This window comes from Ranitomeya variabilis, chromosome 1 (genome assembly GCF_051348905.1).
Source record: "Ranitomeya variabilis isolate aRanVar5 chromosome 1, aRanVar5.hap1, whole genome shotgun sequence".
Taxonomy (NCBI): domain Eukaryota; kingdom Metazoa; phylum Chordata; class Amphibia; order Anura; family Dendrobatidae; genus Ranitomeya; species Ranitomeya variabilis.
The window spans coordinates 1090964551-1091036639 of record NC_135232.1 but is presented as its reverse complement, the minus strand read 5'-3'; the positions used below and the strand labels follow the sequence as shown (position 1 = coordinate 1091036639).

At 44.8% G+C, this 72089-nt stretch overlaps 1 protein-coding gene across 1 annotated transcript; it reads right to left on the bottom strand.

Annotated features, from left to right (window-relative positions):
* Positions 1–38557: 38557 nt before the first annotated feature.
* On the bottom strand, positions 38558–71673 carry QDPR (quinoid dihydropteridine reductase). Its single transcript, XM_077280009.1, has 7 exons — positions 71479–71673; positions 70425–70517; positions 67948–68044; positions 65826–65966; positions 63078–63186; positions 56835–56918; positions 38558–39885 (listed from the first exon to the last, which is right to left on the bottom strand). Exons 1-7 carry the CDS (start codon positions 71572–71574, stop codon positions 39780–39782), a joined length of 726 nt encoding a protein of 241 aa, XP_077136124.1. The 5' UTR covers positions 71575–71673; the 3' UTR covers positions 38558–39779.
* Between the last annotated feature and the right edge of the window lie 416 nt (positions 71674–72089).

Here is a 72089-nt window from a genome sequence, read left to right as displayed (position 1 = left end):
CACTTGTGTGGGTTTGAACCTATAAATACATTTTGCACACTAGAACTTAAATCAGAAAAAATATACATTTTATTGATAATAACACTTAAAATCATGAATATTATTACTAATGATGAATGGCACAAAAAAACAAGACACCAAGATTCTTTGGAGGGCTGAGGAGAGGGGATTGATTACTTTGGAAGTGAGGGATAATTTGTTGACTAAGGACCCACGTGTTTCAACATTGTACTTGTTGCCCAAGGTACATAAAAACCTAAAAAATCCCCCAGGGAGACCCATTATATCTGGGGTGGGTAGTCTTACGGAGGGCATCAGGAAGTACATTGACATGTTTCTTAAGCCACTGGTGGAGACGATCCCCTCGTGTACTCGGGACACATTTGATTTTTCACGGAAAATTGACTCCGTCCACATTGATGAAGACATGTTGTTGGTAACATGTGACGTAGAGTCATTGTACACATATATACGAAACCATGCTGGCTTGAGGTCTCTGATTGAGTCTCTAATTTTTTGAAAATGACAAATTTTTCAAATGAAGAATGTGAGTTTTTGTTGACTTCATTAGTTTTACTTACTCACAATTTTTTCATTTTTAATGGATCCTTCTACTTGCAGCTCCAGGGCACTGCAATGGGGGCGGCCTGTGTGCCCTCATATGCAAATTTGTTCCTGGGGCTGTGGGAGAGGGATCTGTTCACATCGGATCAGGGTGTGTCGATGGAGCTGGTCATATTTTGGACCCACTACATCGACGATATATTTTTGATCTGGCGTGGTACATCTGTTGAACTTGATGCATTTTTTCAGGCACTTAATGGTAATGAGCGTAACATACATCTGTCTTATAATTTCAGCCATCAACAAATTGAATTTTTGGATGTTCTGGTCAAAAGAGACCCTAGTGGTCTTTTTCTTTCCGATGCCTTCCGTAAGGATACAGCGGTTAAATCTGCCCTTCATGCCAGCTCCTCCCATCCACCACATGTAGTTAATGCAGTTCCAGTTGGCCAATTTCTCCGCATTAGAAGGATATGTTCAAGAACAGCTGATTTTAGCCTCAGGCAATGGAAATGAAGGCCTGGTTTTTGGAGAGGGGATAGAGTAGGAGGTCCATAAAAAGAGCATATAATTGTGGTAGAAATATGGATCGTCATCAACTCCTGTATTCCATCAACAAAAAAGAACCAACTAATCAGGTAAGATTAGTGACGACATACAATTCTCAGTGGAGTAAACTATTTGAAATTGTAGAAAAACACTGGCCATTTTATTGGTGGATCCAATACTAAAACAATACTTGTCTCAGAAACACTCACTTACAGCCCGGCATTCGAAGAGTTTGTGGGATATCTTGGTCAGAAGTCATTATGTGCCAAAAGAGCGGCCTCAATTATTTTCTTCTACATTGGGTCAACATCCAAAATCTCCGTGGGGGTGTAAGCCATGCGGTAAATGTGTGGCATGTCCCAACATGGATACAGCAACAGATTTTATATAATCTGATGGACGTACTTTCAAAATTCCGCTCACCATAACATGTACAACTAGTGCGGTTGTTTACTATGCTTATTGTACATGTCGAAAAGTCTATATAGGTTTAACAACAAGCGCTTTGAAAGTACGTGTTAGGGATATTTGGGCCGCCCAAGAGGAAGAAAATTTGTAATTATTAAATAGCATCCCCAGACATTTTAAACATCATTTGTGTGATCCTTCTGCCCTTCGGGTAAAGGGCATTGATTGTGTTCCGCCGAATCCACAGGGTGGAAATGTTAGCTGTATCTTGGCCCAAACAGAATCCCATTGGATCTGGGAATTACGCACTCTCAAACCGCAGGGTTTGAATGAGTTTTGCGCCTTTTCTCTAATTAGTTGTCTTTCCATTTTTAGCTATGGCTTCATTGGTTTTATTGTATTGTATATGATTTTAATTCACAATTGCTGTATTTCAGCTACTAGTTTTCTCCCTTTTGAATCGTGGATGACTCTTGGCTATAAAATGAAGATTGGTGCTCACTGACTGGGAATATCGGAGCCTTTTTGTAGTTTCACTATATATATGTTTCACTGTTACATACCGTTTCTCTTTTTTTCCTCCATAACCATGTTTATATATAGTATATACACTAGTTTATATATATGTGGCACATATTAGAGTTCATAGAACTTGTACCGACACAATTAGGACTATAGACTATTATATTTCACATGACGGTGCTTATGTTTATTATTTTCACAATTGATATAAATTATATTTTAATTATGGTATTATGCCTTTTTAGTAGTTTTAATAATGTACACTTAACGTAGTATTTTATTGGCACTTGGCACTTTTGTGATATATATGCACTTATTTATTGTACTTAATATGTATTCTTGGTTTTTGTTATATTCAATAGCATTGTAATATTGTTTTGTATTGGTGGTTCGTTTGGGAAATTTGACCACCTTACTCAATGTCACCACATAACGATTGACCAGTACCTGATATGCTGGAATTGCGGTGCTCTCCGTCAGTTGTTTCTTCCTGTGCGCTCTCGCTGTCTTGCTGGGCGTTGCTGCCGGCGTCTCTCGGATGGTGCGCTCATGGAATCGCTCAGGTGGGCAGTGCTCTCTGATGACGCCAGCAGTGATGCGGGCATCTCGGCGATCAACGACGCATGCGCTGAACATGGTGGCGGCATTATGACGCAGTGGATGTTTTGTATTCTTATTGGATAACCTTAGTATTTAATGTATACCTGGATCTGATGATGCCACTCCCCCGGAAGAAGGCACACACAGCCGAAACGCGCGTAGGGGCCGTGGCACCATCAGACCAGAGGTAAATGGTATTATATCTTATGTATTAACACTATGCCATTTTTCTTATTGACCCCATGTGGTGTTACGGCATGGGATATTGATTAGCCACTTGGTATATGGATATCATGACGGTAGGAGTCAGAATTAGTTTGACATAATTACCCTCTGGTCTATGATGTCTTGTTTCTTTTGGTACCATTCATCATTAGTAATAATATTCATGATTTTAAGTGTTATTATCAATAAAATGTATATTTTTTCTGATTTAAGTTCTCGTGTGCAAAACTTATTTATAGGTTCATATCTTATTTGTATGGGACTAGTTATATTCTGTCTCCGGATGGGCACAGGGGTTAGGATTTGTAAACCCTGTACATTGTGTGTCTAATTGGTATTCACTTGTGTGGGTTGTAGAGTCCGTCTCATGCTACCACGAGTGTGAAAGCACAACCAACATTCAAAAGTGACCAAAACATCAGCCAGAAAGCATTGGTACTGAGATGTGGTCTGTGGTCACCACCTACAGAACAGCTCCTTTATTGAGTCTTGCCAATAATTTCCATCTGTTGTCTATTCCATTTGCACAACAGCATGTGAAATTGATTGTCAAACAGTATTGCTTCCTAAGTGGACAGTTTGATTTCACAGAAGTTTGATTAAGGCTACTTTCACACTAGCGTCGTTCCGACGTACCGACGCATGCTGTAAAAAAAAGCACAGCGGATGCAGTTTTTCAACGCATCCGCTGCCCCATTGTGATGTCCGAGGAGGACGGGACGGAGTTCCGGCCGCACATGCGCGGTCGGAAATGGTGGACACGATGCACAAAAAAAGTTACATGTAACGTTTTTTTGTGCCGACGGTCCGCCAAAACACGACGCATCCGTAGCACGACGGATGCGGCTTGTGGCAATGCATCGCTAATGCAACCCTATGGAGAAAAAACGCATTCTGCGGGCAACTATGCAGGATGGGTTTTTTCTCCAAAACGAAGCATTGCGACGTGCGTCGTACGACGCAAGTGTGAAAGCACCCTTTCTTGGAGTTATATTCTGTTGTTTAAGGGTATGTACACACATAGATGGAACCTCTGCAGATTTTTCCGCTCCTGTTTTGAGAAATCTGCAGGTAAAAAGCACTGTGTTTTATCTGCAGATTTACTGTGGATTTTATGCAGTTTTTGTGCGGATCCCACCAGCGGTTTTTGTTGTGAATTCCGTTCTTGGGCTCCCTCTGGTGGTTTCTAGTGGAACTTAGCAGCTGCATTCACTAATCGGTTCCCTGGTCTTGTTATTTAACTGGGCTTTAGTCTGTAGTCAATGCCAGCTGTCAATGTTCCTCCTGTGGACTCAGTCCTTTCCTGGAAGTGCTCTGTTGGCCAGTTCATTTCAGCTTAAGATAAGTCTGCTAGTTTTTGGGGTATTTCCTGTTGTGAACTCTGTTTTCAGGCTCCCTCTTGTGGTCACAGGTGGTATTGTGTGACTTTTGTTTTTGGGCTCCCCCTGGTGGCTTTGTTTGTTATCCTGCGGGTCTGTGGCTGGATCAGCTGCCTCGTTATTCTCTAGGGAGGTTCCTATTTAGCTCTGCTTCATCTCCACTTGTTGCCGGCTGTTAATATTTGTGGGGGGCTATTCTATATCTTTGGGGTCATTTCACTGAGGCAAGTGAGGACTTTCTTTCCCTCTAGGAATAGTCAGTTTCTCAGGCCGTGAAGAGACGTCTAGGATTTTCAGGTAACGTTCCACGGCTACCTATAGTTGTGTGCGGATAGGATCAGGTTGCGGTCTATCCAGTTACCACTTCCCCAGAGCTAGTCGTCTGTTTAGTTACTTAGCTAGTCAGACTTGCGATCCTTGCCACTAGGATCATAACAGTACAGCCGGCCAGTAAAGTGTTAATTGCATGGCAGAAGCAGGAGAAGAGAAGCCTTGAAAATTTTTTTTTTTTTTTTGCTGCCGTGTGTCTAGCTGCTGTGTGTCTAGCTTCTCTCCTCCTCTTAATCTTGGTGTGGCTCTGAGTTCAGCTGCTGATATGGATATCCAGAGTTTGGCCTCCAGTGTAGATCATCTTGCTGCAAGGGTACAAAGTATTCAGGATTTTGTTGTTCACAGTCCTATGTCAGAGCCTAGAATACCTATTCCGGAGTTGTTTTCTGGAGATAGATCTAGGTTCCTGAATTTTAAGAACAATTGCAAATTGTTTCTTTCTTTGAAACCTCGTTCCTCTGGTGATTCCGTTCAGCAAGTTAAAATTATTATTTCTTTCTTGCGTGGCGACCCTCAAGATTGGGCCTTCGCATTGGCGCCAGGGGATCCTGCATTGCTTAGTGTGGATGCGTTTTTTCTGGCCCTTGGATTGCTCTATGAGGAACCTAATCTTGAGAACCAGGCTGAAAAAGCGTTGTTGGCCCTCTCTCAGGGGCAAGATGAAGCAGAGGTGTACTGCCAGAAATTTCGGAAATGGTCGGTGCTTACTCAATGGAATGAGTGTGCCCTGGCTGCAAATTTCAGAAAATGTTTTTCTGAAGCCATTAAGAATGTCATGGTGGGGTTCCCTACGCCTGCAGGTCTGAATGAGTCAATGACTCTGGCCATTCAGATTGATCGGCGTTTGCGGGAGCGCAAACCTGCGCACCACTTGGCGGTGTCTTCTGAACAGACACCTGAATCTATGCAATGTGATAGAATTCTGACCAGAAGTGAACGGCAAAATTATAGACGGCAAAATGGGTTGTGCTTTTACTGTGGTGACTCAGCTCATGTTATCTCAGCATGCTCTAAGCGCACAAAAAAGATTGATAAATCTGTCACCATCGGTACTTTACAGCCTAAGTTCATTTTGTCTGTTACCCTGATTTGTTCCCTGTCATCTTACCCGATTATGGCTTTTGTAGATTCAGGTGCTGCCCTGAGTCTAATGGATTTGTCATTTGCCAGGCGCTGTGGTTTTGTTTTGGAGCCTTTAAAATTCCCTATTCCACTAAGGGGAATTAATGCTACACCATTGGCTACGAATAAACCTCAGTACTGGACACAAGTGACCATGTGCATGACTCCTGTTCATCAGGAGGTGATTCACTTTCTTGTACTGCATAATTTGCATGATGTTGTCGTGTTGGGTCTGCCATGGTTGCAGACTCATAATCCAGTCCTGGATTGGAAAGAAATGTCTGTGTCAAGTTGGGGTTGTCAGGGAATTCATGGTGACGCTCCTGTGGTGTCAATTGCTTCATCCACTCCTTCTGAAGTCCCTGCGTTTTTGTCGGACTACCAGGATGTATTTGATGAGCCCAAACTCAGTTCTCTACCTCCTCATAGGGATAGTGATTGTGCTATAAATTTGATTCCTGGTAGTAAGTTTCCTAAGGGACGACTTTTCAATTTGTCAGTGCCGGAGCATGCTGCTATGCGGAGTTATATAAAGGAGTCTTTGGAGAAAAGACTTATTCGCCCCTCCTCCTCCCCTCTTGGTGCGGGGTTCTTTTTTGTGGCTAAGAAGGATGGTTCCCTGAGACCTTGTATTGATTATCGCCTTCTAAATAAAATCACGGTCAAATTTCAGTATCCTTTGCCATTGTTATCTGATCTGTTTGCTCGCATTAGGGGGTCTAGTTGGTTCACCAAGATAGATCTTCGTGGTGCGTATAACCTTGTGCGTATTAAGCAGGGTGATGAATGGAAAACTGCATTTAATACGCCTGAAGGCCATTTTGAGTACTTGGTGATGCCTTTTGGACTTTCTAACACTCCTTCTGTCTTTCAGTCCTTTATGCACGACATCTTCCGCGAATATCTGGATAAATTTATGATTGTGTATCTGGATGATATTCTGTTTTTTTCTGATGATTGGGAGTCCCATGTTAAGCAGGTCAGGATGGTGTTTCAGGTCCTGCGTGCCAATGCTTTATTTGTGAAGGGCTCAAAATGTCTTTTTGGAGTCCAGAAGGTTTCTTTTTTGGGTTTCATTTTTTCTCCTTCTACTATTGAGATGGACCCAGTCAAGGTTCAGGCTATTCATGACTGGACTCAGCCTACATCTGTTAAGAGTCTTCAGAAGTTCTTGGGTTTTGCTAATTTTTACCGTCGCTTCATCGCTAATTTTTCTGGTGTTGTTAAGCCTTTGACGGATTTGACCAAGAAGGGTTCTGATGTTACTAATTGGTCTCCTGCGGCTGTGGAGGCCTTTCGGGAGCTGAAGCGCCGGTTTTCTTCGGCTCCGGTCTTATGTCAGCCAGATGTCTCTCTTCCTTTCCAGGTCGAGGTTGATGCTTCTGAGATTGGAGCGGGGGCTGTTTTGTCACAGAGAAGCTCTGATGGCTCTGTGATGAAGCCATGTGCTTTCTTTTCAAGAAAGTTTTCGCCTGCCGAGCGGAATTATGATGTCGGTAATCGGGAGTTGTTGGCTATGAAGTGGGCATTTGATGAGTGGCGACATTGGCTCGAGGGAGCTAAGCATCGTGTGGTGGTCTTGACTGATCACAAGAATCTTATTTATCTCGAGTCAGCCAAGCGGCTGAATCCTAGACAGGCTCGTTGGTCGTTGTTTTTCTCTCGTTTTGATTTCGTGGTCTCGTACCTGCCTGGTTCGAAGAATGTGAAGGCTGATGCTCTTTCTAGGAGTTTTGTGCCTGACTCTCCTGGAGATTCAGAGCTGGCTGGTATCCTCAGAGAAGGGGTGATTTTGTCTGCCATCTCCCCAGATTTGCGACGAGTGCTGCAGAAGTTTCAGGCGGATAGACCTGACCGTTGTCCACCGGAGAGACTGTTTGTCCCAGATAGATGGACCAGCAGAGTTATTTCCGAGGTTCATTCTTCGGTGTTGGCGGGCCATCCTGGAATATTTGGTACCAGAGATTTGGTGGACAGGTCCTTTTGGTGGCCTTCCTTGTCGCGGGATGTGCGTTCCTTTGTGCAGTCTTGTGGAATTTGTGCTCGGGCTAAGCCTTGCTGTTCTCGTGCCAGTGGATTGCTGTTACCTTTGCCTGTCCCGAAGAGGCCTTGGACGCACATTTCCATGGATTTTATTTCAGATCTCCCTGTCTCTCAGAGAATGTCTGTCATCTGGGTGGTGTGTGATCGTTTTTCTAAGATGGTCCATTTGGTGCCCTTGCCTAAGTTGCCTTCCTCCTCCCAGTTGGTTCCGCTGTTTTTTCAAAATGTGGTTCGTTTTCACGGGATCCCTGAAAATATTGTTTCCCACAGAGGATCCCAGTTTGTGTCTAGATTTTGGCGGACCTTTTGTGCTAAGATGGGCATTGATTTGTCTTTTTCGTCGGCCTTCCATCCTCAGACGAATGGCCAAACCGAGCGAACTAATCAGACCTTGGAAACCTATTTAAGATGTTTTGTTTCTGCTGATCAGGACGACTGGGTGACTTTTTTGCCATTGGCCGAGTTTGCCCTTAATAATCGGGCTAGTTCTGCTACTTTGGTTTCTCCTTTTTTTTGTAATTCGGGGTTTCATCCTCGTTTTTCCTCGGGTCAGGTGGAGCCTTCTGACTGTCCTGGAGTGGATGTTGTGGTGAATAGGTTGCATCAGATTTGGAATCATGTGGTGGACAATTTGAAGCTGTCACAAGAGAAGGCTCAGCGCTTTGCCAACCGCCGTCGCTGTGTGGGTCCCCGACTTCGCGTTGGGGACTTGGTGTGGTTGTCTTCTCGCTTTGTTCCTATGAAGGTCTCCTCTCCTAAGTTCAAGCCTCGGTTTATCGGTCCTTATAAGATTTTGGAAGTCCTTAACCCGGTGTCATTTCGTTTGGACCTCCCAGCATCGTTTGCTATTCATAATGTGTTCCATCGGTCGTTGTTGCGGAGGTATGTGGTGCCTGTAGTTCCTTCGGTTGAGCCTCCTGCCCCTGTGCTGGTTGAGGGAGAATTGGAATACGTGGTGGAGAAGATCTTGGATTCTCGTATTTCTAGACGGAGGCTTCAGTATTTGGTTAAGTGGAAGGGCTATGGTCAGGAGGATAATTCCTGGGTTGTCGCCTCTGATGTTCATGCGGCCGATTTGGTTCGTGCCTTCCATGTGGCTCACTCTGATCGCCCTGGGGGTTTTGATGAGGGTTCGGTGACCCCTCCTCAAGGGGGGGGTACTGTTGTGAACTCTGTTTTCAGGCTCCCTCTTGTGGTCACAGGTGGTATTGTGTGACTTTTGTTTTTGGGCTCCCCCTGGTGGCTTTGTTTGTTATCCTGCGGGTCTGTGGCTGGATCAGCTGCCTCGTTATTCTCTAGGGAGGTTCCTATTTAGCTCTGATTCATCTCCACTTGTTGCCGGATGTCTATGTATTCAGTGCTATTCTGATTACTCCTGATTATCTTCGTTTTCAGTCTCTTCAGGAGAAGCTAAGTTCTGTTTGATTATTTTTTGCTCATCAGTCTGCAATATGATTTCTGTGTATGATGAGTTTAGTCCAGCTTGCTAATATGTGATTTCTTGCTGCTGGTAAGTTCCGGGGTACGGAGTTGCTTCCCCAGCACCGTTAGTTGGTGCGGGGGCTCGAGCAATCTCTGCGTCAATATTTTGAATTGACCGCACAGTTCCCTTCCTATTTTCTGCTATCTAGTGTTAGTGGGCCTCATTTGCTAAATCTATTTCATCTCTGCGTTTGTGCTTTCCCCTTAACTCACCGTTAATATTTGTGGGGGGCTATTCTATATCTTTGGGGTCATTTCACTGAGGCAAGTGAGGACTTTCTTTCCCTCTAGGAATAGTCAGTTTCTCAGGCCGTGAAGAGACGTCTAGGATTTTCAGGTAACGTTCCACGGCTACCTATAGTTGTGTGCGGATAGGATCAGGTTGCGGTCTATCCAGTTACCACTTCCCCAGAGCTAGTCGTCTGTTTAGTTACTTAGCTAGTCAGACTTGCGATCCTTGCCACTAGGATCATAACAATTTCCCTGCTTATGACCTTCAGTTCAAGTTAATGTTATGTCTTTTTGTCCAGCTTGCCAGTATGAATTATTTCGGCTAGTTGGAAGCTCTGGGATAGCAGATTTGCCCACACCGTGAGTCGGTGTGGAGGTTATTTTTTGTAAACTCTGCGTGGATATTTAGTTTTTAATACTGACCGCATAGTAGCCTTTTCTATCTCTGTCTATTTAGATAGTTTTGGTCTCCTTTGCTAAAATCTAGTTTCATTCCTGAGTTTATCATTTCCCTCTCCACTCACCGTCAATATTTGTGGGGGGCTATCTTTCCTTTGGGGGTTTCTCTGAGGCGAGATAGTTTTCCGTTTCCATCTTCAGGGGTAGTTAGCTCTTAGGCTGTGAAGAGGCGTCTAGGCAGAGATAGGAACGCTCCACGGCTATTTCTAGTGTTGGTGTTAGGTGTAGGGCTTGCGGTCAGTAAAGTTACCACCTCCTCAGAGCTTGTACATGATTGGTTTTACCCACCAGGTCATCTCAGTACTGCTTCGTAACCATCAGGTCATAACAGTACAGCTGGCCCACAATGTGTTAAATGCTTCTCAAAAGAGGGGAAAAAAAAAAGGTTCTGAGTCAGTGTTTTTTTTTTTGTGTTGCTTGTTTTGTCCTTTTTTTTTCCCCTTGATCTTTGGATGGTTTAGAACTTGGGTGCTGAGATAGAGGTTCAGGGTCTGTCTGCGCGTGTTGATCATCTCGCTGCTAGGGTACAGAGTATCCAAGATTATGTTGTCCAGACTCCGGTTTCTGAGCCTAGAATTCCTATTCTTGATTTGTTTTCTGGGGATAGATCTAAATTTTTGAATTCAAAAATAATTTTAGATTGTTTTTTGCACTGAGACCCCATTCCTCTGGTGACTCCGTTCAGCAGGTGAAGATTGTTATTTCTCTGCTCCGGGGAGACCCGCAAGACTGGGCATTCTCCCTTGAGCCAGGGAATCCTGCATTGCTCAATGTAGATGCATTTTTTCAAGCACTCGGACTGCTTTATGATGAACCTAATTCTGTGGATCAGGCAGAAAAAATCTTGCTGGCCCTGTGTCAGGGGCAGGAAGCAGTAGAGATATATTGTCAGAAATTTAGAAAGTGGTCTGTGCTTACAAAATGGAATGAGGATGCTCTGGCGGCTATTTTCAGAAAGGGTCTTTCTGAAGCCCTTAAAGATGTTATGGTGGGGTTCCCCATGCCTGCTGGTTTGAACGAATCAATGTCTCTGGCCATTCAGATTGATCAGCGCCTACGTGAACGTAAGGTGGTGCACCATATGGCGGTGTCCGCTGAGCAGAGTCCTGAGCCTATGCAATGTGATGTGATAGGACTTTGACGAGAGCAGAACGGCAGCAGTTCAGACGTCAGAATGGGCTGTGTTTTTACTGTGGTGACGCTACTCATGCTGTCTCTGACTGCCCGAAGCATACTAAGAGGGCTGCTAGGTCGGTTACCATCAGTACTGTACAGCCTAAATTTCTCTTGTCTATTACCCTGATTTGCTCATTGTCGTCCTTTTCTGTAATGGCATTTGTGGATTCTGTCGCTGCCCTGAACTTAATGGACCTAGAATTTGCCAGGCGCTGTGGTTTTTCCTTGGAGCCTTTGCAGAGCCCTATTCCCTTGAGGGGTATTGATGCTACGCCATTGGCCAAGAATAAACCTCAGTACTGGACACAGTTAGCCATGAACATGGCCTTGGCACATCAGGAAAACATTCGCTTTTTGGTGTTGCATAATTTGCATGATGTGGTTGTGCTGGGGTTTCCATGGTTACAGGTACATAATCCTGGCTGGATTGGAAATCTATGTCTGTGACTAGTTGGGGTTGCCAGGGGATACATAGTGATATTCCTCTGATGTCAATTTCTTCGTCCCCTCCTTCTGAAGTTCCTGAGTTTTTGTCGGATTTCCAGGATATATTTGAAGAGCCCAAATCCAGTCCCCTGCCTCCTCATAGGGACTGTGATTGCGCCATTAATTTGATTCCTGGCTGTAAGTTCCCTAAGGGCCGACTCTTCAATCTGTCTGCGCCAGAGCATGCCGCTATGCGGAGTTATGTAAAGGAGTCCTTGGAGAAAGGGCATATTCGCCCGTCTTCGTCACTGTTGGGAGCGGGGTTCTTTTTTGTTGCCAAGAAGGATGGCTCCTTGAGGCCCTGTATAGATTATCGCCTTCTCAATAAGATCACGGTCAAATTCAGTACCCTTTGCCTTTGCTCTCTGATTTGTTTGCTCGGATTAAAGGGGCTAGCTGGTTTGCCAAGATTGACCTTCGAGGGGCATATAATCTTGTCCGCATCAAACAGGGTGATGAATGGAAAACAGCATTTAATATGCCCGAAGGCCATTTTGAGTATCTTGTGATGCCTTTCGGGCTCTCTAATGCTCCATCTGTGTTTCAGTCCTTTATGCATGATATTTTCCGGGAGTATCTGGATAAATTCATGATTGTATATTTGGATGATATTTTGTTTTTTTCTGATGATTGGGAGTCTCATGTGAAGCAGGTCAGGATGGTTTTTCAGATTCTTCGTGCTAATGCACTGTTTGTGAAGGGGTCTAAGTGCCTTTTTGGAGTTCAGAAGGTTTCTTTTTTGGGGTTCATTTTTTCCTCTTCGGCTATTGAAATGGACCCTGTTAAGGTCCAGGCTATTTATGATTGGACTCAGCCCACATCTGTGAAGAGCCTTCAGAAATTTTGGGGCTTTGCTAATTTTTCTACTGTGGTTAAACCCCTGACCGATTTGACCAAGAAGGGTGCTGATGTGGTGAATTGGTCCTCTGCGGCTGTGGAGGCCTTTCAGGAGCTTAAGCGTCGTTTTACTTCTGCCCCTGTCTTGTGTCAGCCAGATGTCTCTCTCCCTTTTCAGGTTGAGGTTGACGCTTCTGAGATTGGGGCAGGAGCTGTTTTGTCTCAGAGAAGTTCTGATGGCTCTGTATTGAAACCGTGTGCCTTCTTCTCTAGAAAGTTTTCGCCTGCTGAGCGTAATTATGATGTCGGCAATCCGGAGTTGTTGGCTATGAAGTGGGCATTTGAGGAGTGGCGACATTGGCTTGAGGGAGCTAAGCATCGTGTTGTGGTCTTGACCGATCACAAGAATCTGATTTACCTTGAGTCTGCCAAGCGGTTGAATCCTAGACAGGCTCGGTGGTCTTTGTTTTTCTCCCGTTTCGATTTTGTGGTCTCGTATCTTCCGGGATCTAAGAATGTGAAGGCTGATGCCCTGTCTAGGAGCTTTTTGCCTGATTCTCCGGGAGTCTTTGAGCCGGCTGGTATTCTCAAGGAGGGGGTGATTCTTTCTGCCATCTCCCCTGATTTGCGGCGGGTGCTTCAGGAGTTTCAGGCTGATAGACCCAACCGCTGTCCTGCGGGGAAATTGTTTGTTCCTGATGGATGGACTGGTAAGGTGATTTCTGAGATTCATTGTTCTGTATTGGCTGGTCATCCTGGGATCTTTGGTACCAGAGATTTGGTTGCCAGGTCCTTTTGGTGGCCTTCTTTGTCACGGGATGTGCGTTCCTTCGTGCAGTCCTGTGGGATTTGTGCCCGGGCTAAGCCCTGCTGTTCTCGTGCCAGTGGGTTGCTTTTGCCTTTGCCTATCCCTGAGAGGCCCTGGACGCATATTTCCATGGATTTTATTTCTGATCTTCCTGTGTGTCAGAAGATGTCTGTCATCTGGGTGGTTTGTGACCAGTTTTCTAAATGGTCCACTTGGTACCTTTGCCTAAGTTGCCTTCCTCCTCTGATTTGGTTCCTTTATTTTTTCAGCATGTGGTTTGTTTGCATGGTATTCCGGAGAATATTGTGTCTGACAGATGTACCCAATTTGTTTCTAGGTTTTGGCGGTCCTTTTGTGCTAGAATGGGGATTAATTTGTCTTTTTCTTCGGCATTTCACCCTTAGACAAATGGACAGACGGAGCGAACCAATCAGACCTTGGAAACCTATTTGAGATGCTTTGTGTCGGCTGATCAGGATGATTGGGTTACTTTTTTGCCGTTGGCCGAGTTTGCCCTTAATAATCGGGCTAGTTCAGCTACTTTGGTTTCGCCTTTTTTTTGTTACTTCGGTTTTCATCCTCGTTTTTCCTCAGGGCAGGTTGAGCCTTCGGACTGTCCTGGGGTAGATTCTGTGGTGGACAGGTTGCAGTGGATTTGGACTCATGTGGTGGACAATTTAACATTGTCTCAGGAAAAGGCTCAACATTTTGCTAACCGCCGTCGGTGCGTTGGTCCCCGGCTTCGGGTTGGGGATTTGGTCTGGTTGTCGTCTCGTCATGTTCCTATGAAGGTCTCTTCTCCTAAGTTCAAGCCTCGTTTTATTGGTCCTTATAGGATTTCGGAAATTATCAATCCGGTGACTTTTCGTTTGGCCCTTCTAGCTTCTTTTGCCATTCATAATGTGTTCCATAGATCTGTGTTGCGGAGATATGTGGTGCCCATGGTCCCCTCTGTTGACCCTCCTGCTCCGGTGTTGGTTGAGGGGGAATTGGAATGTGGTGGAGAAGATTTTGGATTCTCGTCTTTCGAGGCGGAAACTTCAGTATCTGGTCAAGTGGAAGGGTTATGGCCAGGAGGATAATTCTTGGGTTTTTGCCTCTGATGTCCATGCTGCCGATTTGGTACATGCTTTTCATTTGGCTCGTCCCGATAGGCCTGGGGGCTCTGGTGAGGGTTCGGTGACCCCTCATCAAGGGGGGGTACTGTTGTGAATTCCGTTCTTGGGCCCCCTCTGGTGGTTTCTAGTGGAACTTAGCAGCTGCATTCACTAATCGGTTCCCTGGTCTTGTTATTTAACTGGGCTTTAGTCTGTAGTCAATGCCAGCTGTCAATGTTCCTCCTGTGGACTCAGTCCTTTCCTGGAAGTGCTCTGTTGGCCAGTTCATTTCAGCTTAAGTTAAGTCTGATAGTTTTTGGGGTATTTCCCTGCTTATGACCTTCAGTTCAAGTTAATGTTATGTCTTTTTGTCCAGCTTGCCAGTATGAATTATTGCGGCTAGTTGGAAGCTCTGGGGTAGCAGATTTGCCCCTCCACACCGTGAGTCGGTGTGGAGGTTATTTTTTGTAAACTCTGCGTGGATATTTAGTTTTTAATACTGACCGCACAGTTGCCTTTTCTATCTCTGTCTATTTAGATAGTTTTGGCCTCCTTTGCTAAAATCTAGTTTCATTCCTGAGTTTGTCATTTCCCTCTCCACTCACCGTCAATATTTGTGGAGGGCTATCTTTCCTTTGGGGGTTTCTCTGAGGCGAGATAGTTTTCCGTTTCCATCTCCAGGGGTAGTTAGCTCTTAGGCTGTGAAGAGGCGTGGGGCTTGCGGTCAGTAAAGTTACCACCTCCTCAGAGCTTGTACATGATTGGTTTTACCCACCAGGTCATTTTCAGTACTGCTTCGTAACCATCAGGTCATAACAGGTTTTATACCTTCAGATTCCTATAATGGAGCAGGTGTAAATAGCTACGGAATCCACACAAAGAATGAACATGCTGCAGAACAATGCAGCGTTTCCGCACGTTTTTTTCCGCAGCATGTGCACTGCGGATTTTGTTTTCCATAGGTTTACATGGTACTGTAAACTCATGGAAAACCGCTGAGAATCCGCAGCGGCAAAAATGCTGCGGATCCGCAGCAAAATCTACAACGTGTGCACATACCCCAAGTGTTCCCTTTATTTTTTTGTGCAGTGTATATGACAATCAATTTTTTGACCAAAAATATTGTGTGAAGAGACTTTTAAAAATTTTAACAGACTGTAGTTTTACACAAAGCACGTTAAACTGTATGGATGAATCACCAAAGTTTTTTTGTGAGTAGAGATGGGCAAACCTGAACAGTAAAGTTCGGCATCTGTATCAAACACGTACTGTTCGGCACGGACACCGCCTTCACCAGGAAACACCACTTCTGAATGGCGGTAAAATCATCATCACCGGTCAAGCAGCCGCGGTTCTCACGCTGGCAAATGACAATGTGCGCTCACAGATGTGATCGAAGGTAAAAAGTTTACCTCCGGTTACTTAGGAGCAGTAGTCCCATCAGCTGACATATCAGCCAACGCCTGCTGCCCCTAACAACAGTGAGAGCAGGAGCGGCTGATGGGAGTATTCATCAGCCAGCGCCATGTGCTGTAAATAAATAATTAAAAAAAAAATAGAAAACCAGTGTGGGTTCTCCTGTATTTTTGATGATAACAAGCCAGGCAAAACTCTAGCCCTCAGATGTCAGTAAGGCTGGCTGGTTATCAAGATTAAAGGGATCCCCACGCCGTATTTTTTAATAAATTTAACTGCAGTTCAAATTCACCTTAGTGAAATTCTCTTGGTGAATGCGCCTCTGCACCTTTCTCACGGTGCTAACGGGGGATCTCAACGAGGTCATCGCAGTTCAGCCCGGCTGGGGATGCAGCCTCAGTGACCAGAGGTAACCTTGATGACATCACCGCTAGTCACGGATTCTGCGCTTGCAGCAGCTCATTCATCAGTTGTTCTCAACTGGGACGGTCACATCTTGGCACTGTCCAGGTTGAAAACGGTTTACCCCCAAACATGCATTACGGCGTGGAACAGAATGTCGGACAGGTAGTGCCGGAGCCACCAACATACAGAAATGGCAACAGGCCCCTGTGTCACCTGCACCATCAGCTGCTCCTGCATTGGAAAATCCAAAGCACAGCACATCCTCTAGTGGGTGGCAATAGCCCTGTCTCAAGCAGCCTCAAAGGAACCTCACCTAGGCCTGTTTATTCCTCAAGAAGGGTTCATCCTGCTCCCTTTCTTCTGTGTTTACACCCACTGCATACCAGCGATGTTGCCACGCCATTTGAGTAACGTGACCCTGGTCCCAGTCATCGGCTCTTACAGCCTTCGATGCAAGTGTCCGTCTCTACTGCCCGATGCTTGAACAAGATGTGATGACAAAAAATTCAAACATTTTTTTTGAGTTATACAACACTAAAATGTACCAGAAAGCACACAATGCTCGATGGATCACACAATATATTACATTTTTCACAAAAAAAAAAAAAAACCCAAACGCTGCAGCTATATATTTTGCAGGGGACTGCACAGCCCTATTCCCTTTCTATAGACTGTTGCCACTGTCCCTGCAACTCTCTCCCCGTCAGACAAAATGCAGGATGTATGTGATACAAACAGCAATGCAACAATTGGCCCTTAGAAAAGCTTTTAGTATGATGGCTCAGCTTCAACACCAGTATCTAAACTACTGACCTGTTATAGTGTGCACACATAGGCCTTGACAAGCACTCTCTCATTCTAATACGAAGTGTCACAGAGCTGTGCAATGGAGTCAGTGTGCCATGCCAGGCGGTACCTGCTCTTTTATAACCCCTGATGATGTCACACGGCCAGCCAATCACAGTAATGCCACTACAAAGATGGCTATGGCATTACAGTGATGCGCAGGCAATGATTATTGGCTGTGTAACAGGCGCCAAACATGCGGGTGGGTATTCAAGTTTTAAATAGCGCACGTCCAATGATCGCCTAATAACGAACACATCCGAGCACCAAAATACTTGAGTGATATTCACGTATCACCAGGCACGTACACTCATCCCTAATTTCAACACATTACTGATGCAAACATAACACCATCTGTAAAAAAAAAAGGTGAAGTTGAAAAGAGGATGGCTTCTATAAAAGGATAATGATCCTAAACACACGTCAAAATCAAATATAGACTACCCCAAAAGGCACAAGCTGATGGTTTTACAATAGCCCCTCACAGTCCCCTCATCTGAACATCATTGAAAATCTGTGGCTAGAACTCAAAATAGTGCATGCAAGATGACCCAGGAATCTCACAGAACTGGAAGAATTTTCCAAGGAATAATGGATGAAAATTCCTCAAACAAGAATTGAAAGACTCTTGGCTGGCTACAAACAGTATTTACAAGCTTTGAAATTTTCAAAAGGGGGTGCTACTAGGTATTAACCATGCAGGGAGCCCAAACGTTTGCATGAGCCATTTTTCTTTTTTGTAAATTTTTAAAGCGTAGAACATGAAAAAAAAAATAAAAAATTAAATTTAGATAGAGATATATGTATCTCTCTCTCTCTCTATATATATATATATATATATATATATATATATATATATATATATATATATATATATATATATATATATATATATATATATATATATATATATATCCCGTATATACTAGAGTATAAGCCGACCCCCCTAATTTTGCCACACAAAACTGGGAAAACTTAATGACTCGAGTATAAGCCTAGGGTGGAGAATGCAGCAGCTACCGGTAAATGTCAAAAATAAAACTAGATACCAATAAAAGCTAAATTAATTGAGACATCAGTAGGTTAAGTGTTTTTGAATATCCATATTGAATCAGGAGCCCCATATAATGCTCCATACAGTTCATGATGGGCCCCATATAATGCTCCATACAAAATACACCCCATATAATGCTGCACAAATGCTGATTATGGCCCCATAAAATGCTCCATACAGACATTTGCCCCATATAATGTGCCACAAATGCTGATTATGGCCCCATAAGATTCTCCATACAATCATTTGCCCCATGTAATGCTCCACAAATGCTGCACATGGCCCCATAAGCTGCTCCATACAGATATTTACCCCATAAGATGTTCCATCTAAGCAGGTGAGTATGCTTAGACAGCTGCCGCTCCCCCTCCCCTGCCGACCCTGGGTATGACTCGAGTATAAGCCGAGAGGGGCAATTTCAACCTTAAAAAATGGGCTGAAATTCTCGGCTTATACTCGAGTATATACGGTCAGGGTTGAGCGAAACGGGTCGATCATTTTCAAAAGTCGCCGACTTTTGGCTAAGTCGGCGTCTCATGAAACCCGATCCGACCCCTGTGCTTGTCGGCCATGCGGTACGCGACTTTCGCGCCAAAGTCGCGTTTCAATGACGCGAAAAGCGCCATTTCTCAGCCAATGAAGGTGAACGCAGAGTGTGGGCAGCGTGATGACATAGATCCTGGTCCCCACCATCTTAGAGAAGGGCATTGCAGTGATTGGCTTGCTGTCTGCGGCGTCACAGGGGCTATAAAGGGGCGTTCCCGCCGACCGCCATCTTACTGCTGCTGATCTGAGCTTAGGGACAGGTTGCTGCCGCTTCATCAGAAGCAGGGAGAGCGTTAGGCAGGGTCCACTAACCACCAAACCGCTTGTGCTGCAGCGATTTCCACTGTCCAACACCACCTTCGGTGTGCAGGAACAGTGGAAGCTATTTTTTTTTCTTTTTCCCCTCAGCGCTGTAGCTCATTGGGCTGCCCTAGAAGGCTCCGTGATAGCTGTATTGCTGTGTGTACGCCACTGTGGAAACCAACTGCTTTTTTCAAAGCACATATCCTCTTGTTCCTTCCTTTCTGCACAGCTATCTTTTTTGTTTGTCCACACTTTTTATTTAATTTGTGCATCAGTCCACTCCTATTGCTGCCTGCCATACCTGGCTTACATTACTGCAGGGAGATAGTAATTGTAGGACAGTTTTTTTTTTTTTTTTGTTTTTTTTTTGTGGGAGATTAAGATTGGCATTTCTGCTACAGTGCCATCCCTGTGTGTGCCATCTCTCACTGAGTGGGCCATAGAAAGCCTATTTATTTTTTCCGTGATTTGTGTTCTAAAATCTACCTCAACACAGAAACACTACATCAATCAGTGGGAGAAAAATATTGGCCTCAGTCAGGGCTTGTGTGCCACTGCTGTGTGTGCGCTATCTCTCATTCAGTGGGCTATAGCAAGCCTATATTTTTTTTTTTTTTTTTTTTTTAATATTATTTGGTTTCAAAAGTCTCCCTGAAAAAAAAAAAAAACCTAAAAAAACAGTGGGAGAGTAATATTGCCCTTTCAGCTTGTGTGCCAGTCTTGACTCCTGGGTGTGCCACCTCTCTCCCTCTCATTCAGTGGGCCATAGAAAGCCTATTTATTTTTTTTTTTAAATATTATTGGGTTTCTAAAGTCTCCCTGAAAAAAACAAAAAATACATAAAAAAACAGTGGGAGAGTAATATTGCCCTTTCAGCTTGTGTGCCAGTCTTGACTCCTGGGTGTGCCACCTCTCTCCCTTTCATTCAGTGGGCCATAGAAAGCCTATTTATTTTTTTTTTTAAATATTATTGGGTTTCTAAAGTCTCCCTGAAAAAACAAAAAAAACCTAAAAAAACAGTGGGAGAGTAATATTGCCCTTTCAGCTTGTGTGCCAGTCTTGACTCCTGGGTGTGCCACCTCTCTCCCTCTCATTCAGTGGGCCATAGAAAGCCTATTTATTTTTTTTTTTAAATATTATTGGGTTTCTAAAGTCTCCCTGAAAAAAACAAAAAATACATAAAAAAACAGTGGGAGAGTAATATTGCCCTTTCAGCTTGTGTGCCAGTCTTGACTCCTGGGTGTGCCACCTCTCTCCCTCTCATTCAGTGGGCCATAGAAAGCCTTTTTTTTTTTTGGTTTTTTTAATATTATTTGGTTTCTAAAGTCTCCCTGAAAAAAACAAAAAAAACATAAAAAACAGTGGGAGAGTAATATTGCCCTTTCAGCTTGTGCGCCAGTCTTGACTCCTGGTTGTGCCACCTCTCTCTCTCTAATTGTGGGCCATAGAAAGCCTTTTTTTTTTTAAAAAATATTATTGGGTTTCTAAAGTCTCCCTGAAAAAACAAAAAAAACCTAAAAAAACAGTGGGAGAGTAATATTGCCCTTTCAGCTTGTGTGCCAGTCTTGACTCCTGGGTGTGCCACCTCTCTCCCTCTCATTCAGTGGGCCATAGAAAGCCTTTTTTTTTTTTGGTTTTTTTAATATTATTTGGTTTCTAAAGTCTCCCTGAAAAAAACAAAAAAAACATAAAAAACAGTGGGAGAGTAATATTGCCCTTTCAGCTTGTGCGCCAGTCTTGACTCCTGGTTGTGCCACCTCTCTCTCTCTAATTGTGGGCCATAGAAAGCCTTTTTTTTTTTTTAAAATATTATTGGGTTTCTAAAGTCTCCCTGAAAAAACAAAAAAAACCTAAAAAAACAGTGGGAGAGTAATATTGCCCTTTCAGCTTGTGTGCCAGTCTTGACTCCTGGGTGTGCCACCTCTCTCCCTCTCATTCAGTGGGCCATAGAAAGCCTATTTATTTTTTTTTTTAAATATTATTGGGTTTCTAAAGTCTCCCTGAAAAAAACAAAAAATACATAAAAAAACAGTGGGAGAGTAATATTGCCCTTTCAGCTTGTGTGCCAGTCTTGACTCCTGGGTGTGCCACCTCTCTCCCTCTCATTCAGTGGGCCATAGAAAGCCTTTTTTTTTTTTGGTTTTTTTAATATTATTTGGTTTCTAAAGTCTCCCTGAAAAAAACAAAAAAAACATAAAAAACAGTGGGAGAGTAATATTGCCCTTTCAGCTTGTGCGCCAGTCTTGACTCCTGGTTGTGCCACCTCTCTCTCTCTAATTGTGGGCCATAGAAAGCCTTTTTTTTTTTTTAAAATATTATTGGGTTTCTAAAGTCTCCCTGAAAAAACAAAAAATACATAAAAAAACAGTGGGAGAGTAATATTGCCCTTTCAGCTTGTGTGCCAGTCTTGACTCCTGGGTGTGCCACCTCTCTCCCTTTCATTCAGTGGGCCATAGAAAGCCTATTTATTTTTTCCGTGATTTGTGTTCTAAATTCTACCTCAACACAAAAACACTACATCAATCAGTGGGAGAAAAATATTGGCCTCAGTCAGGGCTTGTGTGCCACTGCTGTGTGTGCTATCTCTCATTCAGTGGGCTATAGCAAGCCTATTTTTTTTTTTTTTTTTTTTTTTTTAATATTATTTGGTTTCTAAAGTCTCCCTGAAAAAAAAAAAAAACCTAAAAAAACAGTGGGAGAGTAATATTGCCCTTTCAGCTTGTGTGCCAGTCTTGACTCCTGGGTGTGCCACCTCTCTCCCTCTCATTCAGTGGGCCATAGAAAGCCTATTTTTTTTTTTTTTTAAATATTATTGGGTTTCTAAAGTCTCCCTGAAAAAACAAAAAATACATAAAAAAACAGTGGGAGAGTAATATTGCCCTTTCAGCTTGTGTGCCAGTCTTGACTCCTGGGTGTGCCACCTCTCTCCCTTTCATTCAGTGGGCCATAGAAAGCCTATTTATTTTTTCCGTGATTTGTGTTCTAAATTCTACCTCAACACAAAAACACTACATCAATCAGTGGGAGAAAAATATTGGCCTCAGTCAGGGCTTGTGTGCCACTGCTGTGTGTGCTATCTCTCATTCAGTGGGCTATAGCAAGCCTATTTTTTTTTTTTTTTTTTTTTTTTTAATATTATTTGGTTTCTAAAGTCTCCCTGAAAAAAAAAAAAAACCTAAAAAAACAGTGGGAGAGTAATATTGCCCTTTCAGCTTGTGTGCCAGTCTTGACTCCTGGGTGTGCCACCTCTCTCCCTCTCATTCAGTGGGCCATAGAAAGCCTATTTATTTTTTTTTTTAAATATTATTGGGTTTCTAAAGTCTCCCTGAAAAAAACAAAAAATACATAAAAAAACAGTGGGAGAGTAATATTGCCCTTTCAGCTTGTGCGCCAGTCTTGACTCCTGGTTGTGCCACCTCTCTCTCTCTAATTGTGGGCCATAGAAAGCCTTTTTTTTTTTTTTTTTTAATATTATTTGGTTTCTAAAGTCTCCCTGAGAAAAAAAAATAAATAAATTAGGTGGGAGATTAATATTGACATTAGTGCTTGAGTGACAGTCCTGCGTGTGTGTCATCTCTGTGATTTTGTGCCACAGAAAACAGAGTGTGTAACATTGTGCCTGATTTTCCTTGTGGTCTCACCAACCTGTTAAGGGATATTGAAATCATACTGAAGTTATAGCTCACCGTGTAAGTTGTTTGATAGCAACAAATAAAGTTACTTTGGTTAAGATTTTAAAACAATGAGGAAGTCTGGTGCAAGAGGTCGTCGTGGGCGTTCATTGTCAGCTGGTAATGATGGTAGTGGTAGTGGAGCATCAGGTGGTCGTGGGGATAAAAATATTCCACCTAAGTCTGGAGCTGTGGAGCCAGTTTCGTCGTCAGGCTACACAAGGCCTCGAACGCTCTCTTTTCTGGGAGTAGGAAAACCGCTTTTAAAGGCGGAGCAGCAACAGCAAGTTTTGGCTTACATTGCAGACTCAGCCTCTAGCTCTTTTGCCTCCTCTTCCGAAACTGGTAAATGTAAAAGCAGCGCGTCGCTTGTGGATGTTCACGGTCAGGGACAAGTCGCTTCCTTGTCCTCCTCAGCAAAAACTACAACAAGAGAGAAGGATGCAGCAGGCGACACAACGGGTCACTCCATGGAGCTCTTTACACATACCGTCCCTGGCTTAGAAAGTGAAACATTTAACAGGCCATGCCCATTACAAGTATATTCTGACATGGAGTGCACTGATGCACAGCCACAGCCAGAGTACTATGCTGCTCCTTTGACTCAGACCACCACATTGCCCTCTCAGGGTACAGATCCACAATCAGACCCTGATGAGACTATGTTGCCCCGCCACGAACGCTATACCACCGACCGACACAGTGACACAGACGAAGTTGCACACGAGCTCGAAGAGGAGGTAATAGATGACCCAGTTATTGACCCCGATTGGCAGCCATTGGGGGAACAGGGTGCAGGCGGCAGTAGTTCAGAAGCGGAGGTGGAGGAGGGGCCGCAGCAGGCATCAACATCGCAACAGGTTCCATCTGCCGGGCCCGTATCTGGACCAAAACGCGTGTCAAAGCCAAAACCTGTTGGAGCACAGCGTTGCCATCCGGTTAAAGCTCAGTCTGCAATCCCTGAAAAGGGATCAGAGTCTAGGAAGAGTGCAGTCTGGCATTTTTTTAAACAACATCCAACTGATCAGCGCAAAGTCATCTGTCAAAAATGTTCAACTAGCTTAAGCAGAGGTCAGAATCTGAAAAGTCTAAATACTAGTTGCATGCATAGACACTTAACCACCATGCATTCTCAAGCCTGGACTAACTACCAAACGTCCCTCAAGGTTGTAGCACCCTCGGCCAATGAAGCTAGTCAGCAACGCAACATCCCTTCCGTCACTGTAAGGCCACCATTTTCCGCACCACCGGCAGTATCTGTGCAGGTTTCTTTGCCAGCCAAAAGCAGTCAGGGTCAGGGAATCACCAGTTTTGTAGGAGGAAATATTGCATGTAGGGCACCGGCGGAAACAATACCGTCTCCAACCGTCTCTCAGTCTGCCATGTCCACCGGCACACCCGAAAGTTCCACGATCTACAGCTCTCCAGTCCAGCTCACCCTACATGAGACTCTGGTTAGAAAAAGGAAGTACTTATCCTCGCATCCGCGTACACAGGGTTTTAACGCCCACATAGCTAGACTAATCTCGTTAGAGATGATGCCCTACCGGTTAGTTGAAAGCGAAGCTTTCAAAGCCCTGATGGAGTACGCTGAACCACGATACGAGCTACCCAGTCGACACTTTTTTTCCAGAAAAGCCATCCCAGCCCTGCACCAGCATGTTAAACAGCGCATCGTCCATGCACTCAGGCAATCTGTGAGTACAAAGGTGCACCTGACTACAGATGCATGGACCAGTAGGCATGGCCAGGGACGTTATGTGTCCATCACGGCACACTGGGTGAATGTGGTGGATGCAGGGTCCACAGGCGACATCAATTTAGGGACAGTTGTGCCTAGCCCACGGTCTAGGAAACAGTTGGCTGTAGGCGTTCGCACCCCCTCCTCCTCCTCCTCGTCCTCCTGCAGAAGCTACAGCTCTTCCACAGAACGCAGTCGGCCAACCACTCCATCGGCAGATGACACTGTTGCACACCAGTTGTCCCATTATGGGCCAGCTACTGCCAAGCGTCAGCAGGCTGTATTGGCTATGAAGTGTTTGGGCGACAACAGACACACCGCGGAAGTTCTGTCCGAGTTCTTGCAACAAGAAACGCAGTCGTGGCTGGGCACAGTAGATCTTGAGGCAGGCAAGGTAGTGAGTGATAACGGAAGGAATTTCATGGCTGCCATCTCCCTTTCCCAACTGAAACACATTCCTTGCCTGGCTCACACCTTAAACCTGGTGGTGCAGTGCTTATTGAAAACTTATCCTGGGTTCTCCGACCTGCTCCTCAAAGTGCGTGCACTTTGCTCACATATCCGACGTTCGCCTGTACACGCCAGCCGTATGCAGACCTATCAGCGGTCTTTGAACCTTCCCCAGCATCGCCTAATCATAGACGTTGCAACAAGGTGGAACTCAACACTGCACATGCTTCAGAGACTGTGCGAACAGAGGCGTGCTGTTATTTATTTGTGGGAGGATACACGGGCAGGCAGTAGGATGGCAGACATGGAGTTGTCAGGTGTGCAGTGGTCGAAGATACAAGACATGTGTCAAGTCCTTCAGTGTTTTGAGGAATGCACACGGCTGGTTAGTGCAGACAACGCCGTAATAAGCATGAGCATCCCCCTAATGCGTCTGCTGATGCAAAGTTTGACGCACATAAAGGAGCAGGCGTCTGCACCAGAGGAAGAGGGAAGCCTTGATGACAGTCAGCCATTGTCTGGTCAGGGCAGTGTACAGGACGAGGTAGCGGGCGAAGAGGAGGTGGAGGACGAGGAGGATGATGGGGATGAGTATATTTTTAATGCGGAAACTTTCACGGGGGCACAGGAAATTGGTTGCGTGTCACGGCCGGGTTCTGGTTTTTTGAGGGACACAAGTGACGTAGATTTGCCTGCAACTGCCCCTCAACCAATCACAACCGGAGATTTGACAAGTGGAACTTTGGCCCACATGGCGGATTATGCCTTACGTATCCTACAAAGGGACACACGCATTACGAAAATGATGAACGATGACGATTACTGGTTGGCCTGCCTCCTTGATCCACGCTATAAAGGCAAATTGCAAAATATTATGCCACATGAGAACTTGGAACTAATATTAGCAACCAAACAATCAACTCTTGTTGACCGTTTGCTTCAGGCATTCCCAGCACACAGCGCACGTGATCGTTCTCACACGAGCTCCAGGGGGCAGCAGACTAGGAGTGTTAGGGGTGCACACATCAGAAGTGGCGTTGGACAGAGGGGTTTTCTGACCAGGTTGTGGAGTGATTTTGCTATGACCGCAGACAGGACAGGTACTGCTGCATCAATTGAAAGTGACAGGAGACAACATTTGTCCAGTATGGTTACTAACTATTTTTCATCCCTTATCGATGTTCTCCCTCAACCGTCATTCCCATTTGATTACTGGGCCTCCAAATTAGACACCTGGCCAGAATTGGCAGAATATGCATTGCAGGAGCTTGCTTGCCCGGCAGCAAGTGTCCTATCAGAAAGAGTATTCAGTGCTGCAGGGTCAATATTAACCGAAAAAAGGACTCGTCTGGCTACCCAAAATGTTGACGATCTAACATTCATTAAAATGAACCACAACTGGATTTCAAAATCTTTTGCCCCACCTTGCCCGGCCGACACCTAGCTTTCCTATGAAAAGCTCTTGCCTGTGAATTACTTTTCTAATGTCTAATTTGCTGCTGCAGATTGTACAGCATACGACATGTTTACACCTCCCTAAATGGCCAAACTCCCCACACGGGGCCGTGGTATCGCGACTTGGCGCAAGCACCCGTGAGACTGCTGTTTGTCTGAAGAGGTGGGTGTGCTCGCTTTTGGTTGACGGCATTGCTACTGGGTCCCTCATAGTACAATGTAGTGTCTCTGGCGGTGGTGGTGCGCACCCAACGTCAGACACACCGTTGTAACATGAGTGGCCCTGGGGCGGTCCCGCCGGCCTCAAGAGAGTTCCCCCCTACCCCAGCTCAAACTGGGCTCTACTACGTGCAAAATTATGTCGCACAGCTCCACCAATCTTTAGTCTATTCGCTGACATCATTCAATGTCTGGCACTGACAATACAAATTTGTAGACATCTATGATGCAACTTAAAGTAGTCTGTGTCTGTGTCCTATATTGGCACCATTAAATAGTTACTGCCAAATTACTATGTCAGAAACACAGCAGATGAGCCCACCCCTGTACCTAAGTATGCCATCTTTTTTTTTGTTTTGGTTGTTTTGCGAGACATTAACATCTATTTATATTTTGGGAGTACTGGGACAGACACTCCTTGCACTACTCCTCCACTCAGCACCAAGCTGCCTGCCCGTGTATCCATGTAACCGCTGTAAAACTGCCATGAGCCTATTGTTTGTTATTTTAGGCCTTTGATAGCCTGTCTGCGGTCCCTACTCCTCCACTGACCACCAAGCTGCCTGCCCGTGTATCCATGTAACCGCTGTAAAACTGCCATGAGCCTATTGTTTGTTATTTTAGGCCTTTGAAGCCTTTCTGCGCTCCCTCCTTCCACTAGTCCTCCACTGACCAGACCACTGCTGCCCGTGTACCCCTGGAACCAATTTTAAAGTGCCTACAGCCAGCCCATTTTATTGTGTTAGGCCTTCGAAGCCTGTCTGCGGTCCCTCCTTCCACTAGGCCTCCACTGACCAGACCACTGCTGCCCGTGTACCCCTGGAACCAATTTTAAAGTGCCTACAGCCAGCCCATTTTATTGTGTTAGGCCTTCGAAGCCTGTCTGCGGTCCATACTTCCACTAGTCCTCCACTGACCAGACCACTGCTGCCCGTGTACCCCTGGAACCAATTTTAAAGTGCCTACAGCCAGCCCATTTTATTGTGTTAGGCCTTCGAAGCCTGTCTGCGGTCCCTCCTTCCACTAGGCCTCCACTGACCAGACCACTGCTGCCCGTGTACCCCTGGAACCAATTTTAAAGTGCCTACAGCCAGCCCATTTTATTGTGTTAGGCCTTCGAAGCCTGTCTGCGGTCCCTCCTTCCACTAGGCCTCCACTGACCAGACCACTGCTGCCCGTGTACCCCTGGAACCAATTTTAAAGTGCCTACAGCCAGCCCATTTTATTGTGTTAGGCCTTCGAAGCCTGTCTGCGGTCCATACTTTAAATACTCCTCCACTCAGCACCAAGCTGCCTGCCCGTGTATCCATGTAACCGCTGTAAAACTGCCATGAGCCTATTGTTTGTTATGTTAGGCCTTTGATAGCCTGTCTGCGGTCCCTACTTTAAATACTCCTCCACTCACCACCACCAAGCTGCCTGCCCGTGTATCCATGTAACCGCTGTGAAACTGCCATGAGCCTATTGTTTTTTTATGTTAGGCCTTTGATAGCCTGTCTGCGGTCCCTACTTTAAATACTCCTCCACTCACCACCACCAAGCTGCCTGCCCGTGTATCCATGTAACCGCTGTAAAACTGCCATGAGCCTATTGTTTGTTATTTTAGGCCTTTGATAGCCTGTCTGCGGTCCCTACTCCTCCACTGACCACCAAGCTGCCTGCCCGTGTATCCATGTAACCGCTGTAAAACTGCCATGAGCCTATTGTTTGTTATTTTAGGCCTTTGAAGCCTTTCTGCGCTCCCTCCTTCCACTAGTCCTCCACTGACCAGACCACTGCTGCCCGTGTACCCCTGGAACCAATTTTAAAGTGCCTACAGCCAGCCCATTTTATTGTGTTAGGCCTTCGAAGCCTGTCTGCGGTCCCTCCTTCCACTAGGCCTCCACTGACCAGACCACTGCTGCCCGTGTACCCCTGGAACCAATTTTAAAGTGCCTACAGCCAGCCCATTTTATTGTGTTAGGCCTTCGAAGCCTGTCTGCGGTCCATACTTCCACTAGTCCTCCACTGACCAGACCACTGCTGCCCGTGTACCCCTGGAACCAATTTTAAAGTGCCTACAGCCAGCCCATTTTATTGTGTTAGGCCTTCGAAGCCTGTCTGCGGTCCATACTTCCACTAGGCCTCCACTGACCAGACCACTGCTGCCCGTGTACCCCTGGAACCAATTTTAAAGTGCCTACAGCCAGCCCATTTTATTGTGTTAGGCCTTCGAAGCCTGTCTGCGGTCCATACTTCCACTAGGCCTCCACTGACCAGACCACTGCTGCCCGTGTACCCCTGGAACCAATTTTAAAGTGCCTACAGCCAGCCCATTTTATTGTGTTAGGCCTTCGAAGCCTGTCTGCGGTCCATACTTTAAATACTCCTCCACTCACCACCAAGCTGCCTGCCCGTGTATCCATGTAACCGCTGTAAAACTGCCATGAGCCTATTGTTTGTTATGTTAGGCCTTTGATAGCCTGTCTGCGGTCCTTACTTTAAATACTCCTCCACTCACCACCTAGCTGCCTGTGTATCCATGTAACCGATGTAAAACTGCCATGACTGCCTACTGTTTGTTATTTTAGGCCTTTGATAGCCTGTCTGCGGCCCCTACTTGCAATACTCCTCCACTGACCACAATGCTGCCTGGAGTGCCTGCCTGTGTATCCATGTAACCGATGTAAAACTGCCATGACTGCCTACTGTTTGTTATTTTAGGCCTTTGATAGCCTGTCTGCGGCCCCTACTTGCAATACTCCTCCACTGAGCACAATGCTGCCTGGAGTGCCTGCCTGTGTATCCATGTAACCGATGTAAAACTGCCATGACTGCCTACTGTTTGTTATTTTAGGCCTTTGATAGCCTGTCTGCAGCCCCTACTTGCAATACTCCTCCACTGACCACACCAATGCTGCCCGTGTACCCCTGGAACCTATTTAAAAGTTCATAGAGCCTAGTTATATATTTTATTTACTATTAATAAGGCCATGATGGACTACGCTGTACCACGCTACAAGCTAACCAGTCGACACTTCTTTTGCGAGAAAAGCCATCCCAACCCTCCACCAGCATGTAGAAGACCGCATTGTCCATGCACTCTGGCAATCTGTGAGTACAAAGGTGCACCTGACAACAGACGCATGGACCTGTAGGCATGGCCACGGAAGATTACGTGTCCATTACGGCGCAATGGGTTAATGTGGTGGATGCATGGTCCACAGGGGACAGCCTACTAAGTCTGTCTGCAGTCCCTAATTCAAATTGTCCTCCACTGTCTAAATCGGAACTTCCACCTTCTGGCTTTCGGCCTATAGTATCAGAAATTAAACTGCATTTGGCCTTCAACTTTGGTTAGGGCCTACTAACGGCTTCTGCCCCTCCCTGGTGTTGCCCTCAACTAAATAAAGCTGAGCTTCAACCTTCCGGCTCTCATTATGTGGTTTTAAAAAAAAAAATGGTGGTTAGGGCCTACTAACGGCTTCTGCCCCTCCCTGGTGTTGTCCTCAACTAAATAAAGCTGAGCTTCAACCTTCCGGCTCTCATTATGTGGTTTTAAAAAAAAAAATGGTGGTTAGGGCCTACTAACGGCTTCTGCCCCTCCCTGGTGTTGCCCTCAACTAAATAAAGCTGAGCTTCAACCTTCCGGCTCTCATTATGTGGTTTTAAAAAAAAAAATGGTGGTTAGGGCCTACTAACGGCTTCTGCCCCTCCCTGGTGTTGCCCTCAACTAAATAAAGCTGAGCTTCAACCTTCCGGCTCTCATTATGTGGTTTTAAAAAAAAAAATGGTGGTTAGGGCCTACTAACGGCTTCTGCCCCTCCCTGGTGTTGTCCTCAACTAAATAAAGCTGAGCTTCAACCTTCCGGCTCTCATTATGTGGTTTTAAAAAAAAAAATGGTGGTTAGGGCCTACTAACGGCTTCTGCCCCTCCCTGGTGTTGCCCTCAACTAAATAAAGCTGAGCTTCAACCTTCCGGCTCTCATTATGTGGTTTTAAAAAAAAAAATGGTGGTTAGGGCCTACTAACGGCTTCTGCCCCTCCCTGGTGTTGCCCTCAACTAAATAAAGCTGAGCTTCAACCTTCCGGCTCTCATTATGTGGTTTTAAAAAAAAAAATGGTGGTTAGGGCCTACTAACGGCTTCTGCCCCTCCCTGGTGTTGTCCTCAACTAAATAAAGCTGAGCTTCAACCTTCCGGCTCTCATTATGTGGTTTTAAAAAAAAAAATGGTGGTTAGGGCCTACTAACGGCTTCTGCCCCTCCCTGGTGTTGCCCTCAACTAAATAAAGCTGAGCTTCAACCTTCCGGCTCTCATTATGTGGTTTTAAAAAAAAAAATGGTGGTTAGGGCCTACTAACGGCTTCTGCCCCTCCCTGGTGTTGTCCTCAACTAAATAAAGCTGAGCTTCAACCTTCCGGCTCTCATTATGTGGTTTTAAAAAAAAAAAAAATGGTGGTTAGGGCCTACTAACGGCTTCTGCCCCTCCCTGGTGTTGTCCTCAACTAAATAAAGCTGAGCTTCAACCTTCCGGCTCTCATTAAGTGGTTTTAAAAAAAAAATGGTGGTTAGGGCCTACTAACGGCTTCTGCCCCTCCCTGGTGTTGTCCTCAACTAAATAAAGCTGAGCTTCAACCTTCCGGCTCTCATTAAGTGGTTTTAAAAAAAAAATGGTGGTTAGGGCCTACTAACGGCTTCTGCCCCTCCCTGGTGTTGTCCTCAACTAAATAAAGCTGAGCTTCAACCTTCCGGCTCTCATTAAGTGGTTTTAAAAAAAAAAAAAATGGTGGTTAGGGCCTACTAACGGCTTCTGCCCCTCCCTGGTGTTGCCCTCAACTAAATAAAGCTGAGCTTCAACCTTCTGCTCCAAATTACCATTTTAAAAAATGCAATAGGCTTTTCCGGCCTACTAAAGGTGTCTGCCCCTCCCTGGTGTTGTCCTCAACTGAACAAAGCTGAGCTTCCACATTCTGGCTTTCGCCCTATACTATCAGATATTAAACTGCATTTGGCCTACTAGTGTGGTTAGGCCCTTGAAACAGTGTCTGCTGCTCTTGGGTTTGCTACTCCACTGAACAAAGCAATGCCGCCTGTTTAGTCCTGTTACCAATTTTGAACTGCATGTAGCCTACTTTATTCTTTGGCCCTATATCTGTTTCCTCCTCATCCTGCCCATTGCCCAGCCACTGCTAAATGAGTCTGCTGGTACATTGACCTAGACCACTACATTCCCCTTGTACTCTACACAGCCAGAATCTGTCCCTGCTGAAAGTAAGGTTCCCCTTCCCGCATGTTATACCACCTTACACAGGGACAAAGAGGAAGGTGCAGATGAAAGTGCAGGTTCCTTCATCAGGTGGGGGGGCATACTCGTTGGCGACGTCACTGGCACAGGGCCCCTCAGAGTACGCAAAAGTGTCGCTGCTGGTGGGAGGCGCCCCCGCCATGCAAACACACCGCCGTACTTTGAGGGGCCCTGTGCCAGTGGCAATGCGAACGAGTGGGCCCCCCCTGCTTGCTCAGGATCACAGCACTTGCAACTTTTAAATACTTACCTTTCCCTGCAACACCGCCGTGACGTAGTCCGCATTTCCTGGGCCCACGAAAAACTTGAGCCAGCCCTACTCCCCCCACAACTTTCCCCCAATTCCCTATGCCCAACTATTATTATACAGTTAATTAAGATTGGCAAGCTTCAGAAACAAGAATGGATGTTTTTGGCATTAAAATGGGCACTGTAGGTGTTTTCCTGGCCTCCACTCACTGCCGACTATGCTTCCCCATTGACTTGCATTGGGTTTCGTGTTTCGGTCGATCCCCGACTTTTAGCGATAATCGGCCGACTGCACTCGACTCGACTCTGGACAAAATCGGGTTTCCCAAAACCCTACTCGATCTTAAAAAAATGAAAGTCGCTCAACCCTATATACGGTATATACATTTTTTTTTTCCTAAAATACAAAGGAAATGTGTAATATTTAACTTCAGATCTTTTAGAGATCATTTCATCTTCAACTTGCTAAACTGTTCACAATAACAGTAATTTTAACCAGGGGTGCCCAAACTTTTACTTGTCACCGTAAATCATATACTAAATAACGGCATGCAATGTCAATCAGCGGCTTCTAAGGCCAGCAGTATACTGTCGTATATTAAAAGAGGCATGGACTCACAGGACGGGGATGTAAAACTACCAAAACACAAAGTGTTATTGTGACGCCATCTGGAATATGCAGTTCAGTTCTGGGCACCAGTTCATAGAAAATATGTCCTGGAGATAGAAAAGGTACAAAGATCAACAAAACTGATAAGAGGCATGGAGGATATTGTTTATGAGGAGAGATTAAAATAATTAAATTTAGTCTTGAGAAGAGCTAAGAGGGTGAGGGGGAGATGATTAATTTCTACATGTACACAAATGGTCCATTAAAAGAAAAAAAATGATGAAAGGTTGTTTCATGTAAAACCCATATCAAAAGACAAGAGGGCACTCGCCACATCTGGAGAAAGTCATAGTTACTCACCGTTAACGGTGTTTCTCGGAGCCCATGACAGCACTACGGAGAGAGGGGATCCGCCCTTCAGGGACAGGAAACCTACAGATAAAAGGGCGGTACCTCTCCCTCGCATCAGTTGGTTTACAGAGCATCAGAGGACCTCCAGGTTAGTTGCAACAGAGAGAACATTATTTTATAACATTTCTTAATAGAGGAACCCCGTGCCTAAACGCATAGTATATACATCATATAAATTATATAAATTATATTTTAGAAAAAGTGCTCACCGCACTCGTGATGGGAGGGAATAAGCAGGTGCTGTCATGGGCTCCGAGAAACACCGTTAACGGTGAGTAACTATGACTTTCTCGGTCTCCCATGACAGCACTACGGAGAGAATTGCAGAGATTAAGCTTAGGGAGGGACCACCGCCTCAAGGACCCTTCGTCCGAAGGTTAAGTCAGATACAGAGGCTAGATTTAGTCTATAGTGCCTAAAAAAGGTTGATGGTGATGACCAGGTGGCCGCCTTACAGATTTGCTCTATTGATACCTCCGACCTCTCAGCCCATGAGGTAGCTACTGCTCTTGTGGAATGCGCTTTTATACCATCCGGGATTGTATTCCCCGAAGATGAATATGCCAAGGCTATTGCCTCCTTAATCCATCTGGCTAAGGTCCCCTTGGACGCCCGGAATCCTTTTCTGGGACCCTGAAAACAGATAAACAAAGAGCCTTCCTTCCTATACTCCCTGGTGGAATCTAGGTATTGGACTAGGCATCTTCTAACATCTAGATTATGGAAGTTTAGCTCTTTCTCGTTTTTCGGGTCTGGACAAAAGGATGGTAGGGATACCTCCTGTGACCTGTGAAATTTTGATGTCATCTTTGGCAAGTAGGCTGGGTCGGGTCTAAGAATGACTCTATCATCCAAGATTTTAGTGAAAGGTGGATTAGAGGAGAGGGCTTGGATGTCACTTATACGGCGCGCAGATGTTAGAGCTACTAAGAGAATAGTTTTAAGTGATAATGTTTTCATGGAAATCGTTTGTATGGGTTCAAATGGAGGGCCCGTTAATGCTGAAAGGACTAAATTTAGGTCCCATGAGGGTGTTTTTTGAATAACTAAGGGTTTTGATCTTGTAACCGCCTTAATAAATCTTATTACCCATGGGTTAGCAGCAATGTTTTGGTTATATAAGGCTCCTAAAGCTGCTATTTGTACCTTAAGGGTACTGACTGCCAGCCCCTGCTCCAGACCTTTTTGTAGGAACTCCAGAATTTTAGGAATTGAAGGCCTGTCCTGGATCTTTACCTTGGAGACAGATAGGAATTTCCTCCATGTTTTCCCATAAATTTTAGTGGTGATGGGCTTTCTACTTTTTAAGAGTGTAGCCACTAAGTTATCTGAGAAACCTCTTTCTCTTAATAGTCCCCGTTCAAAAACCAGGCTGTCAAATGGAGGTTCGACTCCTGTGGGTGGAAGATTGGACCTTGATGTAGAAGGTCTGGCATATCCGGTAGAACCCACGGGTCTGATATCGATAGTATCCTTAGCCAGGAAAACCATGCCCTTTTTGGCCAGAATGGGGCAATCAGGATCATTTTTGTTTTGTCCTCTCTGACTTTCCGAATGACTGCTGGAATCAGAATGGTTGGCGGAAAGGCGTATGTCAGTTTGTGTGTCCATGGAATCAGAAAAGCATCCAGAGCCTGGGGATTCCCTTCTGGGCTTAGAGAACAAAATTTGCCTACTTTTTTGTTTTTGCAATTGGCGAACAGGTCTATTGTTGGTGTCCCCCACATTTTTGTGATCTGATTGTAGATGGATTGGTTTAGGGACCACTCGCCTTGTTTTAACTGAGTCCGGCTCAGGTAATCTGCCCTTTCGTTGTTTGAACCCTGGATGTGTAGTGCCGAGAGGGATAGTAAGTTTTCTTCCGCCAGTTTGATAATTTTGGCTGAAGAACTCATCAGTGAACGAGACCTTGTTCCCCCCTGGTGGTTTATATAGGCTACAGTCACTTTGTTGTCCGAAAGAACTCGGACATGGTGTCCCTGAATATCGGCTAGGAAAAAAAGAAGAGCATGATATACCGCCCAAAGTTCTTTTTGGTTTGAGGATGCCAATAGTATTTGATCTGACCAATTTCCCTGGGCTATTTTGTCCCCCAGGTGGGCCCCCCACCCTTTGGGGCTCGCATCGGTTGTTATTATCCGAGAGATGTTTGGTACCCAAGGGACTCCCTTTGACAGGTTTTGGTCTTTTCCCCACCAGAGAAGGGAATGAATAACTGACGAATCTAGGGTGAGCCGGCTTTCCAATTTGTTTTTTAGTAATAATTGCCATTCCAGGATGTGCCACTGAAGCTCTCTTGTATGAAATTGCGCAAAGGGTATCGCTGGTAGGCATGAGGACAGAGAGCCCAGAAGCGACATTGCCCTCCTTAGAGTCATTGAGGGATTGTGTAATGTTCGCGCTATCATGGACAGTATGTTGTCTTTTTTGGGACCCGGAAGTCGGCATTCTTGGACCCGAGAGTCCAATGTCAGTCCTAGGAACTCTTGTACTTGACAGGGTTCCAATTTCGATTTTTTTACGTTTATAAGCCATCCCAAGTCCGTCAGGATGGTCATCACTTGGTCTCTCTTTTCTCTGCAACTTTGTGCTGAGTTGCTTGCGATAAGAAAGTCGTCCAGGTAAGGGACTATTAGTATATCTTGTTCCCTCACGTGGGCCATCATTTCCGCTATTATTTTTGTAAATATACGTGGGGCTATTGAAATCCCGAATGGAAGAGCTTTGTATTGAAAAAACCTTATTTGGCCCTTTATGGAGACTTCCATCCTGAGGAATTTTTGGGATTGATTGTGGATGGGCACATGATAGTATGCGTCGGTTAGATCTATTACGACCATGTAGCAGTTCGGGAAGAGAATCTTTATAGTGGACCTTATCGTCTCCATTTTGAATTTGTAATTTATGACGTATCTGTTTAGGTTTTTTAGATTTATAATTGTCCGAAAGGACCCGTCGGGCTTTGGTACTAAAAATAGAGGGGAGAAAAACCCCTCCCCTACCTCCTGAGGAGATATTTCCCGAATCACCGATTTTTGTAGTAGGGTCATGATTTCCTCCTCTAATGCAGTCTGTTCTGCAGCCGAAGATCTTGTTTTTGTTATCACATAGTTCCGGGGAGGGAAAGACACAAAATCTATTTTTAGGCCATACCGTATGAGATTTAGGATCCAGATGTTGTTGGAAATTTTTTCCCAGGCGGGAAGGAACGATGTTAGTCTTCCTCCCACCGGAGGATAAATGTCATTTGGAGAACTTTTTGTCACGGGAGGTGTTGCCAAAGAGGTAACCCCTATCCCTTCTCCTTCCTTCTTCCCACTTATTCTGCTCTCTGGGGGGTCTACGACGAAAAAATCTGCGGCTCCGAAAAGACTGTTTAAAAGGAGTTGGACCCAGATTTGGAAACCCCTTCTTCTTATCCCCCGCCTTTTGGAGGATGTCATCCAGGGTTTCTCCGAATAAAAAATTGCCCTCACATGGGATAGAACATAACTTTAATTTTGTCTGTAGATCTCCCGGCCAGCTCTTTAGCCACAAGGTTCTTCTGGCAGCGTTGGAAAGAGCAGCGGCCTTAGATGTTAGGCGTACAGAGTCCGCCGAGGAGTCTGCCAGGAACGCTGCTGCTGCTCTCATTGCAGGGAACGAATCCAGCAATTGTTTTCTGGGTAACCCGTCTTTGATCTGACTTTCCAGCTGGTCGATCCACACCATAAGGGATCTTGAGGTGCAAGTAGCTGCAACAGCAGGTCTCAGGCTACCCCCAGCTGATTCCCACGCTCCCTTGAGGAAAGTATCCGCTTTTTTATCTAGTGGGTCTTTGAGGGTACCCATGTCCTCGAATGGCAGCGCGAATTTTTTCGAGGCTTTGGCCACTGCAACATCTAGTTTTGGTGCCTTATCCCAGAAAGAGGAAGCCTCATCCTCGAAGGGATATTTTCTTTTAAGGGAGGGTACCGAGGAATTTCTTCTGTCCGGTTTCTCCCACTCTTTTTTAATTAATGTCTGGACATTAGGATTTAGGGGAAAGGTTCTTCTCTTTTTTTGTCCCAGACCTCCAAACATCACATCTTGGGCCGTTTTGTCGGGTTTGGGATCTTCCACCCCCATAGTAGCTCTAACTGCTCTCACTAAGGAATCCACTTCTTCTAGTGGGAAGCAATGTCGGCCCGACTCTTCCTCAGATGAGGAAAGGGGGGACTTTGAATCGTCCGAATCAGCATTTTCGGATGACGATCGGGCCGAGTGGGAATGTACTGATTCCTTCACCTTCTTCACCTCTTTTTTGGAGGATAGAAGGGCATTCTGAACCTCAGATCTGATTACGTTTTTAAGTTCAGAAGCGAAGTCGGGGGTCTCCTCACATAGTAAGCGTTGAATGCATGACTTGCAAAGCTTTTTCTCCCAGGTTACTGGTAAAGCTTTGTTACAGGTGGGGCAGACCCTATTTTTCCTTTTCTCCGTACTCTTCTTACCCTAATAAGGGAGAAGAGGGAGCCCCATTATAAATATGTACATTCACGAAGATCACTCACCACCTGGATGTGAAGGCAGGTACCGGTTCTGGAGGGGGACTCGGGCCTGTTAAGGAAGGTGCTTGAGACGGAGTATCAGTCTTCGCAGCGGATCTGCTGCGCCGTGTGGAACGGCTGCTAGATCCACTCCTGGTGCTCTTTTGGCGCTGCTGCCCTGGCTACAGCTCCTGTGGATCGCTGTCCTCCATGGTTACAGGGAGAAAGTGCGACCCTCATGTGCGCACAATCTCCCTTTTTGAAACCGGCGCCAATCCCCCGGCGTCTGCCGCACTTCCGGTTCCTGCTCCCAGGGAGAAGATTTTACTGCGCATGCGCGCGCGATGACCCGGAAGTCCTTGCCGCATTTCCGGTGCGGCGGCCATCTTTGTACACCCGGAGCGTGCAGCAGTCGGCGCAGGAGCTCCGGGTGATCAGCGCCCCTTCTTCCTATGGAGTCTGGCGGCGTTCTCCCCTCGCTCACCCTGAAGGACCCCTCGGTCCCAGCGGTGGCGGCTTCGGGAACCGGACAAGCCGTGGCAGGAGCCTCCTCGCTGCCAGAACTCGACCGCCCGGTCCCGGTCTCGGTCCATCGGTCTTCATGTCAGGTACCGTCCGATAGAGAGGTTCCCTGTCAGGGACAGGAAACCAACTGATGCGAGGGAGAGGTACCGCCCTTTTATCTGTAGGTTTCCTGTCCCTGAAGGGCGGATCCCCTCTCTCCGTAGTGCTGTCATGGGAGACCGAGAAAGAATGATTTAATTTCCAAAAGAGACATAAGAACCAGTAATCTGTGGAATCGTCTACCTCAAGAGCTGGTCACAGCAGGGACAGTTGATGGTTTCTGATTTTTTATTTTTAGAAGAAAATACCATAAAATACTTATGTAAAATTCTTTCTGAATATTTGGTGTAGCGGGTCGACAATTGGAATCAGGAGAGCCTTTAGGGGCAGACAGGATCATGCATTGTGGTTGTGTATATGCCCCTTCCCTTTGCATTTTCCTATCCATCAGAAGAACTTGATAAAGAAGTTGAAATAAAGACAACTGTATGTTGAAATGAACTAGATTTGGATTCCAAGAGTGCTAATTTTAATATCAGGCAAGAAAACTTTCATAAAGGATTTTACAGCAATTCTGATCTGGATTTTCAAAGTAATTAAACCAGAAACATATGGTCTAAGAACTATTTAATTTCGTGTGCAGTTTGTATGGTTCAGTCTGAGGACAGATGCGTTTTGGAAATAAAAAAAACGTTCATTGAATCTCGTCACCAAGGATTCTTCATTACAGCAGCCCAGTCGAATCTTTTCTTAGTCCACATGGGTCATCTGGGACATCCTAGACCTCATGTAATAATATTCCCATCCTAGCCCCAATCTTGTAGTAATGTCCCCCCTCCTGTAGTAATATCCCCATCCTGGTCCCCTATCATGTAGTAAAGTATATATAGTTAAAGGGGTTGACTAAAAGAGTTGAGCGAATTTTTCAAAATTCGGTAATGATTTTGATCGTCAGAGAATATTGTTTTTGCAATATTCTACAAACGTCAGTGGGAGTAAGAATGACCGAATATGTTCGGAATCGAAACCAATCAAACAACAAATTTGGCATTAATAGGGTTCCAATATGGCAAATTCAGATTCGGCAAGACCGATTCTGAACATATTCGCTCAACTCTACTCATGAACTCATGACCTATAAAAGCACATGTACGTTTCTTAGGATTTCGCTCAATAAGCCAGAACAGAGAGCTGCTTTTTATCCCTTTCTTGCAGGCTTACACGTCTAGCGGGTCAATGGTTACCACTGTATCTTTACAGCACTGTCATCGTTGGTATGAATCCAACCGTGGAAATATATGTTCTCCCTAGTTTGCAGGGGCTTACTTAGTTTCTTCCCAGACTCTTTTGAAAAGGTGCTTGCGCCAAGACACAGACCACAGTGATCGTGGTAGTCTCCGATAAGAGAACCACATTAAGCAAAGCTTCAATTAGGAAAGCGGGATCTGGCTTCCGGGTTCACCTTAATAAAAAATAAATAAATCCAGAAATACTAATAGAAAACACACAATTCCTAAAACTGTGATGTATTATAAATTGTATCATTTTGGTTTTTAATTCACTAATCACATGAGATCTATAGCGTTATCAGAAATATATAATCCGCAGACAGGTTAAAAATAAAAAAAAATAAAAAATTGTAACTGCACTTAAGGAAATAGTGGAGAAAATAGGATGGAACCGTAAAGAAACGATCAGTTTACAGATCAAAGATTCTCCAGGCCGTCACTACAGCTGGGCTGGAACAAGCTCAGTTTTCCCCTTTTCGGTGATCACTTGTATAAGACTGCCAGATTTGGGCCGGTTAGTCCCAGCGGTCCATTTAAAAAACGTCCTGCAAGAGTAAAAAGAAAAAAAATAATAATAAATTAGCAGGTGACATAAAAATCAATAGCAGTTATTCAACAAATTGCATCGTATGTGTATCCAGCAAGTGACAATTATAGACTTTAGGTCTTCTGCTTCAAGAATATTGCAATATCATGGATTTTAAAGGAAAGTAGAAAAATATAAGGGTATGTGCACACGATGATTTTTAGATTAATTCCACCACAGAAAGAGCCTGAAAAATAGATAGAGATATAGGATACGGAGAGCTATATATTTGGCAGCATAATGGTGGCTGCAGTAGCATGTGTCTGCTATTTTCAGGTAATATTTCTACCTAAAGATGTACCAATCTGTTATGCGGTTATTTTGAAAAATCCTTCATAGATATGAAGTTGTTTCTATGTCTGCTATGTTTTTTTGACTGGGTCATGGCAAATCTGCTGGGCTTAAAGATGGCAGCAGAATAAGTCATGTTAAAGAATGGCAGTATAACAATGTGTATGCACAATAGCACTTTATTGACTATTATGGTCTGTAATTTATCGGCTGTGAAATTATTTATTTATTCTGTATTTTTTCTGTGTCTTTGCAGTATATAGAGGCATATAGACAGATTAGACTATTAGTACGTCCTTTATGTGGATAGTTAAAAATTAGAGGGCCCATTTATGTAGTGCTATTTTTGTGCTAATATTCTAGCTAGTGCAGCAACTTATTCCATTTTTTGTTGCTACACATTACTCTAACTAGCGTAGTAACACTGCTCCGGCTTCATTTTTTTCAATTTATTTTTATTTTTACTTCACAGCGTGACCTAGGTTTTGTTGTGTGTATGGTATTGGGGTGTGGGCGTGGGTAGATGCCAGGGTCCAGTTAAGGGCTAGAAGGGACAGCCGACGTTGAGTGGGGGCACCAAATCGAATTGTAGGGTGCCAACCTCCACTGTCAAGAAGGGATTCAGTACACTAGGAGTCATGATAGGGATTTATCCAAGAATAATTTTTTTTTATTAAAAAGAGTTCCTGTAGCACTTCGGCTGTAGCATCTTCCCGCCTAAACCTACTAGTTGTGGTGTTGGTAGCTTTATTTACTTGTTAGTATATTTTATGATGATACATTAAAGATATTTTTTAGGGCGTTTTTTTTTCTTGGTTTACATATCCAATATGAGGCAATACCCAGCATGTGATCAGAAACAACTGCATACGGTGGGACTTAGAAAGGAAGTATTGCCATTTGACTTTTGTAGCACAAATTTAGAAGTAATAGTTGGGGGGTGCAATAAAAAAAACTGCAGAAAACTCCTAAAAGAGGGACCCAATTTGAGAAACTAAATTCGCCAGGGAATTGTAGAGGATGTTATTGAGTATTTTTATCCCACAAGGCACGTTTGAGAAATTAGTGCACAAATTTTGGATATTGCAGAGTGAACATTGCAAATGTGCCATTTTAGTGAGCAATACATAGTGCAAAGAACATAAACTGATAAAATCTAAATATTTGATCCCCCCCCCCCCCCCCAAAGCAGCTGAAATTTGCTCTACAAGTGGCCAGAGTCAATTGATGTACAAGCAGACGACACCTGCCTCCTATATTGCTTGGTCGTAGCTGCCGAGTAGTGCACTAAGTTCTCTGCAGTATAAGATAACACATAGTACTCATTTACGGCCACTAGCAATGTTTGGAGCAGTTGTGTTCTGCCGATATATTGCTGAACTCCTTCTGTCAGAGCAGTTGTCAGCTGATTGGTGGGCGTCTAGTGTCAGACCCCAAATATCCCATACTGGTGACCTATCCGGATTGATCAATCATTAGATCCCAGAGAACACCTTTAGGCCGGGGTCACACTAAACGTATGGAAAAATCAGTCCGAGTCTCCCTGCCGAGAGTCGCACAAGTGTTCTCCGTATGGTCATCCATGTGTAATGTGATTTTCTCGTATCTTTATATCCGTATGACATGCATATGGCTTTACATTTCTCACAGCATTTCCCCATTGAATTTAATGGCTCAGTGGGCTAAAATGAGGTAAATGTGTGCGTATTTGTCTCAAGCTAGACGAATGGTCCGTGTGGTGTGCGAGTTTTTTCTCTCGCACCCATAGGCGTGCATTGGCGAGTCTCGGACGATATACGAGTACAAATAGCAGCATGCTATGATTTTACACGCACGTCGAATATGCCTGAGAGAATACGGTGATGTGAGCTGTCCCATAGATTAACAATGGTCCGAGTGCTATGTGAGGTTTTCTCGTATAGAACTCGTCCGTATTCTACGCTAGTGACACCCCGGCCTCAAGTTGGTTCTCCCCTCTGCTCTCTAGCAATGCTACAGGGCTTCGAAGGGGAGGCCTTCTTGCTTTGGGTTTTTTTTTTTTTTTTTTTTTTTTTTTTTTAAACATGGAATACCTGATAACACTTTCAATTAAGGGATTGTTTTTTGAAGGATGTTTTATTTTTTTTGTTTGTTTTAGTTAGCCAGGAATCTTGTAAATTGTTAAATTTCGATTTTTGGAGAAAATATTTTTTTTCACACTGAAAACACTTTAGAAAAAAATGTATTTGTTTCTGCATCACCATATTCTGCGAGTTACGACTTATTTCCTGAATTTTGGGTGGAATGATTTTATTTTGTCTTTTAAACAAGGAGTCTCAAACTGAGCTGGGAAAATGGGCCGCAGTAATGTCCTCAATCCTGGTCCCCATCTTGCAGTAATGTCCCACCATCCTGATTCCCATCTTGCAGTAATGTCCCCAATCCTGATCCCCAATTTTGCAGTAACATCCCTCAATCCTGGTCCCCATTTTGCAGTAATGTCCCCCATCCTGCTCCCCGTCTTGCAGTATTGTCGCCGTCCTGGAGTAAGGTCCCCCATCTTGCAGTAATGTCCCCAATCCTGGCCCCATGTTGTAGTATTGTCCCCCATCCTGGTCCCCTTCTTGTAGCAGCATCCTCCATCCTGGTCCCCTTCTTGTAGCAGCATCCTCCATCCTGGTCCCCTTCTTGTAGCAGCATCCTCTATCCTGGTCCCATTCTTGTAGCAGCATCCTCCATCCTGGTCCCATTCTTGTAGTAGCGTCCTCCATCCTGGTCCATTCTTGTAGTAGAGTCCTCCATACTGGTTCCATTCTTTACATGCAAAAAAAAAAAAATCTTCGTTCCTGCCCTTGTTCTCTCAGCGTACAGCATCCTGTTCCTCATCCACAGCCGAGAATCACATAGAGACGTCATGGGCGGCGGCAAGTGAGACGCAGATGTCAGCGGCTGGTCTCCGATATGCATGTGGCTGGTATAGGTATTGCAGTGCAGACAGACTGGATGCAATGGTCTGAGGAGCTGCACAATGGAGTCCAGGGGGTTGTTTAGAACACAAGGGCAGAGTGTTTGAAACCACTGTCTTAAGGTACCGTCTCACAAAACGATTTACCAACGATCACGACCAGCGATACGACCTGGCCGTGATCGTTGGTAAGTCGTTATGTGGTCGCTGGGGAGCTGTCACACAGACAGCTCTCTCCAGCGACCAACGATCAGGGGAACGACTTTGGCATCATTGAAACTGTCTTCAACGATGCCGAAGTCCTCCTGCAGCACCCGGGTAACCAGGGTAAACATCGGGTTACTAAGCGCTGCGCTCTGCTCTCACTGTACGGCGGCACTCAGTCAGAGCAGGAAGCAGACGGCAAGGGACCTGACGGACACCGAAAGGCGAGTATGTACTGTTTGTTTTTTTTTGTAACCAGGGTAAACATCGGGTTACTAAGCGCGGCCCTGCGCTTAGTAACCCGATGTTTACTCTGGTTGCCAGCGAAGACATCGCTGAATCCGTGTCACACACACACACACACACCGATTCAGCGATGTCAGCGGGACCTCAACGACCAAAAAAAGGTCCAGGCCATTCCGACACGACCAGCGATCTCACAGCAGGGGCCTGATCGCTGGTACGTGTCAAACATAGCGAGATCGCTACTGAGGTCGCTGTTGCGTCACAAAACTAGTGACTCAGCAGCGATCTCGCTAGCGACCTCGCTATGTGAGACGGGGCCTTTACACTATCCACAGAGTGGTAAAAAGTGATAAAAGTATTCTTTGAGTCAGTATGACCACTGCGATAGTGTTTATGGAGCCTTAAAGCCTTAATGTTTTGCTATATTTGCACACTAAAATGTATTTATTTTTAATAAAGTTAGATGACCGTTGTATGAAGGCTTCTTTTTTGTGGAATGAGGTTAATTTCAGAAATACCATTTTATTTTTCTTGTTTTCTCTTTTGATCACATTTTGTTCAATATTTAGCATAATAAAAAAAAACCAAAAAAAAAAAACTATATTTTGTAGTGCTTACTGTACAGATGAAAAAAAATGGGTATTATACCTACCGATAATTCGGTTTCCAGGAGTCCATCCTGACAGCACGCTGGAGGACGTCCTCCTCCTCCTTGCAGGGACAGGAAATACAACACGAGAGGTTAAAAGGTCCCACTCCACCCCCTTTCCCTCAGTGTTTTGACAAGTACCACACCATGGATAGATATACTTTGCAAAAAAACTCTTTATTACCAATATATACAGCATATGAAAATAGAATACATGGGGGGGAAGTAACGGTGCTGTCAGGATGGACTCCTGGAAACCGAATTATCGGTAGGTATAATACCCATTTTCCAGGACGTCCCCCTGACAGCACGCTGGAGAATACCAAAGAAAACCTCCTTTAGGGTGGGACAACTGCCTGGAGAACTTTTCTCCCAAAAGATGTTTGATGTGCAGCTAACACATCCAATTTATAATGCTTACAAAAAGTATTTACTCTGGCCCAAGTAGCGGCCTTGCAAATCTGATCTAGGGATGCCCCTGCCCGCTCGGCCCATGAAGCCGAAACCGCCCTAGTAGAGTGCGCTTTAATCCCTACTGGACAATCCATCCCTTCTGATGTGTAGGCTTTTGAGATTATAGACGTGATCCATCTAGCAATTGAGGTCTTGGAAGCTTTTTTACCTCTATTTCTGCCCCCAAATAAAATAAACAGATTAGAATCCTTCCTCCAGGAACTAGTGGCTTCCAGATAGTCTAAAACTGCCCGTCTAACATCCAGGGAGTGTAATGCCCGTTCCTTTTCATTAGAAGGATTGTCACAAAAGGAAGGTAGAATTATTTCCTGGTCTCGATTTTTTAACGAGGCTACTTTGGGGACAAAAGTTGGATCTAATTTTAGAATTATATGGTCTTCCCGGACCTGAAGGTAAGGATCTTTAATTGAAAGGGCTTGAATCTCGCCTACGCGCTTAGCTGTTGTAATGGCTACCAAGAAGGCCGTTTTCCAGGTACGTACTAAAATAGGCATATCTTCTCTAAGAGTATAGGGATCTTTGCATAGAGCCCTAAGAACTAAATTTAAGTCCCAAGAAGGAACTAGTTGCCTCAAGGTAGGACGTAATCTCTGGATGGCCTTCACGAATCTAATTATCCACGGGTGAGACGCCAATGGATAATCTAGGAAAGTACTGAGCGCCGAAATCTGAACTTTAAGAGTACTTGGCCTAAGCCCCATGTCGAAGCCAGACTGTAGAAAATTCAAAACTCGAGGAACATCCAAGGCTCCCGGTATCCCGGCCGACCTGCCACTTTCTGTACAAAACTTCTTCCAAATCTTGTGATAGATGGCCGCAGTAACAGGCTTTCTACTAGCCTGGATGGTTGAAATTACTTTGTCCGACAGACCTCTGGCCTTTAACATGTCCCTCTCAGGATCCATGCTGATAGATGTAATCTCCCTGGATCTTGATGTAACACCGGTCCCTGATAGATGATGTCCTTCCATAACGGGAGTCTGATAGGAGCCATGATGGTGGAAAACCCTAACAATGGGAACCAGCTTCTTTTTGGCCAGTATGGTACTATTGTTATCACTGTTGCACGATCCTCTTGAATTTTCCTGAGCACTACTGGGATGAGTGCTATTAGAGGGAACGCATAAGATAGAGGTTCGTCCCATCTCTGACTCAGTGCGTCGACTGCTTCCGGGATGTCTGAAGGGTTGAGGGAATAAAATCTTGGCACCTTCGAGTTTTTCCTTGTAGCGAACAAGTCTATGCCAGGAGTTCCCCAACGGTGGCATAGTATTTGAAAAATGCTTTGATTTAATTCCCATTCTGTTGGGGACACCTTTCTTCTGCTTAGGTAATCTGCCAGAATGTTTTGAGATCCCTCTAGATGTACCGCTGTTATTGACAGGATCGTGTTTTCTGACCAAGCAAAAATCCTTTGAGCTAGATCTTGAAGAGCCCTGTGTCTGGAGCCTCCCTGGTGTCTCAAAAAGGATACTGCTGTCACATTGTCCGATAGGATTTTTACGTGTCTGTTTCTTAGGCGGGGACGATTTCTTCTGAGGGCCTCCCAGACTGCGTACAATTCTCTGTAGTTTGATGACATCCGACTGATTTTTCTTGGCCATTCTCCCTGAAAGAATTTTCCTTCCAAATGTGCTCCCCATCCCCACTGACTTGCGTCCGTGGTGATAACCACGCAGGGGGTTGTGATCCATGGGACACCTACTTTTAGGTTGTAGTCTCGAGTCCACCATTGTAGAGATCTTCTTACGTCTATTGATAGACGAAGCCTTTTGTCCAGGGATGAACGATGACGGTCCCATATTTTGAGAACTTGTTCCTGTAGTGGCCTTGAGTGTGCCTGAGCCCACCTGACACAAGGGATGCAAGCTGTCATCTTCCCCAACATTTTCATGGCAGATCTTACTGTAACCGGACCCTTTAGGAATTCCAACACCATCTTCTTCATTGAAAGCCGCTTGACTTCTGGTAAAAAGGATTGTCTGGCCGTAGAGTCCAGGAGTACTCCTAGAAATATTTTTCGGGATTCGGGCCTTAGATGTGACTTTTCCCGGTTTACTACCCATCCTAGGTGTTCCAAAACCGTTATTACTCGATCTCTGTGTTTTAGCAGAATATCTTCTGATCTTGCCACCACGAGAAAATCGTCTAAGTATGGAATTATCGTTATACCTTGGTTTCTTAGGTAAGCCACCACTTCTGCTATCAACTTTGTGAAAATCCTTGGAGCCGATGCAAGGCATTGAAATTGGAAGTGGCAGGTTTGGTCCGGAAATTTCACCGAGAACCTTAGCAGGTCCTGAGAAGAGGGATGTATTGGAACCTGATAATATGCACTCTTCAGGTCGAGAGTGCACATCACCGAGTCTTTGTTTATCAGATGGATCGTTGATTTTATAGACTCCATCCTGAATCTTTTGTATTTTACGTACATATTTAGAGGTTTTAAATTTATTATCGTTCGGGATTCTCCTGATAATTTCGGGATTGAGAAAAGAGACGAATAGTGACCTGAACCTATTTCTGGAGAGGGAACCCGAACTATGACCTGGGAGCTGAATAGCTTTTGTAGGTCTGAGTACATAGGGGAGTTTGAGGTTACAACGGTTGGAGCGATACACCTCTGTGGTACGCGGGATATTAGTTCTATTTTGTAACCGTCTGCAATAATACCGAGGACATATCTGTTGTCTGAGATCATACTCCAAGAATCTAGAAACAGACTTAATCTCCCGCCTATCCCTATGGCGTCATTGCCTTCTTTGTCTATAGTTTGAACTAAAAAGGGAACTCCTTCCCTTTCTGTTTTGAGTAAAGGAACCCCTGAAGGACCCCCTGCTGGGTCTCCATTGTTCTCTATACTCAGGCTGCCTGCGGGGGGGAGGGGGGGGAGGGGGAAAGGGCCTTTTCCGAAACGGCTGAAACTTCCTGGGTTTTTCCTCCGGGAATCCTTTTTTAGCATCTGATGCAGATTCTAGAATATCATCCAGAGCCTGACCAAAAATTTTGGACCCCATAAATGGAATGGCGCATAATTTATTTTTTGATGCGTTATCCCCCGACCAAGATCTAAGCCAAATAGCCCTACGGGTTGCATTTGACAAAGAACTATTTCTGGCTGCAAATCTAACAGACTCAGCCGAAGTATCTGCCATAAAAGCCGTAGCTGACTTTATAATAGGCAGGGAGGCAATTATATCTGCCCGCGGGGTCTTGTTAATCAAATGTTCTTCTAATTGTTCCATCCACAGGAACATGGACCTTGCTACTGACGTAGCCGCGATATTAGTTTTAATCAGAGCTGCTGAGGTTTCCCAAGCTCGCCGTAATAGGATATCTGCCTTCCGATCCATTGCGTCCCTGAGACTTGAGGAATCTTCAAAAGGGATGGAAGTCTTCTTTGTAACCTTGGCTATAGGCACATCTACTTTCGGAATTTCTTCCCAGGTCTTGATTTCTTCAGGGTTAAACGGAAGACGACCTTTAAATTCACGTGACCACCAACCTACGCTCCGCATCTTTCCATTCTTGGGCTATCATCCGACGAATGTGTTCGCTCACAGGGAAAACCGTCTTTTCTTGATGTGTGAGACCTCCAAACATCTGGTCTTGTCTCGATTTCAGCCGTGGTTCCTCCTTTATCTGCATAGTTTCTCTTACCGCTTGAACCAGCTGCTCCGTGTCTTCCACTGGGAAATAATACTTTCTTCCTTGGTCTTGATCTTCCTTAGGCAACTCTCCTTCTTCTTGATCTGAATCTCTAAACTCCAATTCTTCTTCTGAAGAATCGTACCGATCCTCCTGAGCTGCCTCACTTCTGGGTCTCTTACGTGCTGGGCCTGGACTGGTCCGACCGCTTTGAGACATTGAGGCCAGGGAGTTCTGGACCTCCTCTCGGATTAGGCTCCTCATTTCCGACAATAAAGAAGGTTGTTCCTCTCTGACAATCTTGGAGATACACGAGCTGCAGAGAGCTTTATTATATGTCTCTGGAAGCTTCGTATTACACACAGAACACCTCTTAGACTTTGAAGATGCTTTTCCCGTCTTCTTTGTCAGAGGGAGGGGATTTTGTGTGGCCTCCTTATCCTTAAATATAAGAATAGGCATTGCTCAGTGTATATGTAAAATTTAACGTCATTCTGCGCCCCGCGCACTTACCCCTGCCTCCTCACTTCTGACCTCCATATCTTCTGTTGAGGAATACACAGGGTAAGTGTGTAATCTCTTAATGAAATAAAGGATATAGCAGCTTCTGCTGCGCTCACCCTTAGTCTCCGGCATGTGATGCGGTTCAATATGCTGGCTGGCCCGGACTACCGCTGTATCGTGTCCTGCCGTCACTCAAAACAATCTTGCGCCTTATCCTCCTTCATACAGAGGAAATCCGGCGCGCTATTGCAGTACCTCCGGGTTTATGTACGCGTACTTCCGCGTTCCACCCAGTGGAACGCACGCCGAGTGCCTCGCCTCCCCCCGGATGTGACGTCACCTTACCTCGAGACGCCACCGGAAGTGCTGTACGACCTAATTCCGCGTTCCACCTCGTGGAACGCAAACCGCTGCCGGATCTTCTGACCTGTGGCGCTTCTTGCTGGCCTGGCGCCCGAGCCGAGAGCCTCCCACCGGGAGGAAGCGGCTCTCACCCAGGAGCTCGTCCGCTCGACTGGTCTCTAGGCAGAGGGACTCCCCACCGGGGAGTTTCTGCCTCGGGCCACCGTCGCGGGGGAAAGATATTGGCATCGCCGCACGATCCCCCGGGCCCTCCGTAATGGTAAGTTTCTGCGCTGCTCCGCGCTGCTCTGCTCTCGTGTGTGTCCCTCCATGCAGGGACAGGAAAAACACTGAGGGAAAGGGGGTGGAGTGGGACCTTTTAACCTCTCGTGTTGTATTTCCTGTCCCTGCAAGGAGGAGGAGGACGTCCTCCAGCGTGCTGTCAGGGGGACGTCCTGGAAATTGGACATTTTTATAGATTGGGATATTTTGAACATTGCGCTACCACTTATGTGTACTTTTAGTTTCACAAAAAATAATGTTTCTTAGTTTGTAAATATTTTTTCATTACCTTTTTTATTCATTTTATTGGGCTTTATTTTTCCCGACTTACCACGTACCCAGTCTCAGTATGAAATTGTCCTTCACTAATATGATAGTTAGCTTAATACTATTAAGTAGAGCTGTACTACATTACATAAACCTTGTCATGAGGAGCATTGCACAGCGAATAAGCCTCCTTGCCGTGGCATGCCAGAGCAAGCATGTTACTCTCCACAATACATACACACACACACACACACACACACACTACCAAAGAGTTCAGTGCAGTGTGCAGCATCAGTACCACACCTACCGGTACCAAGAAAGAGGCAGTATACTTAGCGCTGCTCCCTGGTGCTGTAGACTGCGCTCATCATTCTCCTCTGCTCTGCTGGAGATCACCGCGAGCAGGGGAAAATGTTGAGTTACATTCAACTGATAACAGTGAGAGCAAGTGGCAGCTGATGGGACTACCATTCCCATCAACCTACACCTGCTGCCCCTAATAACAGAGCAGTGGGTGGCTGATGGGAGTATTCATCAGCCACCGCTTGCATAATAAATGAAAAATATGGCATGGGATCCCCTGTATTTTTGATAACGAGCCAGGCAAAACCAACAGCTGCGTGCTGCAACCATCAGCTGTCAGCGTTAGCAAAGCTGGTTATCAAGAATAGAGGGGTCCCCATGCATTTAAAGAAACATTTTTAAAAAGACATTGGGTCCCCTGACAATTTTGACAACCAGCCTTGCTAAAGCAGACAGCTGTGGGCTGGTCTTCACAGTTTGGTAAGGGGTCATGGAAATTGATGCCCCCACCTCCCAAGCCTACTGCCCCCAGAAAAGGAACCTCTATTACACTGTGTGCAGAAATATTAGGTAAGTTGTATTTTAGAGCATTATTTTTATTGTTGATCAACAACTATGTTCTCAATCAACCCAAAAGACTCAAAATATCAAAGCTTAATATTTTTGGATTTTTTTTTTTTTTATTTTTATTTTTTTTTAGATTTGGCCATCTTAGGGGGATCTCTGTTTGTACAGGTAACTATAAGTGTATGTGCCCATGTTGCGGATTCTGAAAAGGAAGTTGCTTAATAATTAGGCGCACCTTATATAGGGTGTTGATGTCATTAGACAACACCCCTCCTCATTACAGAGATGCACATCACCTGATTTACTTAAAGCCGGTTTCACACGTCAGTGGCTCCGGTACGTGTGGTGACAGTTTTCTCACGGACCGGAGACACTGACTCACGTAGACACACTAAAATCAATGTGTCTCTGCACATGTCAGCGTGTTTTCACGTTTGTTCGTTTGAAAAACACGGAGACATGTCAGTGTTCGTGGGAGCGCACGTATCACACGGACCCATTAAAGTCAATGGGTCCGTGTAAAACATGTACCGCACTCGGATGCTGTCCGTGTGCCGTGCAGGAGACAGCGCTACAGTAAGCGCTGTCCCCTGCATCTGGTGCTGAAGCCGCCATTCATTTTTTCTCTCCAGCAGCGTTCGCTGGAGAGAAGGAATGAAAAATAGTTTTATTTTTTTTGTGTTTAAAATAAAGATCCTTGTCACCACCCCCTTCCCAACCCCTGTGCGCCCGCCCACTGGAAATACAATACTCACCCGGCTCCCTCGATGCTTCCTCTCAGGGCCGCAGCTTGTCCTGTATGAGCGGTCACATGGTGCCGCTCATTACAGTGATGAATATGCGGCTCCACCTCCCATAGACACCCTGGCAAGGAAATTCTTGAATAGAGGATACCCACGAGAAATAATTACTATGGCCAAAAGAACGGTCTTGAACAAGGATAGGAAAGAGTTACTGCGGGGGGGGGTGGACAAAATACTAAAAAATCCTTAACTAGAATACCATGTGTGATGACATACGGAGGAAAGTGGGAGGATAGCAGAAATAATCAGAAAACATTGGGGAATGCTAGGTAATTGTTTGCCGGGCATAAAAGAATTCAGAGAGCCCCCACTATTTTCTTGTTGCAGAGGTAATAATATTAAAGACCATGTAGTGAAGTCTGACATTGTGCTTTGACACATATTTTTTAGAGGACCAATCACTGGGACAAGCCAGAAGGGTTGTTTCCCGTGCTTGTCATGTGTGAATTGTGCTAACATGCTGAAGGGCCCTACATATAAACATCCGGACACTAATAAAATATATACAATAGGACAATTTTTAACATGCAACTCTGACCACGTGATTTATTTGTTAGAATGCCCTTGCAAACTGTGGTACGTGGGGGAGCCTACGTGTGAGTTGAGAGTGCGCATTAACAATCACCGGCATTCAATTAGGAAAAAGCGGCTTGACCTCCCGGTCTCGAAACACTTTACGGAATTGGGACATGTGGAGAAGGATCTTAAAATTTAGAATAATTGATAAGGTCCCCATACAGAGGAGAGGGGGGGGGGGATAGAGTATCCCTTTTAAAAAAAACAAGAATTAAGATGGATTTATGAACTGAATACTCTAAAACCGAAAGGTCTCAATGTGGAATTTAAAATTTACCCTAGCATGTACTAACCCTGGAAGTATGCCTATGAATCAGATGTATATGGGCTCCTAGTCTGACTGTTGGAGTGTGACATAGAAATGTAATTTTTGCATCTTCACTCCAATTTTAACTGTCATTTTATATTATTTTAGAGATATCCTCACGTCTTCCAAGATTACACAATCCCCAGCCTGACGGTGGATGGAGCATAACCACATGGAGGATGAAACTACTTATCATTTTTTTCTATTTATTTTTTTTCTCTTTTGTTATATAATGTTTTTTTAATTTTTTCTTGACTATGTCATCACTGTCGGCCAGTAGCAATGACGGACTAACTTAATAAAGGAAATGCATGGTAAAATACAGTGGAGTTTAAGCCTGCTATATATACACAATATATGGACATTTGGCAGTATATTATCACTTATATGGACCCTCCGACAAGGATGGTATGGCCTTGAAGGGCTGTGGATCTAGTTGGAGGGACATTGGCAAGCAGAAACAACCTGAAAACGGTGCCGTCCGTTGTGCCAGAGTGTAAACTAAAATGACTTAGCCATGTAATGTCCATTAATAGAAAATATAGCGTAATATACAAAATATAAAGGAGAAGTGTACTGCAAGTGTATTTGATTGGCTGGCAAGCTATGGCAGAGTGTGATGACGTCAGGACATGCGCAGTAAGGAGAATAGAACGCCGATAATGTTAAATAGCGTCCTCCATGTGGTCTGCTCTGTGGGCATCAGGGTAAGGAAACAAAATAATTATAAATAACACATGATAGATGTACAGTATGAAGGAATCAACAAGGAAATGTATAAAATATGAAAAAGAGGGAAAAAAACTGAGGAGATAAAAACTATAGTAGCACGTTAGCACAATGCACAATGCACTTTAATGATTGCACGAATAACTTGTATGTACACATTGTAATAACTTTTTATAAAGTAGTAATGATGTATGAGTAATTATGCAAATGTTTGTAGATTATGCCTATAAAACCACAGATGTTGGTACCACTCACTGCTTGAAAAAGGCTCAGTGTGAGCCGAAACGTCGCACAGAGATGTGGGCTGAATAAATCCTACTTTTTATCCCCCTGAAAGAACTTGGAGTGCTGCCTTCTTTTGCTCTTTTTTAATACATATTGGGTGGAGGAGTGGACCACTCTACCCAGGAGGCCAGGCACCCATCGGTGAGCATTGTGCTGTTCCAATTTTAATAATATCTCTCTATATATATATATATATATATATATATATATATATATATATATATATATATATATATATATATATATATATATATATATATATATATATATATATATATATATATATATATATATATACACACTCACCGGCCACTTTATTAGGTACACCATGCTAGTAACGGGTTGGACCCCCTTTTGCCTTCAGAACTGCCTCAATTCTTCGTGGCATAGATTCAACAAGGTGCTGGAAGCATTCCCCAGAGATTTTGGTCCATATTGACATGATGGCATCACACAGTTGCCGCAGATTTGTCGGCTGCACATCCCAAAGATGCTCCATACAAGGCAGGATGGATCCATGCTTTCATGTTGTTTACGCCAAATTCTGACCCTACCATCCGAATGTCGCAGCAGAAATCGAGACTCATCAGACCAAGCAACGTTTTTCCAATCTTCTACTGTCCAATTTCGATGAGCTTGTACAAATTGTAGCCTCAGTTTCCTGTTCTTAGCTGAAAGGAGTGGTACCCGGTGTGGTCTTCTGCTGCTGTAGCCCATCTGCCTCAAAGTTCGACGCACTGTGCGTTCAGAGATGCTCTTAGGCCTACCTTGGTTGTAACGGGTGGCGATTTGAGTCACTGTTGCCTTTCTATCAGCTCGAACCAGTCTGCCCATTCTCCTCTGACCTCTGGCATCAACAAGGCATTTCCGCCCACAGAACTGCCGCTCACTGGATTTTTTTTCTTTTTCGGATCATTCTCTGTAAACCCTAGAGATGGTTGTGCGTGAAAATCCCAGTAGATCAGCAGTTTCTGAAATACTCAGACCAGCCCTTCTGGCACCAACAACCATGCCACGTTCAAAGGCACTCAAATCACCTTTCTTCCCCATACTGATGCTCGGTTTGAACTGCAGGAGATTGTCTTGACCATGTCTACATGCCTAAATGCACTGAGTTGCCGCCATGTGATTGGCTGATTAGAAATTAAGTGTTAACAAGAAGTTGGACAGGTGTACCTAATAAAGTGGCCAGTGAGTGAGTATATATGTATATATATATATATATATATATATATATATATATATATATATATATATATATATATATATATATATATATATATATATATATATATATATATATATATATATATATATATATATGTGTGTATGTGTGTATGTGTGTATGTGTGTATGTGTGTATGTGTGTATGTGTGTATGTGTGTATGTGTGTATGTGTGTATGTGTGTATGTGTGTATGTATATATATATAGATATATATATATATATATATATATATATATATTTTACACACACATATACATATATACACACATATACACACATACATGTGCATACACACCGTATATACTCGAGTATAAGCCGACCCGAGTATAAGCCGACACCCCTAATTTTGCCACAAAAAACTGGGAAAACTTAATTACTCGAGTATAAGCCTAGGGTGGAAAATGCAGCAGCTACCGGTAAATTTCAAAAATAAAAATAGATACCAATAAAAGTTAAATTAATTGAGATATCAGTAGGTTAAGTGTTTTTGAATATCCATATTGAATCAGGAGCCCCATATAATGCTCCATACAGTTTGCTCCATATTAAAATATGCCCCATATAATGCTGCACAAATGTTGATTATGGCCCCATAAAATGCTCCGTAGAGATATTTGCCCCATATGCTGTTGCTGCGAAAAAAAAAAAAAAAAAAAAAAGAAATCACACATACTCACCTCTCATCGCTCAGGCCCCCGACACTTGCAATATTCACCTGTCCTCGTTCCAGCATCGCGGTGTCTTCCGCGTCCTCCGCACTAACGTTCAGGAAGAGGGCACGGACTAACCACGTCATCACGCCCTCTGACCGAGCGTCACTGCAGAGGACGCGGAAGACAGAGCTGTGCCCGGAACCAGGAGAGGCGAGTATAGCAAGTTCCAGGGTCTGAGCGACGAGAGGTGAATATCGCGCAGTGCTGCCCCTCCCCATTATACCTGCTCCTGGCGCAGTCCCTGCGTCTCCGGGCAGTGACAGCTTCTTCAGTCACCGTTATGGCTCATTACAGTAATCAATATGCGGCTCCACCCCATGGGAGTGGAGTCTGGTCCATATTCATTACTAATGAGCGGTACCATGTGACCGCTCAACGCTGGAAGAAGCTGTCAGCGACCGGAGACGCAGGGACTGCGCCAGGAGCAGGTGAGTATGTTACAGCCGCCGCTCCCCCTCCCTCGCCGACCCCCCAGGGACAATGACTCGAGTATAAGCCAAGAGGGGCAATTTCAGCCTAAAAAAATGGGCTGAAGATCTCGGCTTATACTCTAGTATATACGGTAGTTGCATGGCCATATTCCAAGACAAGGTTTTTAATTTCCATCGATGACGCTGTCTTATCGCTTACTTTTTGCGGAATGAGATTAGATTTTTAATCGATGCATTTTGGGATAGATATGAGGTTTTGATTGCTTGTTACAGCATTTTTTGTGAAATTGCAGTAAAATAAAAAAAAAAAAAAAAAAAATGCTTTGGCGTTCGATTTTTTTCTTATAGTTTCTACTGAACGGGTTAATTATCTTTATATTTTGACAGATTGGACTTTTCTGATTACGGCAATAATTTTTTTTATATCTTTTTTACTGGGGAAAAGGGAACCATTTTAACTTTTGTTTTACTTTATTACTTCCCTTAGGGGGCTTGAAGCTGCAATTGTCTGGTTGCTAGAGCTATACACAACATCGCTTGCATATAGTAAAAATCACGGTCTCCTTTGAAGCCCGAGCACAGGCTAGGCTTCAAGGGAGCTAGGTAAGACAATCAAGTGGGTCTTCAGCAGACCCCAGACTGTCATAGCAAGCCATGGGTGACCCACCATTACATCACAGGAGCATCGATGAGCACATGGAATGACGAGGCTCCACATCGGTGATTGTTAAGTGCTGCAGTTTGACAGCGGCATTTTACAGGTTAACAATTGCGGACGGAGAACCGATCCACGTGTGATGGTTAGAGGCGACTGGCTGCAACAAAGCAATGACCTGCCAGGTCAGTAAGACTTAGGGCATACATGACAGCGGATGTCATAAAGGGGTTATTTAAATTTTTTTTTTTTTTTTAAATTAACTTTTTTATTCACATCTTTTCAATTTTCAGGATTGTATGAGGAGCATATTCCCAATTTTGTCAAAACTTTCATAATCATGACAACTACAGAACTGATTTGTGAAAATCCCCTCTCCCCACATTGTCGCAGAATAGACAGGAGCTTTGTTAAACCCAAGGAGAGCAAAATAATAAAACCACATCAGATATTGTACTCACTCCGCGATAAAGTCTAATGACGTCCAGGACGTGAAGTCAGCATCAGGCATGGAGGCCCTGTTTGCTGGTGTATCCAAGGTAACGCTGCCATGGAGGAGATAAGGTTTATTAAAAACACACAAAATACATCTAAGTGCGGACTTATAATATTAACCCTTCCTGGATCTAGGATACAGGTTTTAAATATACAGTTTTATATATCATGCATGTATGAGCGTGTATAGATAGAAACATATACACTGATCGGAATATTATACAGAGATTATATATATTTTGGGCACCCTACATGGTTAGTACCTAGTACTTCTGAGAGTATCACAGCTTGTAAACACTTTCTAGTCAGCCAAGAGTCTTTCAATTTTTGCTTGAGAGATTTTCATAAAATTTTCCTTGGAAAATTCATCCAGTTCTGTGAGATTCCTCGGTCGTCTTGCATGCACAGCTATTCTGAAGTCTAGCAACAGATTTTCAATAATGTTCAGATCAGAGGATCATTGTAAGGCCATGTTCACACAGTGCGTTTTTTACTGCGGAGCCGCAGCGGTTTTGCCGCTGCGGTTCCGCAGCTTTTTTCCATGCAGGGTACAGTACAATGTACCCTATGGAAAAGAGGAACCACTGTGCACATGATCCTGAATTTCAAAAAAAAAAAAGCCGCGCTGAATAGCTGCGGGAAAAAAGAAGGAGCATGTCACTTCTTTGTCCGAAACAGCAGCGGTTCTGCACCCATAGACCTCCATTGTGAGGTCAAACCCACAGTAAAACCCGCAGATCAAAAATATATCTGCGGGTTTTATTGCGGTTTGTGGTGCAGAACCGCTGCAGCCGGAAGTGCGGGGAAGCGGCCGGAAGTGCGTGGGCGGAGTGTCTTCCGAAGAGACATGGAGGCATACCGTCGCATGGGGATCGTGATTGATTTGGGGTGTGTGTGTGTGTGTGTGTGTGTGTGTGTGTGTGTGTGTGTGTGTGTGTGTGTGTGTGTGTGTGTGTGTGTCCCCATGCGACGCTAGTGCCACCAATGTGCTAAGTCGCCGTATGGGACTACTACTCCCATCCGGTATTAGGATGGGAGAGTTGTCCCTGTGTCCGGCGACTTAGCACTGTTGTAAAGTTACACAAAACACACACAATACACATACATGACACACAGTACAGTACAGTACATACAACATATAACACAGAGTATATACTCACCAACAGCACACTTGTAGGCGAAGCCCTCGATCCTCCAAGAAAAAATCCCAAAATAAAAAATCAAATTCATACTCCCTGTCCGCAGAATCCATAAAACGAGTGTCCCACGCCGATCGGCTGCTCTCCGGCGATACACTGCCAGGAGCGAAGCTCCTAGCAGTGTATCGCGTACTGTTCCGGAGTTCAATGGCTCCGGCGTCTCGGTTAACGGCAGTACAGCTGCGTTGAACTTTCCCACGCAGCACTGCCGTTAAGCGAGAGTGCCGGGGTCAATGCATGACACACCGACAGGAACTATGGCTCCTGTCAGTGTGTTGCTGCAGCCATGGAGAGCAGACATATCTCTGGATGTGTCTGTTCTCCATGGAAGATCTTCGTGGGACCCTCGATGGATTTCTGCGGACAGGGCCAGGGAGTATGAATTTTTTTTTTTATTTTGCGTCTTTTTCAGGTCGAGGGTCTTCAGGACGGATTGAGCGTACAATAAAATATGGTCAAAAAGTATGTAACTTGTAACTCAAAACTTGTATATGTATATATATATATATATATATATATATATATATATATATATATATATATATATATATATATATATATACATATATACACACACACACGTTACTGTTATTGTTCCCTTTTTTTAAATACTTAATAAAAAAATTTAATTGTTAAAAAGTGGGTGTCTTTAATTCATTAAAATATTTTTTTTCAAGTGTTTGTGTTTTTTTTTTTTAAACCTTTCATTGGATTAATAATGGATAGGCGTCTTATTGACGCCTCTCCATTATTAACCGGGATTAATGCCACCTTACAATAGCAAAAATACGTGATACGTGGCACTTAAATACGTGGCACTTAAATACGTGGCACTTAAATACGTGGCACGTGGCACTTAGGCTACGTTCACATTTGCGTTGTGCGCACAACGCAAACAAAAACGCAGCAAAACGCATGCGCAACGCTGCGTTTTGCGCCGCATGCGTCCTTTTTTTGATTGATTTTGGACGCAGCAAAAATGCAACTTGCTGCGTCCTCTGCGCCCGGACGCGTGCGCCGCAGGGACGCGTGCGCCGCAGTGATGCATGCGGCGCAAAACGCAAGTGCGACGCATGTCCATGCGCCCCCATGTTAAATATAGGGGCGCATGACGAAAGCGGCGACGCTGCGGCGCCCGACGCTGCGGCGCAGACCGCAAATGTGAACGTAGACTTAAATAGCTGGATCCGCAGGCTGTGATCTGGCCTACGCTCAGCACTCTGCGGAGCGCTGTCATTCAAAACACGTCCACTCATTTTGGTGTTTAGTCCCAAAATGGAGGATGGAAGAAGAAAAGGGTTGGACAAGGAAATGACATCATTTCTTTTTTTTTTTTTCCCCACTGCAGTTAAAGCTTTATTTGTGTCAAACACAGACAATCTGCAGAGAAAACTGCATAAAAAAACCGCACCAAAAAACGCACCAAAAACCGCACCTGCGTTTTCTGCCAAGAGCTGCGATTTTTAGTCCTAAAAAAAAGGATCAAAAAAAGGATCGTGTGAACATAGCCTAAAACCTGCAGCTTGCCCCTCTGGAGGTAGTCTGTTGTGGATTTTGACATAAGTTTAGGATCATTTTCAATTTGTAGATGCCATCCTCTATTCAATTTCAGCTTTTTTACAAATGGTGTTACAGTATATTTGCATCAAGAATTTGATAAAATTTCATTGAATCCATTCTTCCCTCTACCCGTGAAATGTTCTCCGTGCCATTGGCTGCAACATAACCCCCAAAGCATGATTGATCCACCCCCATGCTTAATGGTTGGCGTGATGTTCTTTTTCTGTGCCCTTTATTCTCCACACGACTTTTTAACCCCTTCACCCCCGGAGCTTTTTCTGTTTTCGTTTTTCGCTCCCCTCCTTCCCAGAGCCATAACTTTTTTATTTTTCTGTCAATTCGGCCATGTGAGGGCTTATTTTTTGCGGGATGAGTTGCACTTTTGAACGACATCATTGGTTTTACCATGTCATGTACTAGAAAACGGGAAAAAAATTCCAAGTGCGGTGGAATTGCAAAAAAAGTGCAATCCCACACTTGTTTTTTGCTTGGCTTTTTTGCTAGGTTCAATAAATGCTAAAACTGACCTGCTATTATGATTCTCCAGGTCTGTTCGAGTTCATAGACACCTAACATGACCAGGTTATTTTTCACCTAAGTGGTGAAAAAAAGATTCCAAACTTTACTAAAAAAAAATTAAAAAAAATTGCGCCATTTTCCGATACTCATAGCGTCTCCATTTTTCATGATCTGGGGTCGGTTGAGGGCTTACTTTTTGCGTGCCGAGCTGGCGTTTTTAATGATTCCAATTCAGTGCAGATATGTTCTTTTGATCGCCCGTTATTGCATTTTAATGCAATGTCACGGTGACAAAAAAAACCGTAATTCTGGCGTTTCGATTTTTTTTCTCGTTACGCCGTTTAGCGATCAGGTTAATGCTTTTTTTTATTGATAGATCGGGAGATTCTGAACGTGGCGATACCAAATATGTGTAGATTTGATTTTTTTATTGATTTATTTTGATTGGGGCGAAAGGGGGGCGATTTAAACTTTTTTTTTTTTTACTTTTGCCATGCTTCAATAGCCTCCATGGGAGGCTAGAAGCTGGCACAACTCGATCGCCTCTGCTACATAGCAGCGATCTGCTGTTCGCTGCTATGTAGTAGAATTGCAGGTGTGCTGTGAGCGCCGACCACAGGGTGGCGCTCACAGCTACCGGCGATCAGTAACCATAGAGGTCTCAAGGACCTCTATGGTTACTGTCCTGACACATCGCCGACCCCCGATCATGTGACAGGGGTCGGCGATGATGTCATTTCTGGCCGCCCAGCTGGATGCGGTAGTTAAATGCCGCTGTCTGCGTTTGACAGCGGCATTTAACTAGTTAATAGCGGCGGGTGAATCGCGATTTCACCCGCCGCTATTGCGGGCACATGTCAGCTGTTCAAAACAGCTGACATGTCCCGGCTTTGATGCGGGCTCACCACAGAGCCCTGCATCAAAGCAGGGGAGCTGACATCGGACGTACTATTCCGTCCGATGTCAGTAAGGGGTTAAAACTGCAATCAAGCTTATTTAGATTTTCCTTTGCATACTTCTGATGTTGAATTTTATGGCGAGAAAGCAGGAGAGGTTTTCTTCTGATGACTATTCCATGAAGGCCATTTTTGTGCAGGTGTCTCTGAACAGTAGAAAAATGTACGGCAACTCCAGAGTCTACTACATCTTTCTGAAGGTCTTTTGCAGTCAAGTGGGGGTTGTCATTTGCTTTTACTGAAATTTAGCTTGATGACGTGGCCTTTCCCAACAATGATAGTGAACAAGGCATAACTCTAACTGGCTAATTAAGGTCTGAAACCTTGGTCAAAGTTATCGGAGCACACAAATCTCCAAAGGTGCACCAACGTTTGCATTGACCCACTTTCCCTTTTGTGATTTTTAAAATGTAAAAAATGAGATATTATATATGTTCACAACAATAATTTTGACTAGGGGTGCCCAAACCTTTGCATGCCACAGATATAATATATTTTAAATTATATACAAATATATATTAAATAGTGGCAGACCAACAGTCGTGACAACATTTTTAATATACATCGGGCCTCATCAAAACAGTCTAGCAGTGAAACTGTCTTAGTTGCCCAAAGCACCAAGTGAGCTTTTACAGATTAAAAATTGATAGCTCCAAATGTGTTTTTTTTTTTTCTCAACAAACTACAGTGTGTCCGTAAAGTCATGGTGCACTTTTATAGTTTACATTTTGGCACCCTTTCTCTAGCCCAAATCATATCAGACCTGTTTATGAGGAGAGATAACAAGAACCAAACAAACTCATTTAAGCTGTTGCTGAGCCCCCAGTCAGACTAAACTGAACTCTGATCAATACACTGCAAGGTCTGTGACATCATGCAACCACAAGCTAAAGTGATCGTTTGGATGTGTGTAAGGCAAAAAAATGGAGCCAACATCGAACTGCACTGAGTAGGTATGAAACTGGGAGAGTTTCTTTTTTTTAATTTGGAGCAGATTTCACATTTCTATCGTTTTTTGTTGCTTTCCAGTGACTGGTCAAAAGTGCACCATGACTTTACGGACACACTGTATATAATCAAGAGCTCAATTTAAACCAATTAGCACAAATGGGCACACCAGAATGTCCACACTGGAGTCTGCATGTGATAGCACAAATCATTGCAGTTTGACAGCAGCATCTAAAATGGAATGGTCGCCAGTGCAAATGCTGTTATCAGTTGCCCAGTATGTGATCAGGGCCTGCCAATGGGTTACCAACGCAGACAAGGGCCTGCTGAAGGGCCCCATGGCTGCCAATGCGGTCCCTCTGAAGCTTTGCCACAGGCTGATCTACACAGGAGACCATGATTTATATAAAATATCTCTCTAAAAAAAAAAAACACTAAAACACAAAAAAAACAAACAAAAAAAAACCACCTATGAACCCCAAATTTGCATCAATAAAACAGACTGTTTGCCTTGTAAAAAAAAAAAAAAAAAAAAAAAAAAAAAGAGGCCCACACAGCTTCATCAACAGGAAAATAAAGTGAATGAGAATCCGCAAGTCTCAAGCACATGCTGCTTATTTTTCCCTAGCGTATTTGAAGCTGTACACAGAAATGGGAGTATGAAAATTGCACAGTTATAGGTTGTTTTGGGCAACAAGGACAGTGTTACTGCGGACAGCTTTGATGGCAGCCTGCACACTGGAGTGGGTTTCTGGGTATTTATTGGGATGTTTCTCTGCGCAGTATTCATACACTTCATGCCATGCAGGGTCATTACTTGCATTGTAAAGCACGTCTGCCATTATAATGGGTAGATTATATGAACAATCAGGTTTGCCATCTTCAGATCCGCTGAGTGTTTGTTCTGTCTCACAATCAATATACTCGAGTCCAACAGACAACGTGGAGAGGCTCCTCTCCATTTACTTCAAGTATCAGGAACATATTCACAGAAAATCAATATCAGACAAAGCAAGAAGCAACTTACGGCAAGATGGCTACAGCGGCAGAATTCACCGGCAACCCGCTCTTCTCCCCACCGAGACTCTGGCACAGCTGATGTACTGCGGCTTTCGCCATTCCATACGCAATCATTCCTAAAAAAGATAATCATGAAAGTCACCACTTCCTCTACAAACGTGATAAAAGACTTGTGATTTTGTTCGGATGTCATCCATTTCTGCAATGCTTTGTTCTCTGCCATGTCAGCTTTTGAAGCTGCAGGCTTTAAGCTCAGTGGGCCTTCTCTGTGAAACAGGTTGGGTCTCTTCCTCACCCTTTGTTCCAGCCTGTGAGTTTCAAATCACACAACTGTTTTTCAAAGAGAAAATGTGTCGAGGGAATCTACGCCAGAGAAACCAACGCGATACGTGTGGTTAACACCAACCCGCTCTGACCATAGCTGCCTCAGTGCCAACGAGTAGGTTAGCGGTGGAGCAATATACCATTAACAGATCAGACTACACAAAAGGTTTGTTATGAAGATGTAATGTGATGCAGATCGGACATTAAAATCTTCTTTATTGATACATATTAAAAATTTCAAAGCATCGATATTGGCAAAGAACAGTAAAAACCACCAACATCATGATGTGCATTGTGCTGGGAAGAGTCGCAGTGCCCAGTAAGTGAAGAGATGTCAGACCAAGTGTCCCACCGCAGAAGTGAAGACCACATAGGACCAGACTGGACGCTGAACAAGGGCAGCAGGAATATAATTTATTTCACTACATGTGTAACAAATCATGTAACAATCATACCTTTTTTGTTTTGCTTTTTAATCATTACCATGAATATTGTAATTAGATATATTTTCGTCTTATGCAATTTGTTTTAATTAGACCAATCAAGCCAGCGGAGAAGATTGCCCAACCCGTGTGTAATACATGCTGTCTCCTCCTAAAATGAGACGCACATGTCCCATAGACATCAGAGACATTCCGGAGGGCCCCGGATGTGGTTACCGGGATGAGACGATGTGACATTATGTATGATACATAACAGACACATGGCCCTGACATTATTGGGTTTCCTCTCCTTTATTCCAGTCTTGCAAACTTTTTCTACTACAATAAGTCCATGCAACTTCGTGAAGCAGAAAAATCACAGACGGTTTCAGGGCAAAGGGCTGAATGTATCAGGAGGCAAAGGTCTCTTTACTCAGGACAAGGACACATTCACCATGTACTGTAAGTGGAGAAATGGTGAAATCAGATCTACAGCGACTACATGTAGGCCAGGTCCTCACAGGGAGGTAATCTAGAGATGGCAATGGGTGTTACTACGCCCCAATGTAAATTAAAGCTCGTCGTATGCCAAGAAAACCCAATTTTCTCAAATAATCTAAAAGATAAACTATATGGATAAACGTACTGGGACACCTGCACATTACATCTACAGGAACTTTAAGGACAGTCCATAGTAAATCCATAGTCCTTACCAGGCATTGGTTGCCCTTTGCATACAGCCATTACTCTTCTGGGAACATTTTCTACAAGATTTTGGAGGTGTCTGTAGAGATATCTGCCCAATCATCCAGAAGAACATTTCGTGAGGCTCACAATCTCCATTCTAGTTCATCCCAAGGACCATGGGTGAGGTTCTTCCACATCAAACTCCCCCAACCATGTCCTTATGGATCCTGCTTTGTGCTCTGGGAACAGTCATGGGGAACACAAATGGGCCTTCCCCTAACAGTTTCCATAAAGTTGGAAGCTACAATTGTCAAAAATGCAAAGCTGAAGGATTAAGACTACCCTTCCCTGGAAGTAAGGGGCATATGCGGATCCCTGAAAAACAACCCCCATAACATTATCCCTCCACCACCAAACTTTACAGCTGGCACAATGCAGTCAACAGGTAACGTTCTCCTGATCTCCACCAAGCCCAGACTTGTCCAGCAGACCGAAGTCACTACATAAGACACGTTTCCTCTAGAGTCTAGAGGTGGCAGCTTTATTATCACTCCATCCGATGCAAAGCATTGCGCTTGGTGATGTAAGGCATCATGCAAGCTGCTCAGCCATGAGACTCCCAGTGAAGGCATAGAGTGTGTGCTGATGGTAATGCCGATGAGGTTTGGATTCTGCAGTTATGGAGTCAGCTGAGTGTTGGCGACCTCTGTTCCTGAGCACTCGGTGACCCTGCTCTAATGGTACATGGTCTCCACTTCGGAGCAGAGTTACTGCCGCTCCTACCACTTCTTAATATTATCACTCACATGTGATGAGGAAGATTTAGGAGCAAAGAAAGTAATGATCGGACTTGTTACACCGGTGGTTCCTTATACAAGACCGTGCTGGTACCAGTGACCTCAGAAGTCATCCTGTCGCACATCATATTCCGCAGCACTTTACTGAAATTACCTCTGTACCCACTGGGACGCAATCTAAATCCCCCATCAGTATGTCTGTGCAGCATGGGAGGAAACCGGAGAACCCGGAGGAAACCCATGCAATCACGGGGAGAACATTGCACAGCATTCTTGCAGATATTCTACTTGGCAGATTTCAACCCAGGACCCCAGCACTGCAAAGCAATAGTCCTAACCACTGAGCCACTGGCCCAACTAACTCATTAGTAAACCAAGAGGCCAGATGTTCTACAAGGGGGGAAATTAATAGTCAAATTCAATGATTAAGAGGTGTGTCCCCACACTTTTCTCCTTAGAATATATGTTTATTCATACGCCATGCCGCTTATGTATTTTTTCCCATGGGCAATATCCGGTCTTTACCTGGAGTAGCGGACAGTCCAGCATTCGCCCCGGATAAGGTGAGCAGGCCGCCCTCTTTCAGGTGTTTCGTAGCTAGGTGACTGGAAATAGTTGATGTCCACACACTCTGTTTCCACATGAGATCACAATTCTTATAAAAAGCTGAAAAAAAAAAAATCAATCAAGAAAACAGAAGCAAAGAGCATCAATCAGTAAGTTTTTGCTATGTGCTCTGAGAACAGCGAACTGTAGAGACAGACTCTGATTCCAGCGATTTGTCACTTACTGGGTTGCATGCTGCAGCTTTGATAGAATCCCCGTATTCTCTGCTGTAGAATATCTAAGAATGCGGAGCTCTGTATAACCCCGCCCACACCTCTGATTGGCAGCTTTCTGTGTACATGGTCAGCAAGCTGCCAATCAGTGGTGGGGTGGGGTTACACAGATTAGCGGGACTGCTGTGCCTGTGACCCCTAGTCCTGTAGTGATATGCTTCTGCTGATAAAACACTGATTGTATTGAAACTACAGCAAATAGCCCAGTAAGTGACACAATGTTGGAATCAGGGTCTCTGCCCCTACATTATGCTGCACTCAGATTAAATAGACACCTGCAGACAGATTTTTTTCTTTATGCTAGCAAGCTGATGGCAGTAGCTAAACTGGGACCGCAGTGGTCACATGCTGTACTTTACTGGCCTCACCACAGCGCCATAATATTCATGTAATTAAAGTGTAGGACACAGGCATTGATTGGCACGTAGAGCTACCGGTTGGCCCACATCTGTAATGTAGCAGGTCCATCAATACTAGTGTCGCCATATCAATTATATGACTACGATTGGCGAAACCTGGAGGTAACCAAAAAAGCATCACAGCTTCAATTTAAAGGGCTGTTCTCAATGTAAAAAGTTAGACCCACTGGACCGGGCTCCTGCAAATTATCTCATTTATTCCTAGCTGTAGCCTATAGTGGCAGCAGCAGTCAGATCGACGGTCCTGACGTCATCATTTGTGGTCCAGCAGACACCATTATAACAGGGCTACCCACCATCAATCTTTTAAGAAAGCTGGAAGATCCCTCTAAATCAATGACATATCCAAATCAAGAGAAAAAAAAAAAAAGCAAGAATACTTTGCCTTTTACAGATCAATAGAGCAAATGTACATGGGTTATCGATCCTGCTAACTAATGATTAACTACCGACAACACGGATCTGTGCAGCAACGTCCAGGCAATATTCAGGATTTCAACGATATAGTACACTGACTGCACATTTACTATCAATTGACCCAATTTACATCTAAATATCAACCATAACAGATTAAATACTGGCTACATTGGGTGATCAGAAATCAGATTTTTTTTCTTTTTTCAGTAAAATTGAAATAATTAAAAAAAAAAACTAAAAAAAAACCTTGTGTGGTTTCAAGAACGTCATAAAGAAAAACCCAAATAGCTCACATCTGGCTCTTATGAAAACAATTCGCATAAATTGGTACTAGGCGCACATGTGGCTAAAAGAGCTGACTCACTCTGAATTGTAGATTTTGTAATACATTCTCAATGGCAACACTGGTAATGTCCCTTCATGTCGCATAAGACATAAGGAAACGGCTAGATCCCCAAAAATTGGGGGAGAACATGTTACATGATCTAGTACTAGGACAGGACAACAAACCAACTAAAAGCCAGTTCCAAAGTCGGTGAGTTCAGGACTGGCCGCAGGTCTCCTAACCTGAACCCTGACCTAATGAAGACCTCTGACCGCCAACAGTGTAGGACAGGGATCTATGCAGCCCGGAATTGGTGGGGTGTCGGTGCCCGTGCTCACCATCCATTCAGTGACTATGAGAGTACGGAAATAGAGAGCGGCACTTGGCTTTCTCTAGCAGTCTAATAGACTAGGACTAGAGAGAAGGTTGAGCATGGGCACCTCCACTATTCAAGACAAAGGTCTGCAGAGTCACATGTCTATAATAGAGGCTTGTATGGACTGGAAACGCGTGGAGAATAGCATCAATCAATGCCGATTTATCTCCACCATTTATATTTGGATCCCTCCATTGTAAACATCACCAAGTTTGTGAAAACTAGTAGGGGCAACATGGAAACCCTCCATACCAAAACCCCAGTTCCTTACATTTTGCCTTTGCAGATCCTCCTGCCCAGCCTCCGGCTACACACAAGATGGCATCCACCTTCTGTCCCCCGAGGAGCTGATCCACCGCGGAGCTGACCTGATGGAAGGATGGGCGAAAGGAAGAAATGGTGAATGTCGGCTCGTGACAGAACAAGTCACATCACAACTACCACTGACTAATGGTCAATCACAAAACAGGTCACACATTGTACAGAAATATTCAACGGCCGAGGACCCCGAGCGTTCCTGCAATCCTCCTGCCTTTGATCCAACAAAGATTCGGCAGATTATCACAAGCTCCATCATCTAATTAGAAAACACATGTCCTATCCTGACAACATGACCCTTTCATTGTCACTAGAAATTAACCCTTTCACTGTATAGTTTGTGCCTTCTGTTTTCCCCTTCTTCTAAGAACTATAACTTCAAAACTTAAAGGTAAATCAGAACTTCAGAGTTTAAACGGAATCTGTCACCCCAAAATTCACCTATAAGCTAAGCCCACCGCCATCAGGGGCTTATCTGCAGCATTCTGTAATGCATTCTGTAATGCTGTAGATAAGCCCTGATGTAACCTGAAAGATGAGAAAAACAGGTTAGATTATACTCACCCAGGGGCGGTCCCAGTTCGGTTTGGGTCAGATGGGTGTCGTGGACCGGTCCGGCACCTCCCATCTTCATGCCATGACGTCCTCTTTGCTTCCTGCTGCAGCTACCGTGCAGGTGTATGTTATCTGCCCTGTTGAGGAAGTACTTTGCTCTGCCCTCAAGAGGGCAAATCATTACGCCCGTGCCGGAGCCGCAGCAGGAAGCAAAGAAGAGGACGTCATCACATGAAGACGGGAGGCGCCGGACCGGACCTGTGATGCCCATCTGACCCAAATCAAACTGGGACCGCTCCTGAGTATAATATAACCTCTTTCTTATCTTGAAGGTTACATCTGGGGCTTATCTACAGCATTACAGAATGCTATACATAAGCCACTGATGGCGGTGACCTTAGCTTATAGGTGAATTTTGGGGTGAAAGATTCCCTTTAAATTCTGAAGTTCTGATTTTTTTTCTCTGTTGCAGTTTACCATGTAGCACAATTTATTTTTAGAATTTTATATATTAGTCACTGATGAGACAATACCAGATGTTCATATTTATTTTTTTTTAATTATTATTATTTTTATTATTCTGGGAAAATAAGAGCAATTCAAATTTCTATAATTTAATGTTTCAGTTTTGTTTTTTTAAAAACACATTTGGCAACCTCTGTGTTCCCGGCAAATCTATCATCTGATGGACATGAGTGCTGGAACGGTCACATGACATGAATGTGCCGCTTGAAGTACTCCTCCGCCTCCCATCCCCTCTTAATATATTGCAGCCATCATATTATATAGCACTGTGTACTTACAATTGCTCATTTTGCCTTTTTACCCAGACAATTCTCCTCTATTAGATCTACAGCATCACATGATTAATAACTGACTAGCTGAATCCTTCTAAGCTCTATGTAGGGACAGGACGTAAATTTTTCCTGCTTGAGTTATGAGTCAGGGCAAATGTCCCTGGCAGGGTGAGAAGCCGCTGGGTCAGGAGATAAAGAGGGGAATGATACATGCAGGGACAAGAGACTTCACATTTTTACATAGAGCAAAGAAAAGATTAGAATTAGCAGGGTAGAAAGGCAAAATGAGCAATTGTAAGTTCACAGTGCTATAGAATGTGATGGCTACAATGCATGAAGAGGATAAAAGCTTTGATGGGTGGAGGAGGGCTTCTTTCAATGTCACTGACAGAGGCTGACAGCGGCATTTAACTGATTAAACAGCCACGATCGGAGCTAGCTCTGGTCACTGCTGTTAGTAGGCAGGTGCTGACTGTAAACACAGCCTGCGCCCAACATGTAACATACATGAACATCACATGTAGAAGAGCAGTTAAAGGACTTTATAGCCTGGAGATCTCCTCCTAAATATATGGCGGACAGATGCACACACCTCCATGCTGAGCTTCACATAGATTTTAGGACTGCGTCAATAAAAAGGGACAGTTTCAGCAGCAAGCCTTTTCGCTAACTGATGCCAGCACTTTCGTCAGCTGTAGAAACCCCCACAATCATCAGATGACTGGCAGCGACTGAAGGGGTTTGGCCAGGTTTAGAATAATCTCTTAGTGACCCAACGCCCCCCCAGATCCCAGATGGCTGAGCCCAACGCACTGATCACAGAATACTAGTAAACACAGCAGATGTCCACCATCAACACCCAACATGTGCGGTCTATAAAAGAGGAACGTGCCCGGTGTATCCAACCGCACGAGACATCAGAGCCACATACAGGGACTCGGCAGCACTTCACCCTTACAGTGATTACATCTGACCACTGATAGGAAATGAAATCAATCTCCTGACCGCGGCAGTCACTGCACACATCAGCCCACATCCAGTAACCTGGGGCTGTGCAGACAGCCGCCCGCTGACTCACCTCTTCTGCTTGCTCCGAGAAAGAATCAGACAGTTTGACAACAACGTTGGCATTTGCGGCTGCATTTTCTGTTACATCTATGGATGCCACCCACTGCAGGAATAAAAGGGGAGAAAGCAAAGTCAATATTATAAAAGGGAGACGGCATGAACATATAGGAAGATAGAGTCTCCCCTGTGCCTCATGTTCTACTCTATGGAATAAGTTTCCAGCACAGCCCGGCAGGTCCCCCGCGGCGCACCACAGCCCGGCAGGTCCCCCGCGGCGCACCACAGCCCGGCAGGTCCCCCGCGGCGCACCACAGCCCGGCAGGTCCCCCGCGGCGCACCACAGCCCGGCAGGTCCCCCGCGGCGCACCACAGCCCGGCAGGTCCCCCGCGGCGCACCACAGCCCGGCAGGTCCCCCGCGGCGCACCACAGCCCGGCAGGTCCCTCGCGGCGCACCACAGCCCGGCAGGTCCCTCGCGGCGCACCACAGCCCGGCAGGTCCCCCGCGGCACAGCACAGCCCGGCAGGTCCCCCGCGGCACAGCACAGCCCGGCAGGTCCCCCGCGGCGCACCACAGCCCGGCAGGTCCCTCGCAGCACAGCACAGCCCGGCAGGTCCCCCGCGGCGCACCACAGTCCGGCAGGTCCCCCGCGGCGCGGCCCAGCCCGGCAGGTCCCCCGCGGCGCACCACAGCCCGGCAGGTCCCCCACGGCGCACCACAGCCCGGCAGGTCCCTCCTGGCGCACCACAGCCCGGCAGGTCCCCCGCAGCGCGGCCCAGCCCGGCAGGTCCCCCGCGGCACGGCACAGCACAGCCCAGCAGGTCCCCCGCGGCACATCAAAACTTGTAGCATATTATTAAAAAAAACGTACTTTTATTTATTTTTTTTAATACAGGACTCCCTTTTACCATCATCTAAGTGCAATACATGAAATGCAGCCCCAGCCTCAGCTCTCCTACACAAGCTTCTGTGCTGGGACTTCTGTACCCAGGTGACCACTGTACCTGCCCAGCACCACACTAACCCTATAACACAGAGGGCACAGGACACCATACAGCCACTCACCCAGTTCCGGGACATGAAGTAGTCCACGCACCGGGAGCCCAGGGCGCCTCTGCCGCCGTACACCAGCACACGCCGAGCTTCACTAGCGGCAGCCATCTGCACAATGCACAGCCGGGAGAGGAAAGCAGCGCAGCGCCACAGACCGGCATACAAGAGGCAAGCGCTGAGCCCGCCCCCTCTGACGTCACCACCCTTGCTGTCAAACACGGGCTCAGCTAAGGGGGCCTGTATGTGACGTCGCGCGTTGTGATTGGACGCTGCGGGCAGCTGCTCTGCCCGGTAGAGTGGTCACATGACCTGTGCTAGTCCGCCCGTCACACAGTGGCCGCAGCACACAGCGCCCGGTGACCACTGCTCTGGCATTGATGCCGCCACTTCTCCCCCAGTTACTGGAGGGTTTGTTGCCAGACTTGCAGAACATTAAACACCGAAACCTTAATGAATAATCTAATGACGGCAACGGAATAATATGCACAGAAAATCTATCCAGAGAATGCTCATAATATGGAGAGAGAAGAATAAAGTGATGTCAGACATAACTATAAATGACACTGAGCATGAAAACTACTTCTAACGCTCAAGGAATGTCCCAGGGCAGCAGTTGGATCAGC

Coding starts and splice junctions, on each gene's coding strand:
- QDPR (XM_077280009.1), bottom strand. CDS start 71,574: ATGGCTGCCGCTAGTGAAGCTCGGCGTGTGCTGGTGTACGGCGGCAGA. Junction 70,518..71,478: donor ACTTCATGTCCCGGAACTGG/GTGAGTGGCTGT, acceptor TTATTCCTGCAG/TGGGTGGCATCCATAGATGT. Junction 39,886..56,834: donor TCATTAGACTTTATCGCGGA/GTGAGTACAATA, acceptor TTACTCTTGCAG/GACGTTTTTTAAATGGACCG.